The sequence below is a fragment of the Chroicocephalus ridibundus genome, unplaced genomic scaffold (assembly GCF_963924245.1).
Source record: "Chroicocephalus ridibundus unplaced genomic scaffold, bChrRid1.1 SCAFFOLD_83, whole genome shotgun sequence".
Taxonomy (NCBI): Eukaryota; Metazoa; Chordata; class Aves; order Charadriiformes; family Laridae; genus Chroicocephalus; species Chroicocephalus ridibundus.
This window is the reverse complement of record NW_026961531.1, coordinates 9,256-79,428: the sequence shown is the minus strand read 5'-3', so window position 1 is coordinate 79,428 and position 70,173 is coordinate 9,256. Positions and strand designations below refer to the sequence as shown.

Sequence of the window (70,173 nt, the reverse complement as noted above, 5' to 3'; positions counted from 1 at the left end):
GATTTGGATACACTAATAGTGGACTGCACCTTCAGTCTAGTCGTGCTCATGAACTAGCACAGCCACTGTCGAGTCTTTGGTCACGTTCAGTGAGAAACCAAAACGACTAGTTGCTGTCCAGTCACAAGTGGTGTCCCCCAGGGTTCGGTGCTGGGGCCGGTTCTCTTTAATATCTTTATCAATGATCTGGATGAAGGGATCGAATGCACCCTCAGTAAGTTCGCAGATGACACTAAGCTGGGCGGGCGTGTTGATCTGCTTGAGGGTAGGTTGGCTCTGCAGAGGGATCTGGACAGGCTGGACCGATGGGCTGAGACCAATGGTATAAGGTTCAACAAGGCCAAATGCCGGGTCCTGCACTTGGGACACAACAACCCCATGCAGCGCTACAGGATTGGGGCAGAGTGGCTCGAAAGCAGCCCGGCAGAAAAGGACTTGGGAGTGTTGGTTGACTGCCGGCTGAATATGAGCCAGCAGTGTGCCCAGGTGGCCAAGAAGGCCAACAGCATCCTAGCCTGTATCAGGAATAGTGTGGTGAGCCGGACTAGGGAAGTGATCATCCCCCTGTACTCGGCACTGGTGAGGCCCCACCTCGAGTACTGCGTTCAGTTTTGGGCCCCTCGCTACAAGAGGGACATTGAGGTGTCGGAGCGTGTCCAGAGAAGGGCTACAAAGCTGGTGAGGGGTCTGGAGGACAAACCTTATGAAGAACGACTGAGGGAGCTGGGGTTGTTTAGCCTGGAGAAGAGGAGGCTGAGGGGAGACCTTATCGCACTCTACAACTACCTGAAAGGAGGTTGTAGAGAGATGGGGGCTGACCTCTTCTCCCTGGTGACAAGTGATAGGACAAGGGGAAACGGGTTCAAGTTACGTCAGCGGAGGTTTAGATTAGATATTAGGAGACATTTTTTCACTGAAAGGGTTATTAAACATTGGAATAGGCTGCCCAGGGAGGTGGTGGATTCATCATCCCTGGAGGTGTTTAAAAAAAGGGTAGATGGGGCACTTAGGGACATGGTTTAGAAGTGGCTCTTGTCAGGGTAGGCTAAAGGTTGGACTCGATGATCTTAAAGGTCCCTTCCAACCTCAACAATTCTATGATTCTATGATTCTATGATTCTATGACTAGCTACTTAAAAAAGTGCAGTTTATTTAAACAACAGAGATATAGGTTCTTAGGATCGCCGGTGATAAATACACTGTCTGCAAAGCACGTGCAAATGAAAGTATTGTTACATATACAAAATGCGCGACAAAGTTATAAACGATACAGCCTGGCTTTAAATGTAGAAAAAGAGAGTCTCTAGAGAAATTTCTAAGTTTCCCGAGGAAGCACTCGGTATAATCTAAGTCTTACCCAAAGGCGTCCCTATGGGGGGGGAAGAGAGGCTCAGCCCGTCGACTGATCCCAGAAGTCAGTGATGTAATTCTTCGCGATGGTGTCTTCCCTGGGTATCCCCCCTCTCTTGGGCTATTTTTATACTATTTGTTATCTTCAAGGTGGAGTTTGAGTGACTTTAGTCATACATACTTTTATTATGATTGGTGTAAATTTCTCTCGCTTCACAATTAAAGGTATAGTTTACGAGAAATTCAGGGCGCAGACTCAAGAAGGAGTGGTCGCACCTTGGAGGCGGGTAGCCTTTGGGATGGAGGTGTGTTTTGGTATTATAATGACATTATAATGAGCAAAGTTCGCACAAAGGACAGCATTTCATCAACATTTGACAAAAAGTTGGCTCTGAGCATCTAGCGGGCAGCTAATTAGCAGCTTATCTGTTTCATGGTATCATCCCATTCCTGTATCCGCTATACATCATAAGGTAAAGCCACGGAATAATTGCATCCCGTCCCGTACCTCATGTAGCTTATCAGGGAACCACAGGTGTTGTGTCCTTCATGCCAGCTGCGGCTATTTTCTACCTCAGAAGCCTCTTGATTTTATACTTTTCCTTAATGTGTGAACAATGCTGTACTTTTGTATTTTTTAGTCAATTTAGTATTTATTCCACAGAGGGTAGCAAATGTAGTGCCCATCTACAAAAAAGGCAGAAAGGAGGATCCGGGAAACTATAGGCCTGTCAGTCTGACCTCGGTAGCAGGGAAGGTCATGGAGCAGATCATCTTGAGTGCCATTACAACTCATCTAATGGACAAGCAGGGGATCAGGCCTAGTCAGCACGGGTTTAGGAAAGGCAGGACCTGCCTGACGAACCTGATCTTCTTCTATGACAAGATGACCCAATTATTGGATGAGGGAAAGGCTGTGGACATTGTCTACCTAGGCTTTTGAAAAGCATTTGACACTGTCCCCCACAGAAATCTCATGGAAGAACTGGCGGCTCATGGCCTGGATGAGCATACGATCTGCTGGATCAAGCACTGGCTGGATGGGCGGTCCCAAAGAGTGGTGGTCAATGGAGTTAAATCCAGCTGGCGGCCGGTCACAAGTGGTCACAAGCCCTGTAGAATCCCTCGTGCGAGCCCTCGTGCAAATACTAACACGAGCCCCCTCGTGTGCCACCGCCCCCTCCCCCAGCCCCAACCCTCCCCACTCCCTTACGAACCCTTTTGTGAACCCTCGTGCAAACACTTGTGCAAACTTGTGGGAACACTCAGGTACCATCATCCACCCCTCCCCCACCTCCAAATCTCTGCCAGCCCCTCCCCCACCCTCCAACCCCTCCCAGCCCTCCTGCAAACCCTTTTGACAGCCCCCACCCCGCCCACCTCCCTGTCCCCTCCCCCACTTCCCTACTTCCCCTCTCCCAACCCCCGCAGCCCCCTGTGAACCCTTGTGCGAATCAGCATGCAAGGCCTCGTGCAAACCCCCTCCCCCCTTCCCAAATCCCCCCTCAACCCCATCCCCCACATCCTCCAACACCCCCCGCTCTCCCTAACACAAGCCCTTGGGGAACTTGTCCTTCAAACCCTCGGGCAAAACCCCCTTGCACGACATCCACCGCCTCCCCTGCCCCCAAATGCCCCCTCATGCCCCTACCCCACCATCCCAGCCCTCCCTGCCAAACCTCACGCAAACCCTCGCGCAAGCCTCCTCCTTCGCCACCCCCTATATCCCCCTTGAACCCCCCCCTTCACCCTCCAAATGGCCCTCAAACCCCTCCCCCACGCCCCTTCCCCCTACAGCACCCCATGAACTGTCGTGTGAACCCTCGTGCAGGGCCTCGTGTGAATCCTTGTGCAAAGCCTCGTTCCAGCCCCCTCACGCGCCACCACCCACCTCCTGCCCCCCCCCTCCCAAAACGCCTCCCGTGAACCCTCGTGTGAGGCCTTGTGCAAAATCCCAACCCCACGCCATCATCCCCCTATGAGCCCTCGGGCAAGGTCTTGTGTGAGCCCCCTCCTGCCCCACCCCCCCCACCTACCCCCAACACACCCCAAATCCCCCCCCACTACCCACAACACCCCCAGACCCCTACGAACACTCATGCAAACCCTCGTGCAAAGTCCCCTTGTGTGATATCTACCTCCACTCCCCCAGCCCCTAAACCCCACCTCAGCCCCCTCCCCACACCCCAGTCTTCCACCCCCCACAAGCCCTCGTGCGAACGCTCACATACCATCATCTGCCCCCTCCCACACCCCCCAAATTCCCCCTCAAATCCCACCCCCCAAGCCCCCCCGACCCCTATAAGCCCTTGTGCAAACACTCGTGTGAGCCCCCTCCCCTACCCCCCGACACCCCCAGCTCCCCGTGAACCCTGGTGCGAGGCCTCGTGTGAATCCTCCTGCAAAACCCCCTCATGGGCTACCGTCCATCCCACTCCCTCCTCCCCCACGCCCTAAGTCCCCCCTCAACCCCCTCCCCAGCCCCTACAAACCCTCGTGCAAATCTTTGTGCGAGCCCCCTCCTGCCTCACCCCCAGCTCCCACACCCCTCCCCCACCCCCAAATCCACCCCACCCCGTCCCAATCCCCTCTAAGCCCCTCCCCCAACCCCCCCAGTCCCCTAGGAACCGCCATGTGAGTCCTTGTGCGAGGCCTCGAGCAGAAACCCAATCCCACGCCACCAGTCCTGCTACGAACCCTAGTGCAGGGTCTCGTGCGAGCCCCCCCGTACCCCACGTCCTACCCCTCCCACCCCAAATCTCCCCTTCCACCCTCTCCCCCACCCCTGAAACACCCCCAGCCCTACAAACCCTACAAACTCTTGTGCGAGTCCATGTGCAAAATACCCTAAATGCCACCATCCCCCATCCCCCCTCCCCAGCCTCTGAACCCCCCCAAACCCTTGTGCAAACCCACCACCCACACCCCCCAAATTCCATCCAAAAACCTCCCCCAGCCCCCTACAAACCCTCGTGAAAATCCTCCTGCGACCCCCTCATGTGCCAACCCCCAACCTCTGCCCCCACCCCCCGAATCCACCGTGAACCCCCTGCCCCACCACTTCAAGCGCCTTACAAAGCCTCGTACAAATCCTCGTGCAAATGCTCATCTACCATCAGACACCCCCTCCCCACCCCCTCAAAATCCCCCTCAAATCCCTCCCTCACCCCTCAACCCCCCCAGCCCCCATGAACTCTTGTGCAAACACTCGTGTGAGACCCCTGCCCTACCCCCCAATCTTCCAGCTCCCCACAAAACCTTGTGCAAACCCTCGTGTGAACCCTTGTGCAAGCCCCTCCTGTGCCACCCTCCCCAAATCCCCCCTCACCCCCTCCGCCCCCCCCGAACACTTGTGCAAACCCTCGTGCAAACCCTTGTGCAAACGCTCCTGGGAATGCTCCCCCAGCCTCTCAACCCGCCCGAACCTTCGTGTGAACTCACCACCCCCCTCACACGTGTACCCCCTCAACCCCCTCCCCCACCCTCTACAAACACTTGTGTGAATCCTGCAAGGGCTTGTGTGAATCCTCGTGCGAGCCCCCCTCACGCGCTTCCCCCCCCTACTCACCCCCACCCCCCGCCCCCTCCCAACCCCCCAAACCCCTCCCCCACCCCATCAAGTGCCCCCTCAGCCCCCGACGCACCCTCGTGCAAACCTTTGTGCAATACCCACCACGCATCAACGCCCACCCCACCCTGTGCCCCGATCCCCCTCCACCCACCTCCCCCGCCCCCTCATTTCCCCCCAGCCCCTGAAAAGCCCTCGAACAAACCCTGGTGTGAGGCCTTGTGCAAATCCTCGTGCCAAGTCCTGGTGTAAGAAAGGCAGGTATTGCTTCTGCAGAGGAGAAAAACCGTTGCCATCAGAGGTGACACGATAAGGGAATGACTGAGACAAAGAGGCTCCAGCAAAGGCTTGTAGAACATCTCTTATCACACAGACAGAAGGACAAACTGATTCCTACTGCATTAGTGTCTAGAAGGGCAGTCAAACATTTAACCAGGGCTAATGACATTGAGCAAGTTTTTTGTTACCAAAGAGGAAGGAAATAAACTAGTCAGATAATCCCTCTGGGTGTAGCATAGAGGGAAGTAAACAGAGGCAGGACACCCGGGAAGAATTTTAGGCGCCTTGGACAGACTGTGAACCCTGCAGTACCCAACCAAGGGGAAACAGGGGAGGGAAAAATTCGGCCGGGATTAGGAAATAAAAAGGTGTGTTTCAAGAACTGAAAGTGTGCCTACTTGCTAGGTCACCCGCTCTTGCAAGAACGTGAATAAAAACGTGCTTCACAGAGGATTCTGCCTGAGCCTATTTCATTCGGACCGGAACTTATTTCTCACAATCTGGGGGCTCATCCGGGAGCAGAAGTCATCTTCTTGGGAGTCCCTGTCGCCGAAGGATGGGAAGACGCGCCCCGTTGATTTCAATGGTCTCACAGATCGTCGGCGGGGATTCCGTGAGGAATCGACTAAGATCTCAAGACCCAGTTGGACGGCAGACTCTGTGAAGCACAGGGGGAAAAGGGATAGGTGCAGTAGGCACAGAGAGTATGACCATGACCAGGCAACTCCGTTCACGGACCAAGGTAAGGAAAATCGGACTGTTAAAGTATTGCCTTGGTGGTCGGGACATTCTAAGAGACTTGTGTGTGAGTGACTGAGACGTACTGCGGTACGAAGCGAGTGTGGAGTCCGGATCCGCGGTTCTGTAGTCCCGCGAGGGGCGCAGCCGGAGAAGGACGAAGCGAAAGGAAGGGGTGTAAGAAAAGTCTCTGTTCAGAATGGGAAATAAGGGTTCTAGGCCTAGGGATGAAAAAGGGGATACTAAGAAAGACCCCGGGAACATTCCCCCAGACAGTCCTTTAGGGGAGAATGTTGAGGTTTCAGAATGATTCTTCTTGTACAAGGGATAAAGATAAAAAGAAAACGATTTTTTCTGTTTGGACCGCATCCTGGAGGGGCCAGGGGTGGATGGGGGGGCCGTGGACATCCTGAGAAGGGTCTCAGGGGTGTCCTAGGGGTCCTGTGTCTGTCTTAGAGGATCCCAGAGGTGTCCCAGGGGGGACATGTTTGCATTTGCATTTGAATTTGTTTGGACCAAAGAACCCATAAGATCTCCTAGTGTATTTTGGCCCAAATTTGGATCTGATGAAGACTGGGTCTGTCAGACTTTAAACGTGTATGTGAATAATAAGGAATAATAAGGAATTAGAAGAAGGTGAATATGCTTTTTGCTGGGTCAAGATGAATAGATTCAGGATTCGGGGACGCCCAAATCCATTTTATATGTTCCCAGCCCAGACTGTCGATGATGTTTCAATCGACAAAGAAATTGAATCCCCGAAGTGGGACCCCTTAGACTATTACTTGGGGGCGAGGAAGAGGGGTGAATAACAGGGGACGAGGACTGCCCCGACCACTCCTACCAGCAGCTCGGGGTTCACCAGCAGGGTGTTATCATTGTGGGAAAATAGGCCATTTGAGGCGGGAGTGCCCTGACTTGAGAAGGGAGGAACGAGTGTTGTCGTTGATGGATTTTGATTATGTAGCATAGGGAAGTCAGGGGTTCCCCAGCTCAAAGTCCCACCGGGAACCCTTGATAAATTTAAAGGTGGGACCTCGGGAAGAGGAAGCAGTCTTCTTAGTCGATACTGGAGCTTCTAGAACTTCTTTGAATTTTATACCCCAAGGGGCAAAATTGTCTAATCAATGAATAGTTGTGTCAGGAAATAAAGGGTGAAGGTCTCTCAGTCCCTGTTTTTGAACCCATGATTGTGGGAAGCGAAACTGAAAAAGAGATGGGAACTCTGCTATACATACTGGAAGCTGGGAGTAACCTCCTAGGTAGGGATCTTATCACTGGTTTAGAATTAAAGATAGAAACTTTAAGAGAACAGATAATGGTATCTATGAAGTTGCTAACAGAACAGGATGAGCAAAAGATAAGTCCCGAGGTATGGGTGAGTGAAGGGAACCGAGGAGGGTTAAAAATAGAACCCCTCAGGGTAAAACTCATTCTGCATTCAAATGTGATTCGGCAAAAGCAGTACCCAATTCCCCTTGAGGGCAGGCGAGGGCTGCAACCAGTAATACAAGCACTAGCCAAAGACGGGTTAATAGAACCCTGTATGTCCCCTTTTAACACTCTGATCCTGCCAGTACGAAAAACGGATGGTTCATATGGCTTAGTGCAAGACTTGAGAAAGATTAATGAAATAGTGCAGGCACGACATCCGGTGGTCCCGAATCCCTATACCCTAATGAGTAAAATTCCTCATCATCATAAATGGTTTAGTGTAGTGGATTTAAAAGATGCTTTTTGGGCTTGTCCTCTAGATGAAGGGAGCAGAGATCTATTTGCATTTGAATGGGAAGATCCAGATACAGGGAGAAAGCAACAATATAGATGGACAGTGCTACCACAGGGATTTACAGAATCTCCTAATTTGTTTGGGCAAGTGTTAGAACAAGTGCTTGAACAATTCAAACATCCATCGGGAATAGCCCTGCTTCAGTATGTGGATGATTTGTTAATCTCGGGAGAAGAAGAAAACAAAGTAAAAGAAGCTACCAATGAGTTATTAAATTTTTTAGGTCAGCAGGGGTTAAGAGTCTCAAAAACAAAATTACAGTATTTAGAATCAGAAGTGAAATATTTAGGACATTTGATTAGTGAAGGAAGCCACAAGATAAATCCTGAAAGGATTAAAGAAATAGTGGATTACCCTTGCCTGAGACCAAAAAGGAATTGAGAAAGTTTTTAGGATTAACCGGGTACTGCAGGCTGTGGATAGAAGGGTATGCACAAAGGACTAAAGGACTGTATTCTAAATTATTAGTAGATGAACCAAATATATTAAGATGGACAAAGGAAGAGAAAAATTTGATATGCGAATTAAAGCAAAGCCTAATAACTGCTCCAGTTTTAGCTTTACCATCCTTGGAGAAACCATTTCAGTTATTTGTGACTGTAGAAAAAGGGGCTGCACTGGGAATATTAACTCAAGAACGGGGGGATAAACGACAGCCAGTAGCATATTTGTCAAAGCTTCTAGACCCAGTTTCTCGAGGATGGCCCGAATGCGTGCAGGCAGTAGCCACTACTGCTTTATTAGTAGAAGAAAGCAGGAAGCTTACCTTTGGGGGAATGATAGAAGTTAGCACCCCCCACCAAGTCAAAACCATTTTAGCCCAAACTGTGGGAAAATGGCTAACTGATTCAAGAATACTGAAGTATGAAGGAATTTTAATTGAAAAGGATGATTTGATTTTAACTACCAGCCCTTGCCTTAACCCAGCGAGCTTTTTGTGAAAAAAAAAGAGGCAAAGGATGAAGAACTTACACACGAATGCATAGATGTAATTGAGTACCAGACTAGGATACGACCTGACTTAAGGGAAGAACCCCTATCTGGGGGTCTTCATTTGTTCGTAGACGGTTCTTCAAGAGTGAAAGGAAAGAGGTGTAATGGATATGGCGTGGTGCATGGAGTGAGTTAACTGTGGAATTTGGATAATGAGGTGAAGTCTCTGTGCTCAAAGAGAAATTAAGACTGGCTTTGCTATCTCTTGTGCAGCCCAGGGGAGTGAAGGCCTGTCCAGCTATCACAGGATACATAAATGGTAGTCTTGGGGAGCCAGGACAGCCCTGCTTTTCGTCAGCAGAGACAGTAAAATCAAGATAACAGAGCCACCCCTGTCCCCACTACGAACCCTCGTGCAAACACCTACCATCATCCACCCCATCCCGCAACCCCCAAATTCCCCTCAAATCCCTCCCGCAACCCCCCAACCCCCATGAACCCTTGTGCAAACACTCGTGTGAGCCCCCTCCCCAGCCCAACACTCCCAGCCCCTGACTCTTTGCACGAGGGTTTGCACGAACCCTGATGTGAATCCTCGTGTGAGTCTCCTCACCCACCCCACCCCCAAATCCTCTGCAATTCCCCCCTGAAACCCCTCCCCCACCCTTTCAACCCCCCTGCGAACCCTCGTGCAAATCCTCCTGCAAAAGCTCCTCATGTGCCACCCCCTCCCCACCTCCAAAATCCCAAATCCCCCTTCAAACCCCTCCCCCACCCTTCAATCTCCCAGCCCCCCACAAAGCCTTGTGCAGGCCCTTGTGCAAGGTCTCGTGCGAATCCTTGAGTGAATCTTTGTGCGAGCCCTTGGCACAACACCCCCGTGCACCGGCACCCGTCCCCCTCTGCACCCCCCACCCGTCCAGCCCCCCCTCAACCCCTCCCCAACCACCCCCCAGCCCCCTACCACAAGCCCTCCTGGAAATCCTCATTCCAACCCTTGTGAAAAAAGCCCTCACAGGACACCTTCCCCCCTCCCCTTCTCCCAAATCCCCACTAAACCCCCTCCCCCACCACCCCAACCCCCTCCTACAAACCCTCCTGTAAATCCTTGTGCGAACTCCTGTGCAAGTCCTCGTGAAGGCCCTTCATGTGCCACCCCCAAATCCCCCCTTTTCCCACACCTCCAACCGCCCCCACCTGTACGAGCCCCTGTGCAAACCCTCGTGCAAATGCTCGCGTACCACCCTCCACTCCCTCCCCAACCCCTAAATCCCGCCTAACCCCTCCCCAGCCCCCTGCAAATCCTTGTGCAAATCCTCGTGTGAGCCCCCTTGTTCCCAACCCCCAGCTCCCCCACCCTGAAATCCTGTATCTCTCCAACCTGCCACCCCCCCCAGCCCCCTACAAACTCTTGTGCGAGTTGTCGTGCAAGACCTTGCACAAATTCTCATGCGAATCCTTGGGAAAGTCCCCTCATGTCCTGCCGTCCACCCCCATTCCCACCCCTGGAGCCCCCTTAACCCCTCTACCACATCCCCCCACCCCCCATGAATCCTCGTGCAAATCCTTGTGCGAGCCCCCTCCTGTGCCACCACTCACCCTGTCCCCCCTCTTCCTCCCCTCGAACCCACCCTCAAACCTCTCCCCCACACCCCCTGAAAAACCCTCATGCGAACCCCCATGCAAAACCTGCTCGTACGCTCTCCACACCCCTCCCCCACCCCTAAAATCCCCCCCAAACCCCTACCCACCCCCAAAACCCCCTCATTCCTCTACGAACCCTTGTTTGAAGCCTCATGCGAATCCTTGTGCAAAACGCCCTGAAGTCTCACCACCCCCTTCCCCCCTCCCCAGCCTCTCAACCCCCCCAAACCCTTGTTTGAACCCACCACCCACCCCCCCATTCCCCAAATCCCCCCAAAGCCCCTCCCCCACCTCCAACCCCCCCGACCCCCTACAGACCCTTCTGTGAACCCTCCTGCAAATCCTTGTGTGAGCCCTCTCATGTGCCAACACCTGACCTCTCCCCCTCCCCACCCCCAAATCCCCCGTGAAACCCCTCCCCCACCCCTTCAAGCCCCCTGTGAAGCCTTGTGCGAACCCTCCTGCAAACCCTCACGTACCATCATCCACCCCTTCCCCCACCCTCAAATCCCTGCCAGCCCCTCCCCCCCCTCCACCTCCCCATGAACCCTCCTGCAAACTCCCAGCCCAGCCCCCAGCCCCCACCCCACCAGCCTCCCTGCCCCCTCCCCCCACAGCCCCTCGCCCAACCCCCATCAACCCTCGTGCAAACCATGGTGGAAGGCCTTGTGTGAACCCCCGCACACCATCATCCACAGCCCTGCCCCTTCCCCCCACCCTCCAAATCGCCCTCAAACCCCTCCCCCAGCCCCCTGCAAGGCCTCGTGCGAATCCTCGTGTGAATCTTTGTGCAAATCCTCATGTGTAAATCGTAGTGCACCACAGCCTGTCCTCCTCTAAGGTCATGCCCCCCGAAACCCCCCCAACTCCTCCCCAAACCCCCCTGTCACCACGCACAACCCCCCACCCCACTCCCCAAATCCCCCCTCAACCCCCTCCCCCACCACCCCCACATGCCCACTCCCGTCCCCCCAGCCCCCTGCAACAAATCATCGTGGAGATCCTCGTGAAAACCCTCGTGCAAAACCCCCTCGTATGACCCCCCTGTAATAAATAAAATCATGTTTGTTAATCAAATCAGGCTTTCTTAAAGGCTGGTGAAAAATTACAATGTTTTGACCCTTCACATACTTAAATCACAGGCATCCGCTGTGCTATCTGGTGCGCTTTGACACCTCAACACCTAAATCACAGGCATCTGGTGTGCTTTACCACTTCAAAGGGAAGAGCTAAGTTGTGCGATAAGCTGAAAAGAGTCACCCAAAGGACACCGATAAAGATGAGGAGCCTTCAGCCTCACGACCACCAGGAGGCGGGACAAGACCGACCCCCTAGCAACACGTCGCTCAGACACAGAATATACCAGGATTGACACATATACGGGAACCAGAAGAGTATAGAATCAGCTACTTTCGGGAAGTGGGTGCGCGCCGTTGGCGGAGCAAAGACTCCCCGGCCGCCCAGCGCTGTTTTGCTTGCTGCCGCTTGCTTAATAAACTAATTTGATTAATTGGACTGGTTCCTGTCAATTATTGGGCCAGAATCTATAACATGAGTTCCCATATCTTTTTCAGTTTCGCTTCCCACAATCATGGGTTCAAAAACAGGGACTGAGTGTGGAATAAATACTAAATTGGCTAAAAAATACAAAAGTACAGCATTGTTCACACATTAAGGAAAAGTATAAAATCAAGAGGCTTCTGAGGTAGAAAATAGCCGCAGCTGGCATGAAGGACACAACATCTGTGGTTCCCTGATAAGCTACATGAGGTACGGGACGGGATGCAATTATTCCGTGGCTTTACCTTATGATGTATAGCGGATACGGGAATGGGATGATACCATGAAACAGATAAGCTGCCAATTAGCTGCCCGCTAGATGCTCAGAGCCAACATTTTGTCAAATTTTGATGAAATGCTGTCCTTTGTGCGAACTTTGCTCATTATAATGTCATTATAATACCAAAACACACCTCCATCCCGAAGGCTACCCGCCTCCAAGGTGCGACCACTCCTTCTTGAGTCTGCGCCCTGAATTTCTCGTAAACTATACCTTTAATTGTGAAGCGAGAGAAATTTACACCAATCATGATAAAAGTATGTATGACTAAAGTCACTCAAACTCCACCTTGAAGATAACAAATAGTATAAAAATAGCCCAAGAGAGGGGGGATACCCAGGGAAGACACCACCATAAAGAATTACATCACTGACTTCTGGGATCAGTCGACGGGCTGAGCCTCTCTTCCCCCCCATAGGGACGCCTTTGGGTAAGACTTAGATTATACCGAGTGCTTTCTCGGGAAACTTAGAAATTTCTCTAGAGACTCTCTTTTTCTACATTTAAAGCCAGGCTGTATCGTTTATAACTTTGTCGCGTGTTTTGTATATGTAACAATACTTTCATTTGCACGTGCTTTGCAGACAGTGTATTTATCACCGGCAATCCTAAGAACCTATATATCTGTTGTTTAAATAAACTGCACTTTTTTAAGTAGCTAGTCGTTTTGGTTTCTCACTGAACGCGACCAAAGACTCGACAGTGGCCGTGCTAGTTCATGAGCACGACTAGACTGAAGGTGCAGTCCACTATTAGTGTATCCAAATCGTAATAGTTTAATACATATTAAACGCGATTGGACTGATAGTGCTGAATTGGGCATCACTCAGAATTTAAACCTAGCCGCACCTAGCCTCCCACCTCGGTGAGGAGTGTTAGAACGCAAGGGGGTTTATCTTCTGCTAAAACTGCTTTGCCCCTTTTCACGCAACAGAAATTTTGGCGTAGTCGGCAGGATTGCCATGGATAAACTGCTGCAAAAATATGATTGTGCCCCTTCCCAGGCTGGGAAGGAGTGGGCCCGTAAATTTTGGAAGGATGAAGAGAAAGTGGTGGAACGTATTGAAGAGTGTCGGGTTTCACAGAAGCTCAGAGCGGGGAAAGGCAAAGGTGTGATTTGTGCGGTGTTAGGCGCCTGTTTATCTTGTGCACAACAAGAAGCTAGGGAAACCCCTGCTCCTAATCTGATTTCAGCTGTAGAATATGCAACCCTGAAATCGGAGAATGACGTGTTGAAGTCATCACTAGCCTTTCAAAAGGAGACAGGAGAAAAATTAAGAACTCAAGTTGATAAGCTTGTGAGTGAGAATGAATGTTTAGGAAACCGGAATGCTCAACTTGGGAGTGAAAATCACCAACTTAAAATGTTATTGGAAAGGGTGACTGGGCTCTTAGATAAAATGCAGCCCTCGACCCAGGTCCAACAGATTCGTAAATTAATGTGTTATCCAAATTCTGGAACCCAGACCGGAGATTTTTGGTCTAATAGTGAAGATGAGGAAGAAGATGAGGAGGGAAGGACTTTTACTGTGAAATCTCGAGTCTTTCCTTTACGACCTCTGATTAAAACTGAAACCACAGTTGATGAGGATGATGAGGAAGTCCGCAACACTGTGCGTACTATTCCGTGGACACCAACAGAGTTAGCGAAAATAAGGGAAAAATATTCGAGGCGGCCAGAAGAATCAGCTGTTGAGTATGTGTGGCGAGTTTCTTCTGAAGGAGGAGATAGAATTATGTTGAGTGAGGAAGAAGCAGGAGACTCTTGGGGACCAGGAGTGTTTTTAACTACACGGGACGGGGATCATAATTATTCCCTAACCGCTCGAGCAGCCTTTTGGGCAGGTGGTATGGATCCGCGAGAGAGGGGAGAGCCATTAGAGATTAGAGCTACAGGCTACTCTGAACTGTTTGCGGCGATACGGAAAGCGGCTTGTCTGCAAGCCATGTATGACAGAGAGGAATTTCGGAAATCCCCAATGTCAGCTGCTATCGACCCCGATCGATTAGCCCCTCTCATCCGTGGTCTTCCCGATTGCCTGAAGCCATTTGTTGTTCGTACTCAAGATCGTATACGAGAGGCTCGGGATGCTCATGGGCGGGGCCGGCGTCGCTACATGCCCACCTGGAATGAATATGTACAGGAAATAGACCAATATGGGCGCCGAATGGGCTGGGCCAGCCTAACTAGCGAAAAATCCTCCGAACACCCCCGAAAGGTTCGCCAAGTCCGAACTCACACTCAAAACCCCAAACCGGTGGAAAGGTTTAAGCCTGATAAGGACCGGAATGAGTTGTGGCGTAAAGCCCTACAATTAGGGGTGCCCCGACAATTCTTGCACGGTGTTCCTACGGGAGATCTCCGTACACTGGTCCAATCTCTAACTAGAAAGAATACATCGGCTGGGGAGAAAAGTCTAACCAGAGAATCCCCAAGCTGTGAGAAAATTGTGCCTTCTGCACCGGAGCGTAATTTGATTGATTTGTCAGAGTCCCAGTCAAAAAACTCCTATCCCCGGGGAGGGCAGTGAGCCACCCTGTCCGGCGGGTACTAGCTATTCAATGGCTCTCTCATAAAGATTCTGAACCTATTATCGCCATTCCTGTCGGGCCCCGGAGGATGTCAGTAAACTTTATTATTGATACCGGAGCCCAAATGTCTGCAATCACTAATGAAACGGCACAACTTCTAGGTATAAATCCCACCAGACGCAGAGTCAACTTCGCAGGAATTGATGGTGTGGTAAAAACATGCCCCGTTGCAAAAATTAACCTCTGGTTGCCGGGAGAGCAGCGGATGACCAGGGCGGAAGTGTTAGTGGGTGCCTCGCGTACTAACCTCCTAGGATTTGACGTGCTGCGTGGGCGAATGTGGAAATTCCCAGATGGAACTGTGTGGAGTTTTGCAGGATGCGAAAAAGTAATAGACACAGTGAAATTGAGTCTCTTGAAAACTTCCATGCCTTTACCTCCCTCTAAAATCACTAACGTCCGGCAGTATCCACTGCCTGCAGCTGCACTTGCAGGAGCAGACGGGGTGGTATCAGATTTAGAAAAAAGAGACATCATCAAGAGGACTCACTCGCCTTATAATTCACCAGTGTGGCCGGTAAAGAAACCAAACGGGCAATGGCGTTTCACAGTAGATTACCGAAAGTTGAATGCCAACACTGCACCCCTCACTGCCGCAGTTCCAAATATCGCGGAAATTGTGACAATGATACAAGGAGCTGCCCATCCTTGGATGGCTGCCTTAGATGTTAAAGACATGTTTTTTATGATCCCCCTCCTTGAGCAGGACAAAGCGCGGTTTGCATTCACGTGGAAAGGGGTCCAATATACCTTTAACCGACTTCCACAAGGATACAAACATTCCCCCACTATTGCTCATAATGCTTTAGCTAAAGTGCTATCAGAGATTCCTGTTTCACAGGGATGTACGGTATACCAATATATTGATGACATCCTAATAGGGGGAGAGAATCAAGAAAGTGTAAAAGACATGATGGAAAACATCCGAAAAACATTACTTGATTTAGGATTGGAAATTCCAGACTCAAAGTGTCAGGGACCTGCACAGGAAGTTAAATTCCTGGGGGTCTGGTGGATTAAGGGAGCTGCTTCTGTCCCTCAGGATACCCTGGAAAAAATAGAGCATGGACAGAATCCATCCAGCGTGAAGGAGTTACAGCAAGTTCTGGGAACTTTAAGTTATTGGCGTAAACACATCCCTGGCTTTTCCATCATTGCTCGCCCCCTTTATAGTTTGCTCAAAAAGGGTAGATCCTGGGAGTGGACTAAACAACACACTAATGCTCTGCAATTACTAATAAAGGAGCTAAGGTTATTCCAACAGCTTGGTCCTATACATCCAACTGACCCTGTCCACGTAGAATGGGGGTTCAGTGAACATGGTTCCCATTGTAATTTATGGCAGAAAGGACCAGCAGGACCGGAGAGACCATTAGAATTTAGCTCTCACTCCTTCAATGATACTGAGAGCAGATATTCAGACCTTGAGAAGGGTTTACTGTCCCTAGTGCGAGCGTTGCAACGAACAGAGCAGATAAGAAGAGAACAGAGTGTGATCATTCGTGGACCTTTTCGCCTCCTAGATGTGGTCCGTAAAGGGACAACACCACCAGCTGGCATTGCCCAGAAACCTACAGTTCGAAAGTGGTATGCTTATTTAGAAGGCATTAATGACATCATGCCAGTCTCTGAAGGCAGTATCAAAGTATCCAAGCTACAAAAGGATATAGATGGTGCCCTATTGTTCCAATCCCCACCAAATAGACCATCTCCGATCCAAGAAGCTCCTCCTTTGAAGGAAGGCAGTGATCTTACAGGAGTGTGGTTTACTGATGCGTCATCTCACCGTGAAAACAATAAGTGGAAATATAAGGCCGTAGCACTGGAAGTAGCAACGGGAGAAAGAGCGATGGAAACAGGGGAGGGTAGTGCACAAGTAGGGGAACTCAGAGCTGTCCTACTAGCTGCACAACATGGAGCCACCTCCGTTTACACTGACTCATATGCTGTTTTTAAAGGAGCCACTGAATGGATAGGACACTGGGCAGCCAATGATTGGCAGGTGAACAGAGTCCCGATTTGGGAGACGGACAGTTGGAAGCAACTGTTAGAAATAGGAGAACAGAGAACATTGCACATTGGTTGGGTAAAAGGCCATGATCGTTCAAACTCGATCACTGCTCAATTCAACCAACAGGTAGATAGCCTCACGCGGCTACAGCAAATTGACATTGTAGATGATGGTCGGGAATGGGAACGCTTACTTGAATGGTTACATGTTAAACGTGGCCACACAGGCCGTGCTGACCTGTATCAGGAAGGTCTAGCCCGGGGATGGCCCGTGTCGGTTAAGCTGTGCGAACAAATAGTAACTGCCTGTTCACAATGTCGCCTACGACTCAGCAAAGATCATCCGAGTAAGGCGCCTCCCTTACACATTCGGGACAAGAAAACGTTGTGGCATTCATGGCAGATTGACTATATTGGGCCCTTGAGATTATCAGGTGGGAAAAGATATGTCCTGGTAGGAGTGGAGATTATCTCCAGCCTCAGTATGGCCAGCAGTTTCAAATCAGCTACCGGGGACAACACAGTGAAAGGCCTAAAAGGGTGGTTCAGCACACTTCCCCTTCCCGAGGAAATCCAAAGTGATAACGGTTCACACTTTACCGCTTCGGTGGTACAAGATTGGGCCAAAGAAGAAGGGATTCGATGGGTATTTCATACTCCCTATTATCCCCAGGCTAATGGCATTGTTGAACGCACCAATGGATTGGTTAAGCGTTTTGCAAAAACTCATGAACTTGGTTGGCATTTGCGATTGGACGATGCCATCTATCAATTAAATAACAGATGGAGTGGAGACGGCTGTCCTAAAATGAAAGCTTTCTGTGTATCTGCCAATATTATCTCTCCAAAGGCTCCCAATGAACCGGGAAAATACCCCAGAAGATTTCACCCTGGGCAACCTGTGCTAGTGAAAATGCCTCAAATTGGGACGGTACCAATGGTGCTAGCTACTCCCAAAAATCCCTATGCATGGGAAGCCAAGGACTGTTCAGGGAAGATACACCGGATCAGCACCCGGTGGATCTCACCTTCTTTTTAACCCCGTCGGTCGAATAAGACCGAGCAGATTTTCTTTTCCTTTGTGTCTTACAGGAACCTTGGATGAGCTGTACAGACGGATTGGCCTACGCTACCTTTGAGTGTCTCCAGGGAATCCTGACATTGATCCTGGCAATAATACTATTTTATTATGTATGGCTACCTGGAGGCCCAAATTCTAAAATGACGAATTGGCAGATGGAATTGATGCTATTCAGTTTTACCTTTTTATTCCCTGTTGTTTGTAGTCAGAGAGACCCAGAGTGGCCATGGTCTCAAGCCTTTGTTAAACACAATGCGATGGCAGGTACTAGAAAGGGAGAATTGAGTTTGGCCACTGTAGTTCTACAGGAAAATGAGGTGTTACATGAGTGGACCTGGAATAGTTGGTACCCAGTCCTGAAAGGTAAGGCAGGGGTGGAAGCCCAAGTAGGGTGTAGAATGATCAACGGCTCAAACCATGAGAAGGCCATGAGAATAGAGATATTTCGCCCTCAGAACCCACGCTCAGTGACAACAAAGCACTGTGTCACCGACAAGTGGGATTGCTGGTATAATTTTACTCTTGTTGAACCCACTCTTGTAACTTGTCGTTGGCAACAGGATGAAATAGCGCTGCTATTTGAATTCAAGATAGACGTAGCACCTGACCTTTGGGATAATGCATTGTCACGGTACACTGCAAGCACCGGAACACCAGGAAACAAAAGGGGTTTAAATCTCTCCACTCTGGTTATACAAGGAAGTGAAGTATATTCCAGAGATAAATGGAGATGGAATGATTCACTTCAAATGGCTAAAATCGAGGCCACCCTTGGAAAGAGAATACACATTGGTTGCCGATTTATCAATGGGTCTACTCACCACAGGCCAACTTTAATTAAAACCATCTATGTAGACTCTACCAAACCAGACAAATACAACACTGACTGTTACAAAATTATGGAGCCAAATTCAGATTGCTGGCACAATTTCACTTTTATCAAACCTACAATAGTGTATTGTATTTGGGGCTACAGGGGCACAGAATTGTTATTTGAATTTATGATTGACTCAAATACACCTGAACTTGCCGAAATAAATCCAGAACCTACACCCCCACAAACTCTCAAAGGCGTACCTTCTAAGCCCTCCATTAGTCTAACTCCTTACATTTTCAACATTGGCCCTTATGTTATTAAACACACAGGTCAACAACAGATACTGTTTAATCCCACATATTCCCTCAAACGAGTAGAATTGTCAATGCAGATTAAAATCTCTGCGATCAAACCCACTTGTTTACCATTCCTAAGTACATCTTATGCAGGATGGTCAGCATGGTTACGCAGACGAACTTTTGCCGCTTCACAACGACTGAAGAGGGATGTGACTGGTATCTTAGGATACCAGTATCCTAAGTATCTTAGGTAATATCTTACTGGTATCTTAGGATACCAGTATACTGGTATCTAGCCTCCCACCTCGGTGAGGAGTGTTAGAACGCAAGGGGGTTTATCTTCTGCTAAAACTGCTTTGCCCCTTTTCACGCAACACTGAGAGACCTTCACCCTTTATTTCCTGACACAACTATTCATTGATTAGACAATTTTGCCCCTTGGGGTATAAAATTCAAAGAAGTTCTAGAAGCTCCAGTATCGACTAAGAAGACTGCTTCCTCTTCCCGAGGTCCCACCTTTAAATTTATCAAGGGTTCCCGGTGGGACTTTGAGCTGGGGAACCCCTGACTTCCCTATGCTACATAATCAAAATCCATCAACGACAACACTCGTTCCTCCCTTCTCAAGTCAGGGCACTCCCGCCTCAAATGGCCTATTTTCCCACAATGATAACACCCTGCTGGTGAACCCCGAGCTGCTGGTAGGAGTGGTCGGGGCAGTCCTCGTCCCCTGTTATTCACCCCTCTTCCTCGCCCCCAAGTAATAGTCTAAGGGGTCCCACTTCGGGGATTCAATTTCTTTGTCGATTGAAACATCATCGACAGTCTGGGCTGGGAACATATAAAATGGATTTGGGCGTCCCCGAATCCTGAATCTATTCATCTTGACCCAGCAAAAAGCATATTCACCTTCTTCTAATTCCTTATTATTCCTTATTATTCACATACACGTTTAAAGTCTGACAGACCCAGTCTTCATCAGATCCAAATTTGGGCCAAAATACACTAGGAGATCTTATGGGTTCTTTGGTCCAAACAAATTCAAATGCAAATGCAAACATGTCCCCCCTGGGACACCTCTGGGATCCTCTAAGACAGACACAGGACCCCTAGGACACCCCTGAGACCCTTCTCAGGATGTCCACGGCCCCCCCATCCACCCCTGGCCCCTCCAGGATGCGGTCCAAACAGAAAAAATCGTTTTCTTTTTATCTTTATCCCTTGTACAAGAAGAATCATTCTGAAACCTCAACATTCTCCCCTAAAGGACTGTCTGGGGGAATGTTCCCGGGGTCTTTCTTAGTATCCCCTTTTTCATCCCTAGGCCTAGAACCCTTATTTCCCATTCTGAACAGAGACTTTTCTTACACCCCTTCCTTTCGCTTCGTCCTTCTCCGGCTGCGCCCCTCGCGGGACTACAGAACCGCGGATCCGGACTCCACACTCGCTTCGTACCGCAGTACGTCTCAGTCACTCACACACAAGTCTCTTAGAATGTCCCGACCACCAAGGCAATACTTTAACAGTCCGATTTTCCTTACCTTGGTCCGTGAACGGAGTTGCCTGGTCATGGTCATACTCTCTGTGCCTACTGCACCTATCCCTTTTCCCCCTGTGCTTCACAGAGTCTGCCGTCCAACTGGGTCTTGAGATCTTAGTCGATTCCTCACGGAATCCCCGCCGACGATCTGTGAGACCATTGAAATCAACGGGGCGCGTCTTCCCATCCTTCGGCGACAGGGACTCCCAAGAAGATGACTTCTGCTCCCGGATGAGCCCCCAGATTGTGAGAAATAAGTTCCGGTCCGAATGAAATAGGCTCAGGCAGAATCCTCTGTGAAGCACGTTTTTATTCACGTTCTTGCAAGAGCGGGTGACCTAGCAAGTAGGCACACTTTCAGTTCTTGAAACACACCTTTTTATTTCCTAATCCCGGCCGAATTTTTCCCTCCCCTGTTTCCCCTTGGTTGGGTACTGCAGGGTTCACAGTCTGTCCAAGGCGCCTAAAATTCTTCCCGGGTGTCCTGCCTCTGTTTACTTCCCTCTATGCTACACCCAGAGGGATTATCTGACTAGTTTATTTCCTTCCTCTTTGGTAACAAAAAACTTGCTCAATGTCATTAGCCCTGGTTAAATGTTTGACTGCCCTTCTAGACACTAATGCAGTAGGAATCAGTTTGTCCTTCTGTCTGTGTGATAAGAGATGTTCTACAAGCCTTTGCTGGAGCCTCTTTGTCTCAGTCATTCCCTTATCGTGTCACCTCTGATGGCAACGGTTTTTCTCCTCTGCAGAAGCAATACCTGCCTTTCTTACACCAGGACTTGGCACGAGGATTTGCACAAGGCCTCACACCAGGGTTTGTTCGAGGGCTTTTCAGGGGCTAGGGGGAAATGAGGGGGCGGGGGAGGTGGGTGGAGGGGGATCGGGGCACAGGGTGGGGTGGGCGTTGATGCGTGGTGGGTATTGCACAAAGGTTTGCACGAGGGTGCGTCGGGGGCTGAGGGGGCACTTGATGGGGTGGGGGAGGGGTTTGGGGGGTTGGGAGGGGGCGGGGGGTGGGGGTGAGTAGGGGGGGGAAGCGCGTGAGGGGGGCTCGCACGAGGATTCACACAAGCCCTTGCAGGATTCACACAAGTGTTTGTAGAGGGTGGGGGAGGGGGTTGAGGGGGTACACGTGTGAGGGGGGTGGTGAGTTCACACGAAGGTTCGGGCGGGTTGAGAGGCTGGGGGAGCATTCCCAGGAGCGTTTGCACAAGGGTTTGCACGAGGGTTTGCACAAGTGTTCGGGGGGGGCGGAGGGGGTGAGGGGGGATTTGGGGAGGGTGGCACAGGAGGGGCTTGCACAAGGGTTCACACGAGGGTTTGCACAAGGTTTTGTGGGGAGCTGGAAGATTGGGGGGTAGGGCAGGGGTCTCACACGAGTGTTTGCACAAGAGTTCATGGGGGCTGGGGGGGTTGAGGGGTGAGGGAGGGATTTGAGGGGGATTTTGAGGGGGTGGGGAGGGGGTGTCTGATGGTAGATGAGCATTTGCACGAGGATTTGTACGAGGCTTTGTAAGGCGCTTGAAGTGGTGGGGCAGGGGGTTCACGGTGGATTCGGGGGGTGGGGGCAGAGGTTGGGGGTTGGCACATGAGGGGGTCGCAGGAGGATTTTCACGAGGGTTTGTAGGGGGCTGGGGGAGGTTTTTGGATGGAATTTGGGGGGTGTGGGTGGTGGGTTTGCACAAGGGTTTGGGGGGGTTCAGAGGCTGGGGAGGGGGGATGGGGGATGGTGGCATTTAGGGTATTTTGCACATGGACTCGCACAAGAGTTTGTAGGGTTTGTAGGGCTGGGGGTGTTTCAGGGGTGGGGGAGAGGGTGGAAGGGGAGATTTGGGGTGGGAGGGGTAGGACGTGGGGTACGGGGGGGCTCGCACGAGACCCTGCACTAGGGTTCGTAGCAGGACTGGTGGCGTGGGATTGGGTTTCTGCTCGAGGCCTCGCACAAGGACTCACATGGCGGTTCCTAGGGGACTGGGGGGGTTGGGGGAGGGGCTTAGAGGGGATTGGGACGGGGTGGGGTGGATTTGGGGGTGGGGGAGGGGTGTGGGAGCTGGGGGTGAGGCAGGAGGGGGCTCGCACAAAGATTTGCACGAGGGTTTGTAGGGGCTGGGGAGGGGGTTGAGGGGGGACTTAGGGCGTGGGGGAGGAGGGAGTGGGATGGACGGTAGCCCATGAGGGGGTTTTGCAGGAGGATTCACACGAGGCCTCGCACCAGGGTTCACGGGGAGCTGGGGGTGTCGGGGGGTAGGGGAGGGGGCTCACACGAGTGTTTGCACAAGGGCTTATAGGGGTCGGGGGGGCTTGGGGGGTGGGATTTGAGGGGGAATTTGGGGGGTGTGGGAGGGGGCAGATGATGGTATGTGAGCGTTCGCACGAGGGCTTGTGGGGGGTGGAAGACTGGGGTGTGGGGAGGGGGCTGAGGTGGGGTTTAGGGGCTGGGGGAGTGGAGGTAGATATCACACAAGGGGACTTTGCACGAGGGTTTGCATGAGTGTTCGTAGGGGTCTGGGGGTGTTGTGGGTAGTGGGGGGGGATTTGGGGTGTGTTGGGGGTAGGTGGGGGGGGTGGGGCAGGAGGGGGCTCACACAAGACCTTGCCCGAGGGCTCATAGGGGGATGATGGCGTGGGGTTGGGATTTTGCACAAGGCCTCACACGAGGGTTCACGGGAGGCGTTTTGGGAGGGGGGGGGCAGGAGGTGGGTGGTGGCGCGTGAGGGGGCTGGAACGAGGCTTTGCACAAGGATTCACACGAGGCCCTGCACGAGGGTTCACACGACAGTTCATGGGGTGCTGTAGGGGGAAGGGGCGTGGGGGAGGGGTTTGAGGGCCATTTGGAGGGTGAAGGGGGGGGTTCAAGGGGGATATAGGGGGTGGCGAAGGAGGAGGCTTGCGCGAGGGTTTGCGTGAGGTTTGGCAGGGAGGGCTGGGATGGTGGGGTAGGGGCATGAGGGGGCATTTGGGGGCAGGGGAGGCGGTGGATGTCGTGCAAGGGGGTTTTGCCCGAGGGTTTGAAGGACAAGTTCCCCAAGGGCTTGTGTTAGGGAGAGCGGGGGGTGTTGGAGGATGTGGGGGATGGGGTTGAGGGGGGATTTGGGAAGGGGGGAGGGGGTTTGCACGAGGCCTTGCATGCTGATTCGCACAAGGGTTCACAGGGGGCTGCGGGGGTTGGGAGAGGGGAAGTAGGGAAGTGGGGGAGGGGACAGGGAGGTGGGCGGGGTGGGGGCTGTCAAAAGGGTTTGCAGGAGGGCTGGGAGGGGTTGGAGGGTGGGGGAGGGGCTGGCAGAGATTTGGAGGTGGGGGAGGGGTGGATGATGGTACCTGAGTGTTCCCACAAGTTTGCACAAGTGTTTGCACGAGGGTTCACAAAAGGGTTCGTAAGGGAGTGGGGAGGGTTGGGGCTGGGGGAGGGGGCGGTGGCACACGAGGGGGCTCGTGTTAGTATTTGCACGAGGGCTCGCACGAGGGATTCTACAGGGCTGGGGGTTAGAGGTCTTGGGAAAGGGGTCGAGGGGGGATTTGGCGGGGGTGGTACAGGAGGGGGCTTGCAGGAGGATTCGCACGAGGCCTCACACAAGGATTCACACCAGGGTTTGCACAAGGATTTGTGGGGGGATTTGTGGGTGGGGGACAGGTTTGAGGGGGTATTTGGGGGTGGGGAAGGGAATGGATGTCACGCAAGGCATTTTTGCACGAGGCCTTCAACAAGGATTTCCACGAGGGCTTGTTGTAGGGTGCTGGGGGGGAGCGGTGATTTGGGGGATGAAGGAGGGGGTTGAGGGGGGATTTGGAGGGAGGGGGAGTGCCGGGGGGTGTGCGTGCGGGGGTCCTGAACGAGGATTCACACGAGGATTTCCACAAGGATTCACACAAGGGTCCCTGGGGGTGGTTGGGGTTTTGGGGAGGGGTGGAGGGTTGGGCTTGGGGGTGGGGGAGTGCGGAGGGGACGGGTGGTAGTGCACGAGGGTGTTTGCACGAGGGGTCGCACAGAGACTCACATGAAGATTCACGTGCGTCTTGCACGAGGGTTTGTGGGGGCTGGAAGATTGGGGGGGGGCGCGGGGGCAGAGGTGGGGTGTACGGCGTGGAGATGGGTGGGGGATGGTGCGTGAGGGGCCACAATCCAACTCACCGATCTCCTCGGGCCACCCAAACCTCCTGAGTCCCCCCTGAACACCTCAGTCCCCCCAACCACCCCGGTCCCCAACCCCCTGCGTCCCCCCAAAACGCGACTCCCCAAACACCCGTGTCCCCCCCAAACCCCCGGGTCATAGAATAGAATCATAGAATCATTTAGGTTGGAAAAGACCCTTGGGATCATTGAATCCAACCATCATCTCCACTCTACAAAGTTCTCCCTTACGCAATATCCCTTAACACCACATCTAAACGAGTCTTAAACACATCCAGGGACGGTGACTCCACCACCTCCCTGGGCAGCCTATTCCAGTGTCTGACCACTCTTTCTGTGAAGAATTTTTTCCTTATATCCAGCCTAAACCTACCCTGTTGCAGCTTGAAGCCATTCCCTGTTGTTCTATCGCTAATTACCTGTGAGAAGAGACCAGCACCAACCTCTCTGCAATGGCCTTCCAAGCAGTTGTAGAGAGCGATGAGGTCTCCCCTCAGCCTCCTCTTCCTCAAACTAAACAGTCCCAGCTCCTTCAATCGCTCCTCATCAGATTTATTCTCCAGGCCCTTCACCAGCTTCGTTGCCCTCTTCTGCACTCGCTGCAGCACCTCGATATCTCTCTTGTATTGAGGTGCCCAGAACTGGACACAATACTCAAGGTGCGGCCTCACCAGTGCTGAGTACAGGGGGACAATCACCTCCCTCCTTCTGCTGGTCACACTATTTCTAATACAAGCCAGGATGCCATTGGCCCTCTTGGCCACCTGGGCACACTGTTGGCTCGTGTTCAGGCGCTTGTCAGTTAGAACCCCCAGGTCCTTTTCTGCCAGGCAGCTCTCCAGCCACACTGCCCCAAGCCTGTAGCGATGCATGGGGTTGTTGTGGCCTAAGTGCAGGACCCAGCACTTGGCCTTGTTGAAGCTCATACCGTTAGCATTGGCCCATCGGTCCAATCTATCCAAGTCTCTCTGTAGAGCCTCCCTATCCTCATGTAGATCAACACTCCCGCTTAGCTTCGTGTCATCTGCAAACTTGCTGATGATACACTCTATGTCCTTATCAAGGTCATCAATACAGATGTTAAACAGAAACAGTCCCAACACTGAGCCCTGAGGGACACCACTTGTGACCGGCCGCCAGCTGGATTTAACTCCATTGACCACCACTCTTTGGGACCGCCCATCCAGCCAGTGCTTGATCCAGCAGATCGTATGCTCATCCAGGCCATGAGCCGCCAGTTTTTCATGAGATTTCTATGGGGGACAGTGTCAAATGCTTTTCGAAAGTTAGGTAGACAATGTCCACAGCCTTTTCCTCATCCAATAATCGGGTCATCTTGTCATAGAAGAAGATCAGGTTTGTCAGGCAGGTCCTGCCTTTCCTAAACCCATGCTGACTAGGCCTGATCCCCTGCTTGTCCATTAGATGAGTTGTAATGGCACTCAAGATGATCTGCTCCATGACCTTCCCTGCTACCGAGGTCAGACTGACAGGCCTATAGTTTACCGGATCCTCCTTTCTGCCTTTTTTGTAGATGGGCGCTACGTTTGCTACCCTCCAGTCCATTGGTGTTGACGTGGAAGGCTCGGACAATAACACAACGACCAATATGATCAGGTTAATGCCACTTTATTGCATAGATAGCTCAGTAATTACAGATGTTCTGATTCCGCATCACACGCTGACAATTTGCTGATTGGTTGCATGAGCTGTACATGCAGTAAGCAACGTATTATAATTGGCTTAAAACATCTGTCCACGTGAACAATCACCCCTCCTATATCCTGGGCGAAGTTCTGCATTTCGCACGCTGAGTTCAGCACACTTTCTCATATCTTGTTTGTCTCAGCATTTCTAACACCGCTACAATGTTTTCACATAACCTTCAAACTTACAAAGCCTACATAGTTGTTAGCAATTCTTCGGTGCTTGGAGTGTTCACAGGATGACCCCTTTGTACTAAAAATCCTCCCACAGATCCCCCTTTTTGTTTTTGAACAATCCAAGCACCTGAAAACATTTTTTCTATAGACACTTCTAAAGATCTTTGTAGACAAGAAAACAAACAAGGTAAAATGATCAGCAATATTATTACAACAATCAAAATTACAAGGCCCTGTTTCAACAAATCTTGTACCCAGCCAGCCGGTCCCCGAGAATTAAACAATTGCTCCAACCACGAATGACCCTGAGTGAGCTTATGCATATTGTGCTGTAACCGGGCTAAGTGGTGATGAAAGGAGTGTGAGCGATCAGACAAATTCATACAACGCATCCCTTCAAAATCCTCACAACCATGGCCTTGTGCTAACAACAAAAAATCAATAGCAGCACGATTCTGCAGCACAGCATGTCGTATACTATCAGCATCTGTTAATAAAGCAGAAATCGTCTCAGAAGTCAGGTTAAACTGTTTTATACTCCAGCAGGCTAACTTTTCTAGATCCGTTAAAGCCTTGGCTGCAGCCACACCTGGAGCTAAAAAGCCTGCAAAAATTTTTGACGGGCGATGCCAAAACTCGATGCGGTCACTGCACTCAGGGGTAAAATCGGTAATCGTTCGTCGCGATCGCCGTGACTGGTTCCTAAGACTAATAAGACTAATCCTGTCAGGAGCAAACAAGGTAAGTCCGCCTAAATAACACGGTCCTCCTACTGAATGACTAGGGATGCCTCCCCAAGCTCGGTCACCACATATCAAAAAATACCCAGGTGGAAGTAGCTTAGGAAAAGATGCATTATTCCAAATCCCTCCACACGACAGTCCTAGGTCAGCACCTCCGTTTTGACAATAATTACTCTTCATAAATGAAACAGTGGGAGTAACATTTTGCATACCAGTGAGAGCACCTGTCATATTAAACCCATAACCTCTATATAATACTGGATTTTGCCCTCCCAATTCGATACATCCTAAGCTAAAGTTGCCAATATGCCTGCCAGTATTATTTCCAGCATAATGTCCCACTGCTGGAAGTGACCCCAAAAGATCCAATTCCTGCAAAGGGAGAGGAAATGATCGGTTTAAATGATTAATGAGATGACCTTGAAATAGGGGTCCTACTCCTTCTGGACACCAATAGCTGTCTGCAGATCCTCACAACAGGTTACAAGTGACGTTAACCTGCTCTGATTCTAACAGCGAACTATTTGTTAAATTGACTTGGGATACATAGCCTTCAAAACCCTCCAATCGCAGGAACGGAAAACCAATCAAACATGTTCGGAAAGGATCTGATGGAGTGGCCATGGATAAGCAAAAGGCTGAGTTGCCTGTCTGATTTGCCCATGTTACCCACATGTTCTGCCTAGGGGATATGTTTGTAATAGCTTCCACTCCCGGTCCCACTAAACCAATAATCATTATCCCAATTATCCAACCCATGTTGCCGTTATGGTTTTCCCTTTTGCTTCCAACCAAATCGCCTTGCACACTTTTTCTTCGTTTTCTCCCACTCTTCCGGTTTTACCTTCCAAATGCGGGGTATTAAAACGTCTTTGCTACACTTGACTACTAAAGGATCATAGTTATCCTGATACTTCCAAATTGCTCTCACACAACAATGTGTTTCCCAAGCTAACCGACGATTATGATTCTCGTCGACGTCGTGCCCTGTTAAAATGGCTATACGAACAGCCTGTTGTATCCTTGCGTACTGAACTTCCAGGCAAGCCGAACACCAAAACCCTGCTAATCCGGCACGTTGATAGAGCTGTTTCTTGCACTCGTTACACTCGCAAAGAACCCACGGTTCACACTCTCTACAAGCTGGACATATGACAGTTGCCAAGCCCGCGAGAGCCAGAGTGGTGAGTTCACGTGGTCATATCACCGTCTCGCGTTCCACTCTCTTGCATTTTAGGTTCCCTCCATGGCTTAATCCAACCTATCAAATGTTCTTTGCCAGACCCAGAATTTATCACAATCAATTGTAGGGGAGCTCCTGCTGTCAAGCGTTGCACGCACCCAGTCATGATTTTGTGAACAATGAGATCTAAAGCCTTTTCTTGAGTTGGTGAGAGTTGCCGACAAACTTCAGCCTGTGTAGAGGTGCCTAGCAATGCCATCAGAGGAGCCAGGTCATCATTGGTGATACCGGATACGGATCGCACCCATTGAATATCTCCTATTAATTTCTGTACATCCGTTAAAGTTTTAATTTTGGTCGTTAGCCGAATCTTTTGAGGCTTAACAGTACTTTGAGTAATAATCCAACCTAAATAATGCCATGGTGCATTCTTTTGTACCTTTTCAGGAGCAATTTTCAGACCCTTTTGCTCTATGGTTTCAGTTAACTCCTTCAAGGTTGTTTCAACATCCAAATTTGGGCCTGCCACTAAAATATCGTCCATATAATGATATACAAGCAAAAATGGATTATTTTCCCTAAACGGACGTAAGGCCCAGGCCACAAACATTCGACACAAGGTGGGAGAATTCTTCATTCCTTGTGGCAGAACAACCCAATGATACCGCTTAGCTGGTTCTTTCTTATTTGTTGATGGCACGGAAAAGGCAAATTTTTCTGCATCTTCCGGATGCAACGGTATAGTAAAGAAACAATCTTTTAAATCTACAATAAACAAATTCCATTCTTTTGGTATCATCGCAAGTGATAGTAAACCTGGCTGTAATGCCCCCATATCCTGCATTACCGCATTAATGGCTCGGAGATCATGTAATAGGCGCCATTTTCCTGATTTTTTTTTGGAATAGTAAAAATAGGGGTATTCCAAGGGCTCGTTGAGGGTACAATATGACCTGCCTCCAACTGTTCCTGTACTAACATTTGAACAATATGCAGCCGATCCTCTTTTAGCGGCCACTGGTCCACCCACACAGGACTTGTAGTGGTCCAGGTGAGCTTCAATGTTGGCTGCTCGACCGTGACCGCTCCTAAAAAGGCGATGTCACAAGTCGAGCCCCAAGCTGAGAAAGCACATCTCTACCTATCAAGGTGACAGGTAGCTGCATCACGTATGTCTTGACTGAGACTACGGTTCCATCCATAAATGTAAAAGAAACTAAAGTTTGGCTGATCATTGTCCTTTGTGGACCCCCTACCCCGACTACACTCGTCGCAGCAGGAACAAGGGGCCACGCTGATGGCCAGCTAGAAATAGGCACAATCGTAACATCAGCACCTGTGTCTATCAACATAGTCAGGGTAATAGACGATCCTGAAGGATGCGTCGCAACCACCTTTTCTTCAGGCTTGCCTCGTGCAATATCAATAGCTAACAAGACATCAGGAGACCCTGTTGAGCCAAAACCTCTGGCACCCCTCTGTTTTGGCAGCGACCTCGGGACCATTAATCGAAACAATATCAATTGTGCAATTTTTGACCCCTGAGGAATGGTAATCGGGGGGGTCAGAGTATATACCATAATCTTTATAATCCCTGTATAATCATCATCGATAAGGCTCGGTACAATAAAAATGCCCTGACGGGACACGGAGGAGCGCCCAATTAACAGAGCACTCAGTCCATGGCCCAGCGGTCCTCGTTGATCTGAATCAATTAGAGCGACCGCCGCTGTGACTAAAGTGGTATCTACTGCTGTTGCCAGGTCCATTCCCACGCTTCCTGCAGTGGCGGTGGCGCAACGGTCCAGGCACCCTCTACCGCCTCCTGTACTTGTGTCATAGCGCGAGGAGGACGCATCGTGCTTGGTACCCGGTTTCCCGATCGCCTACACTCCGCAGAATTATGGGTGGCGTTTCGACAATTCACACACCATCTACCACCACTCTGACGTGGGGAGCTTACTTGCCTGCTCGCTTGTCCCTTACTTGCGTTTCTGCACTCTTTACGAAAATGACCTGATTTTCCGCAATTATAACATTTCTTATCATTATTATTACATTTTCCTTTTGATTGCTGTTGCACCAACGGACGTACCGCCGCTCCAACAGCAGCAGCCATAACCGTAGCCTGTTCTTGGGAAAGCACCCGTTCTGCTGTTTCCAGCAGCTGAGCAGTGGTACTGCCTCGAGGTAGGGTACTAAGAGCTTTCTTGGTTTTATCGTTCGCATTATCAAAAGCAAGTAAGTCTAAAAACTTAGCTTTCATGGTCTCATCAAGGTCAGGGTGAGCAGAAATAGCTGCATGCAATCTATCAACAAACCCAGAACAAGGCTCCGTAGGTCCTTGGCGAACATTTGTAAAAGCAGGAGGGGTATTTTCCCCTCTAATCCCCAACAAAGCCCTGTGAGCTAGCTGTTGACTGAGTTGCAAAACCTCCACAGAAAAATTAGCTTGCCAGTCAGTTCGAACATAAGGTCCCGTCCCCATTAACATCTGTGTCTGTACCCCATACAAAGGATCACCTTGAGGACGCCGGGTGGCAGCAGCCTGATCACATAGGTTCTGCCACACACTGAAAAACTGCAACTGCTGAGAAGGGGTGAGCAACATTTGAGAAATCTGCTTTGCATCATGTGGTGTGAGTAAATTTGCAGTAAATAAATGCTCCACTATAGCCCTAGTATAGGGAGAGCCTAGTCCATATTGACTAACAGCCTGTTTCGCCTCCTTTAAGAATTTCCAATCAAACGGTTCCCAATCCTTTCCACCCCCAGCATTAGCAAACACCGGAAACGCCATAGGCTCAAGAAACACGCCCTCAATTGCCGCGTCTCTAATTACTCCCCTCCATCGGTTTTTCAATCCTTCCTCCCCTCCTACTGCTCCCCCATGCCCCTCAAATCCCGACAATGGCGGCCACGACAAGGCATGATGAGGCAGTGGCAAAGGAGCAGGGTAAGCTGGAGGAGCTCGTGAACTGGATTGATCGTCTAGACGAGCTTCCAACGCTTCCAACTTTTTAACAACTCCCAGAATTGAAGGTCTGTCAGTCCACCAGGTGGTACTCTAGTGCTGCTGCCAGGTGATGGCGGAGTAGAGGGCGGCAGAGGAGGGTACGGCATTGGCTGATCCCTGGAATCCTCAGGGGGGTCTCCTTCGGTACTTTCGACAACAGTGTCTTTGGGAGGGGGAGGAGGAAACGTAGTTTCTTCCTCTTTTCCACTTTCATGAACAGGCGTCTCAAGAGGGTCTGTAGCGGGAGTAGGCTGGCTCGGGGCGGTAACGGCATGACTCGCTACATTCCCCTGTGTTATTCTGCAGCCCCGGGGTTGAGGGACGACAGCTTCTGGCGATCCCCCAAAAGAAAGGCTCGTGGGGGAAACATCCTTAACTCCGGGTGTTAACGCTGCAAAGGCAGAGGCGGCCGCAGCACGTTCTGCCTGCATTGTTTTCAAAGTCTCTGATACTAACCTCCACAGGGTGGAGAGTTTCTGTGCCTCCTTGGATCCTTTACTTACTACATCCCACAACACCGCTCTTATTTTAGCCCACGTATCTTGAGCAAAAGCAGCAGCAACAGTGGGGATAAGTCCTTTATCCCGCACCCATGCTAAGAGAGCCTTCAAGGTAGGCGTATCATACTTCGGCCCTCTCGTAGAGAGTATATGTTGGAGGAGCTTAACTACCGCCTCTTCTTCTTTGGAGAGCGTAGACCCCATCTCCGCCCTGGCCGCTCGCTTGGCCAGAGTGAGATTCCCTACCTTGATGCACTAGCGTCTTCCCGAGTGCTGGGGCAGCACTCGCCTACCGACCGGCTTCTTCCGCCCCCTCCGTCCGTCGGTTGCTCATCAGGTATTCGCCGATCCCAACACCAATCTGAGGGTCCCTGTTCGGGTGCCACTTATCGACGCGGAAGGCTTGGACAATAACACAACGACCAATATGATCATGTTAATGCCACTTTATTGCACAGATAGCTCAGTTATTATAGACATTCCAGTTCCGCATCACGTGCCGACAATTTGCTGATTGGTTGCATGAGCTGTACATGCAGTAAGCAACATATTATAATTGGCTTAAAGCATCTGTCCACGCGAACAATCACCCCTCCTATATCCTGGGCGAAGTTCTGCATTTTGCACGCTGAGTTCAGCACACTTTCTCATATCTTGTTTGTCTCAGCATTTCTAACACCGCTACAATGTTTTCACATAACCTTCAAACTTACAAGGCCTACATAGTTGTTCACAATTCTTTGGTGCTTGGAGTGTTCACAGGATGACCCCTTTGTACTAAAAATCCTCCCACACATTGGGACCTCCCCAGTTAGCCATGACTTAAGGTAGATCATGGAAAGTGGCTTGGCGAGCACGTCTGCCAGCTCTTTCAGCACTCTTGGATGTAACCCATCCGGTCCCATAGACTTGTGCGCATCCAAGCGGCGTAGCAGGTCGTAGATCACTTCCTCTTTCATTGCGATGGCCTCGTGCAGCTTCACCTCCCTGTCGCCCAGCTCACGAGGCTGGGTGCCCAGGGAACAGTTAGTTCCACTGCTAAAGACTGAGGCAAAGTAGGCATTGAGCACCTCAGCCTTTTCCTCAGCCTTTGTGACTATGTTTCCCTCTGCATCCAGTAAGGGAGGGAGATTTTCGCTAATCCTCCCTTCGTTGTTAATGAATTTATAGAAACATTTTTTGTTATCCTTAACAGCTGTAGCTAGGTTGAGCTCGAGCTGCGCTTTGGCTCTCCTAATTTTCTCCCTGCATAGCTTCACTATATCCTTATAGTCTTCATGAGAGACCTGCCCCCTCTTCCAGAGGTCATAGACTCTCCTTTTGTTCTGAGGTCCAGCCAAAGGTCCCTATTTAGCCAGGCCCGTCTCCTTCCCCGCCTACTTGTTTTTCGGCACACGGGGACAGCCTCCTCCTGTGCCTTTAAGACTTCTCTCTTGAAGTATGTCCAGCCTTCCTGGGCTCCTATATCCTTCAGGGCAGCCTCCCAAGGGACTCTGTCCAGCAGTCTTCTGAACAGGTCAAAATTTGCCCTCCGCAAGTCTAAGGTGGCAGTTTTACTCACCCCTCTCCTTGTTTCCCCAAGAATCAGAAACTCGATCATCTCACGATCACTGTGCCCTAGACGGCCACCAACCTTTACTTCCCCTACAAGTTCTTCCCTGTTAACAAGAAGCAGGTCCAGGAGGGCACCTTCCCTGGTGGGCTCACTTACCAGCTGTGTGAGGAAGTTATCTTCCACACATTCCAGGAGCCTCCTGGATTGTTCCCTCTCAGCTGTGCTGTATTCCCAGCAGATATCCGGGAGGTCAAAGTCCCCCACAAGAACAACAGCAAGTGATCGCGAGATTTCCCCCAGCTGCTTATAGAAAGCTTCGTCCGCCTTACTGCTTTGGTTGGGAGGTCTATAGCAGACTCCCACAGCGATAGCAGCTTTATCGGCCCTTAACCTAATCCAAACCCTCTCCACCCCGTCATCACTATACTCGATTTCTGAGCTCTCGTAGCATTCTCTAATATACAGGGCCACTCCTCCACCTCTCCTTTCCTGTCTGTCCCTCCTGAAGAGCTTGTAGCCATCGATTGTGGCACTCCAGTCATGTGAGGCATCCCACCACGTTTCTGTGATAGCCACTGTGTCATAGTTTCCCCGGTGCATCATGGTTTTAAGCTCCCCCTGTTTGTTGCGCATACTGCGTGCATTGGTATAGATGCACTTCACATGTGCTAATGACTCCAGCACCTTTTTGTGAGTGTGGGCCCCATTTCCCACCAGACCCCTTTCAGGTGCTTCCATGATTTCTAAGTGTCTATCCCTTCTCCCCAGTGAAATGTCAGAGTGAGAGTCCTTGCTAGCCCACCATCCTTCAAGCCCTGGCATGCCTCCCTTGGATTTATTCCTGACAGGCCCAGTTGTCTCCCCTTCCCCCCTCATATCTAGTTTAAAGCCCTGTCAATGTGCCTTGCTAACTCCAGCCCCAAAATTCTTTTCCCCTTCTGGGACAGGTGCGTCCCACCTGCCACCAGCAGGCCAGGTGACTCATATAGCAGCCTGTGATCAAAAAACCCAAAGCCCTGCTGATAACACCAGTCCTGGAGCCACGAGTTGACCTGTTGCCTCTTCCTGTTAATTTCCTCATTCATGATTGCCACTGAAGGGATAGAGGAGAATACAACTTGTGCTCCTGACCCCTTAAGCCGTTGCCCCAAGGCTCTAAAATCTCTTTTAATCGATTTTGGGCTCCTCCTACCCACTTCATCACTACCCACCTGAAATACTAAGAGGGGTAGTAGTCAGAGGAGTTTACTAGGGCCGGAAGTTTGCCTAACGCATCCCTGACCCGTGCCCCAGGGAGGCAGCAGACTTCCCTGTGAAGTGGGTCTGGACGGCATATTGGCCCCTCCGCCCCCCTCAATAGAGAGTCACCCACCACAATGACCCGTCTGCTTTTCCTTTTGGAGCCAACTGTGATGCTGGGTCCATGGCGACTTGGTCTTTCTGACGTTCCTGGCCTGGGTGTATCATCCTCCTCTCCAACAGCCAGTTCCTCCTGCAGGGCTTCATATCTGTTCTGCAAAGGTAACTGGGAAGGTGGGAGGGGCTGGGAGGGCATTCTCCTGCTTCCCCGAGCAGGGACCGGTTTCCATTCCCCCTCGTCTCTGCGATCCCCTCCTATTGCCTGGTGACGAGAGGGGAGGGGGTCCTCTGACTTGTGTGGGGCCTCACCCTCTTCCCTTTCTCTCAGGGAGCGGGTCCACCAGTCACTCTCCCTCTCGCATTCTCTCATACTCCTCAACCTCTCCACTTCTTCCTTCAGCTCAGCCACCAGAATGAGCAGATCATTTACCTGTTCACATCTGACACAGGTGTTGCCTCTGCTGCCCTCCATGGCGAGTGCCAGGCTCTGGCACTCTTTGCAGCCAGAGGCCTGGCTGCCCATATGTTTGCGTGGGGCCTCTGTCTGGGTGCCCACAGTTTTTTTAACAGCAGCCTTCGACCGGGTAGCAACCACGGCTGGATCTCTAGACCCAAGCGAGACCTTGTGACTTGACGGTCAGTTTGGGGGAGCACTGGTTGCTCGCTCTGGGCAAGGACTAGTCCCTGCCCTCCCGGAGGCTTCCTATAACCTGGTGGCTTGATCGATCGGGGGAGGTGCTGTCTCCACCCCCAGGCTCACTCAGCAGCCTGCCCACCAGCTGACAGCCCTCAGCAGAGGCCGAGGGCTTCTGCCGGCTTCCAAAAGCCCCAAAAAGAGCTTTGCGTCGGCCCTTTTCGCTGCAGATCCCTTCCCCAGCGCAGTCTTACCTGCCCTGAAGCTGGTCTCTGCGGCTTGCCCTGCTCTTGCTCTTTGCGCCATAATGAAAGAATTTCCAACTCGTTCCGCTGGTTCCGGAGCAGCAGAATCAGGGTGGTTAAAGGTGTTGGGTGGCCGTGAGGCGTCTCGGTCGTATTTAAAGCACCCGTTGTGTGTTTATTTTATTAATTGGTCCTTATTTGCGTAAATTAACAGGGCATTTGGGAGGGAACATGGAGGGTTTGATTAGTTGAAGGAAGGAAATGGAAAGAAAGGCGTCTTGTCTCTCCCAACAGTATAAAAAAGGCTGATTTTTTTTGTTTCCGGGCCACCAGATTTTGATGACTTTGTTTAATTTTTGCTGAATATTCATGTCCAGTGGAAAGAAAAATAATCTATATTTTGGTTCTGTTTTTCTCTTGAAAGGACCAATCCTCAAGTCTGGGCCTCGATAAACTCCTGTCCCCAAAGTAGAGGGCGTGTGGGAACGTTCTCCTTGGGCTTCTCAAGGCTTGCAGTTTTCAAAATAAACCTCAAAGGAACGTTTTTATCTAGCCCTTAACGATTCCAAAGGGAAACCGGCTGCCTTCCGGAAATGAAGACGGGCCTCCCAGTAAGGCCGGAGTCAGCGGCAGCCCTGCCAGCTGGGAGGACTGGGAGTTTTTCAGCAGAAAACCTGGGGGCTGTTTCCTTTTCAACAAAGAAAAAGAAGTGGGATGTTGCAGCACTGAGTGGTTTTTTAAATTCCATAGAAAGGGATGAGTTTTGAGCAGTTTGGCTCTGGAGGCGGGGTGGGAAAGCGAGTGCCGAGAGAATGTGGCCCATGTTCTCCGGCGCCAGGACGGCTTGCCAGGCCGCTCTGGCCAGCGGCAAAGGCCTGCTGGGGCGAGACGGCGGTGGCCGGGATGGCCAGGTACTGCCGGCTCTGCCACCCCCACCATTCCCCCTCCGCCCACCTCGTCTCTCCCTGTCTCTCCGTCCCCCGGCCCACATGGCAGAGGAGCAGGCGAGGGAGGATGTTTGGGTTATGCTGAGTTCCCCCCAAAAGAGGTGGGTCACGGCCCCAAAATGTCTGGAAGTTGGGCGGGGGTCGCAGTGTTTAAAAAACGTTCAAACCTGTAACTCTGGGTGTGAGGCACTGAAATAGAGAACAAGCTCTTCTTTTGATAGCTATTGAAAAATAATATTAATTTCTGTATCTAGAAGGAGACGAAAATAAAAAGCTCGCTCTCTAAGGATGAAATTATTTCATGGTATGAAATTATTTCGTGGTATGAAATAATGCTGTGGGCCAGCCTGGGTCAAGTGCCCAGGCCGCGCTCCTCCTCATCTCTACACCTGGGAAGGCTTAAAAGCACCGAGACCGCTAATCCCACATAGGCTAGCTGGCTATGAAGTACATATTTTCCCAAATTCAGACAAGAGAGTTCTAGAAGTGCAGTTTTCCCCAGCATTACAAGAGAAGTTAGTGCTGTGTCGCTCACAGCAGAACACCGGGTAATGGCGGTGACAGATGGAAGGCAGAGACACTGATGAGCTGGCGCAAACGCTCAATGAGTACCTGTGTGACATTTTGGAGGGTAGGAGCCGTGCTGCAGGACTGTGTGGCATCGGGCCGTGATGGTGGAGGGTGGAGGCAGCCTGGTCCTGCCTCCTTGGAAGGGCTGGGGCTTTCTGTGAGGAACAGCGAGCGCAGCCAGGGTCTGCTGGCGGGTCAGCACCAGCACGGGTCCTTTGTGCTCCCCGCTGCGGCCGAGGAGGCACCCACTTTCTCAGCAGCCACCTTGGTGCCTCTGGCGTGAACAGCTGTCTCAGTGCTGCGTCAGGGCCCAGAGCAGGCTGAGGGCATCCAGCAAGTGCTCCAGGGTCTGGAGCGTCTGTGCTATGAGGAAAGGCTGAGAGAGCTGGGCCTGGTTTGCCTGGAGAAGAGAAGGCTTGCGGGGGGGACCTTAGAAACGTGCCTACAACCTGAAGAGAGGGTGCAAAGAGGACAGAGCCAGGTTCTCCCCAGTGGTGCCCAGAGTGGAACAGGGGGTTCCCTCTGTGCATCAGGAAACACTTTTTGACTGTGAGGGTGACTGAGCACTGGCAGAGGTTGCCCAGGGAGCTTGTGAAGTCTCCCTCCTCAGAGCTATTCCGAAACCATCAGCCACCGTCCTGGTCAGCTGGCTCTGTGCAGCCGGGCTTGAGCAGCGGGGTTGGACCAGATGGACCCCAGAGGTCCCTTCCAGCCTCCACCTTTCTGAGGTTTGGTGGCATCTGGAGGCCCTGCCTCCCTGCCTGCTGTGCGGGTACAAGGGCTGTGACCACCGTGAGCCTGGGAGAGAGGCCGGAGCGGTGCTTTCCTGAGCTGTGCCCCACAGTGCACCCTTGCCCCGCTGCTCCCCCCAGGCAGAGGGCCTTGCTCGGTGGCTTCTGGAAGAAGGTGTCCACATGACTCTGCCTTTTCTTCCCTCTCTCCACAGAGTTCCTGGTTTTTGGAGGAGACATCTTGAAGTTTGCTGGTAGGTTCTTGGGACGACGATGACCTCGGGCACTGAGCTGTAACATTTAACTCCTGTGGTGGCCGTTTGCTCTGCACTCCTTCTCAAGAGGCTCTGTGCAGCGCCTTGAGCCAGCTCTTTGGCCACGCACGCACCCCTCCAGCAGTGCCCTCTCTCCAGTGCTGCAGCTGCAGAGGAGCGCTCGGGACAGGGGGTGTCACCGCTGCCAGCCGTCTGCTGCTGTGGCTGGCCCGGGATAGGAGAGGTGTCCTGGTGCCCAGGACATGGTCCTCCAGGATGATGGCCTCCCACAAGCCCATCTTCCTCCGCACGGCGGCTGGTTTCTGCTGTCTCTGCAGAACCAGACCATAGGTCGGGGAGAGTCAGGTCTCGGCAGAGCCTTTACCTTCCCTCCCTTTCCCCAGGAGATGCTGTGCTGGTGCTGTGGAGAACACCACCCCAGGAGGTGGCCAGGACCATCACCAAGGAGGAGGGAGGATGCTCTACCCCTCCGTAATGTCCTTCTCCCTGCTGCGATTCAGAGGATCTTCTGAGCAGCCGAGATGCTGGGGGCTGTAGAGTTCCAAATGTTCCCTGTGTCAGTTCTGCTTCTCCTTCTCCCCAGGGATCTCTGCAGGGACCATGAGCCTCCCGGTTTTCGGAGATGAGAGCTGGCAACACTTCTGCATTTTTGGCCCGTGCCTGGCTGAAGTTTGTGACGCCGAAGAGGTTGCGGGTGCAGGTGAAGTTGTCCTCTCGGCCACCTGCTGGGAGCTCTGTGAGCAGCACCGGCTGAGGACCAAGCATCTCGCAGGCACAAGAGCTGTGCAGGCAGGTGGATGGGACGGCCTCGAGAGCCATTCTGAGGGCCTGGGCCTGGCCATGAAGGAGGGAGGTGTCGGAAGGCTGAGGAGATGAATGTGGAGAGAGTTGTAGGTGGGAAAACGGGCAGGCAGGGGAAGGTCTTGTCCTTCCATCTCAAGGGTAACCGTGGGCTGGGCTTTCTTGCTTTGAGGGGTCAGGAGGCGCTGGGAGGGTTTGAGCCCCAGCAGCAATGTCCTCTGTGGGCCATGGAGCTGTGGTTGCTTGGAGATGGGCATGCTTGGAGAATGGCTGTCCAGCTCCGGTGCTTCTGAGGAAGCACTGCTGTCCCATCCAGCCAGGTGGGCTACTTCTCCCCTTCTCTGGGCAGTGACGGTGGAGGGCAGGCTCTGTCCCCTGGGACTCCTGGGGAGGCCAGTGGCAGTGCTTTCATTCTGTGTGTCTTCAGGTGACGGGCATGGATCCGATGCCTTGGTCCGAATGCCAAGACGTCTTACGCAAGCTCGTACAAGACCCAATGAGACACCGCTCAAAACGGGAAGGTGAGTGCCCACTTCCCCTTGCTCTGTGATTGTCCCGAAAGGTGGGGCTTTGCTGCTTCAGGGGCCAGAGAGGAACCACCTCCTCCCTCTTCCCTCTGTCTGTTAGCACTCGTGCTGTTGGGCATCCCAGGGCGGCGGCTGCTGCCGCCTCCTCCTTCCAGGGGAGAGCTCTGCCCACAGCATCTGGAGGTGGCAACATGAGCAAGCGCAGAAGACTCTTTCTCCCCCAGTTCCAGGGCCAGGCCCTGCTTTGCAACAGCTCATAGTCCCGTCCGCCCAGCGACCACCTGCCTTTTCTCTCCTCAGGTGCCATGAGGCCTGCTCTTCTCTTGCCCAGTGACCTGAACGCCAAGGATGTGCTTAGGAAGTACATACCAGTCGCTGCTCTCGGGAAGGTACGGCAAGGCCACTGCTGCTGGGGGCTGCATTTTCGGAGGGCAGAAGAAGTGGTGCCTTGCAGAGATGGAGTTCTTATGGGAACAGACCAATCAAAGAAAATGCACCCTGCGATGACAACGCAGGGAAACTGAGCCCAGGGGCACCGGTGCTGCACCATTGTCTGCGTTGTCCTCAGAGAGACATGGGTGGCAGGAGGAGGACTCCTGTCCCTCTGTCTTTTCCGTGGCTATGGTTCTGGGTGTGCTGCGGACACAACGGTGGGATAAAGGGGAGATTCCCCTGAAGTCCCTGGAGCATCCCTGAGGGTCTCCCCTCATGTCCGTACTGGTCCCCAGATGGCGTGTTAGCGGAGCAGCCTTCTCTCCTTTGTCATTTGTGTTATGACTCGGCGTCTGCCTGCCGCAGGCTGGGCGGCCTGCCCGCCCTTTTGCACCGAGAGGAGGATTTATCCCTTCCTCTGCTATTACCCGCTATCGCCAGCACGCCTGCTCTCCCTCGGTACTGGTGTGGGCAGTAAGAGCCCGGGAGAGCAGGCTGGTGAAGCCGTCGTGCTCTTGTCTTCCAGCTCAATGCAGGACTGCCCATGGATCTCCTCTCTGAGCTACGGCCAGTCACCTGCATCTTTGTCCAGCTGCAGCTTGCTGCAGGTACCAGCTCGGAGCATCTCAGCACCGTCCTCAAGGAGGCCAGCAGGGTGATGCTAGAAATCCTCTCTCCTCACAAGGGCCACATCAACAAAGTCCTCCTGTGTGATAAAGTGAGTGGGGGGGAACGGTGGCCTCCCCCAGCGCCAGAGGGTGGGCAGTGAGCACGAGGGAGAGACTCCCTCTTAGGCGCTGTAGCAACATGTTCCACATCTGTCCTGGGCAGGGCTGCACGTTCCTCTGCGTGCTGGGACTCCCTGGAAACAAGCTGCCCTGCGAGAGCCTTCACGCCCTGCAGAGTGCTCTGGAGATCTTCAACTCGTGCTCCACCATGCTCAAGGAAAGAGAGTGAGTGTGTGGCGGGGGTCGGCGGGGTGCATGCTGCTCTTCCCAGAAAGAGACGTGCCTTCTAGCTTGCTCTCCCTTGTCCCTGGCAGGAAGGAGGCAGTGCCCTGCGAGGTGGCAGGCAACCCCTGGGCTCAGCCCACGGCAGCCAGACGGAGTCCCTCCAAGCACACTCTGCTGGCCACCGCACTGGAAAGAGCCCTCGTGAGGGCCAGAGGCCGTTGCGGCCAGAGGCAGGCCCTTCTGGGCCACTGCCCCATGAACGGGGATGGGGCCCAGCCACCTGATCCCAAGTGGCTGTCATCGCCAGGCGGTGACATGGCGGGTGCCTTCTTCCCTCTCTCTTTGCTCACAAGAGGGCTGTGGCCCTGCACGTGCTCTGCCCCTGCCCCTTGTCCCTTGCAACCTGCAGATGTTGCACCCTTGAGCTCTCCACGTCCCCGAGACCCACGCTGGCAGGGCAGCACAGCCGGTGGCCCAGGCTGGCAGCGAGGGGAGGTGTGGGAAGGGATGAAGCCAGGCGATCAGGACTGCACCTGGGGCGCTGCTCAAGCCCTGCTGTTTCTCTGTGTGCCAGGACAATGTCTGTGGCAGTTACCAGAGGGACGATGTTCTGCGGAGTCACTGGCCACCCGCTGAGACACGAATACACAGGTATTGGCCTGGAAGGGTGCCGCGGGGTTGGCGGCACGGGCCACACCGACGCATGCTCTCTCTCTCTAACGCGTGCTCTCTCTCTGGCAGTCCTTGGCCAGAAGGTGAACTTGGCTGCCCGGATGATGGTGCACTACCCTGGGCTGGTGTCCTGTGATGCAGTGACTTACGCCGCCTCCTGGCTGCCTGCTTCCTACTTCAAGGAGATGCTGGAGAGAGAGATGAAAAGCAGGACTGAAACCGCAGGGATGGGGAAGGTTTGTCTGTCTTGGTAGACACAACCTGGCCTTGTGGGCTCGGTCTAAAGGGCTTTGGGCTGTGCTTTCCATGCTGTGCTTGCTCCACCACGTGCCCTGGGAATGCTGATCCAAGGAGTTTTCTGTCCCAGCTGCTCCGAGCAGGAAGCTTTGGGCCAGTCTGGTCCCCATGGGGAAACGTGGACCATCGGGACACTCTTCCTCATGTCTTCCTGCAGAAATCTCAGCTCTTCTGGGCCAGGATTTCACCTTCCCTTTAGAGGACGGTTTGAAGGTTACCACTGCCGTCTCTTTGAAACTGCGGGAAGACTTGAGCCAAAGGTGCCAGGTGCTTGGCATCCCAAGCCCTTCAGGGACACAAGTCCCCCTTTCAAAGACGCTTGGTGTTCTTGGCCAAAGTGGTAAAGCTGTCTCCCAGCCAACAGCACGCCCTGGCTTCTTTCACATGTCTTCTCCTGTTTCTCTGGGTTTGGCCTCTGGGGATGGACTCTTGATATGTTCTCCTGTCCCACCGTGGCCGCTGGGCTTCTTTACGCTTGAAGCTGTCGTAGCGTGTCAGCTTGAACTTTGGCTGGGAAAGCGTGCAGGGGATAACAGCCTGCTCCAGAGAAAAGCCGGTACCCGAGGAGCACCTCCTTCCCTACCACGCCAGGCTGCTTCTCTAGGTCCCCTGGCTTCTCACCATCTCATTGACTTGTGTTGTCTTTTCCCCTGCTTCTAGCATCTTTGGCGTGGGTCTTACCAAGAAGAGGTCGGAGTACGTCCCCTTGCTGGGTAGGTGGAGAACGCCGTGCTCTTCTGAAGCCCAGGTTCTTCCGCTTGGTAACTTTTAGTGCCTTGCTGGGAAGGGAGAGGCTTTTACCAGGGATGGTGTTGCCTGCAGCAGCCCTAAGAAAGCGCCGCCTGTCTTGGTCTCTGCTTGCTTGATGTCTTTGGGTGGAAAACGAGGTGGGGCGCCTGCTGCTCCCTGCTGTCTTCCAGACCTGGTAGGAAGGTTGCTTCCAACTGTGGAGCTGCTCACAGCCTGGGGGCTAAACTGATCCCTGTCTTTGGGGTCAGGAAAGAGATTTCCTTCTGCCAAATCGATGGAGAGTTTTGAGGGTGGGTTCTCCTCCTTGTACTCCTCAGAGCTGCTTTCTTGGCAGCATCTGGGCGAAGACACGGCAATGTCAGGAGGCAGGGGATGCCTGTATTCACTCGGGGTCTTGCCGAATGTTTTGGGCCCTGTTGTGGGTTAACCCCGCTTGGCAGCTCAGCCCCACAGAGCCACTCGCTCCCCACAGTGGGATGGGGAAGAGAGTCGGAAGGGTTAAAGTGAGAGCACTGGTGCGCTGAGATACAGACAGCTTAATAGGGAAAGCAAAAGCTGCACACACGCCCAAAGCAAAATCAGGCATTCATTCACTGCTTCCCATGGGCGGGCAGGCGTCTTGCCATTTTGAGGAAAGCAAGGTTTCATCACGTGTGACGGTGACTTGGGAAGACAAATGCCATCACTCCGAACATCCCCCCTTCCTCCTTTCCGCCGGATTTTCTTGCTGAGCACGGCGTTGTATGGTCTGGAATAGGCCTTTGGGCAGTTGGGGTCAGCTGTGGCGGCTGTGGCGGCTGTGCCGCCTCCCAGCTTCTTGTGCACCCCCAGACTGTTGGCCAGCGGGGCAGCGTGAGCAATGGAAAAGGCCTCGACGAGGGCGAGGGGGCTGCGCTGCGGGGCAGGCAAGCAGGTGGCCCCGTGACTGCTCTGAGGAAGGCAGAGGTGCCCAAGCGTGGACGAGCAGGTGGGAAGGAGGCCTGGGTGCCGGCAGGCTGGCCGATGTGGTAGCGGGGAGGGAAGCTGCGGTGGAGGGTGCCCGCAAAAGGGACGGCTCTTTGCTTTTCAGCACGCCCCCAGCAGCTCGTTCTCTGGTTTGTCTTCGCAGGTCGGAAGCAGGAGACTGACCTCTTTGTCAGCTGCTTGAACGCCTATAGGGATTCAGGCCAAAGGAACATCCTGGCGGTTGAGGGCACGATGGGCTGTGGAAAGAGCCACTTACTTGCTGAACTGGCCTCTCTAGGCCAGGATGCTGGCCACAGGTACAGGTTTTCCACCTGTAGCTTTGGGACGCTGCCCCTGCCCATCCCCTGACAGCCGTGGAACGCTCCAGCCCCTCTGCCAGGGTACCTGGCCCTTGGACTGGAGCCTCCCGACAGAGCCTCCTGGAGACACTGCCTGGGAGCACCCTCGTGCTGTGCTCCCGCCTCTGCCTCTTTGGGGAGTTGGAGGTGGCTTCTGGAGCCACGGCCTTTCCTCCTTCACCCCTGGGTCAGGCGCAGATAGAAGGAAAGAGCCCAAGCTCAGTGCTTTTCATCCCACTCCAGACCCCAGAGACAGCAGGGCTGCCTGTCTCGGAAGCCCTGCTCGCCCTCGGCGTGTTTCCCAGGAGGAGCACGGGGGCCTGTGCTCTGGCAGGCAGACCGATAAGGTCTGGAGCCCAAAGGCAAACCCACCACTTGCTCCATTCTTGCCTCTCAGCCCCGTGAGTTCCTCTGCAGGGGGCACGTAGGGAGACCTTGGCCGGCGCTGCAGAGACACAGGCTCTGGACCCGGCTCTCCCGGTGGCTTGGCAGCAACTGCCCCTCTGTGCCCTTTCTCGTACGAGGAGGGAAAAGCTTGGCCTTCTGTGGGAAGCGCTTGGAGATGGGGGGCTGAAGAGCTCCCCGCAAAGGGCACCTCCGCCCCCCTTGTCTTAGAAGGCTGGGGCTGTGGGGAATCTCAGCGCCTTTTGCTTTTGCACCGCAGCGTGGTTGCCCTGGAACTGCTGGAGATCGACATGAGGCAGCCCTTCTCTGCCATCCGCATGCTGATGGCCAGGGCCCTGGGCCTCCAGGACTGTGAATCGCGCGGCGACAGGCAGCGCGTGCTGAAGACAAAGCTGCAAGGGACAATCGAAAAGAGCAGCTACTGCCTCCTCAATGACATTTTCTGCGTCAAGTTGAGAGCCAGAGGCCCCTGTGGACGTTGAGAAGGCCTTCTCCTGAGCTTGTCTGGGTCTGACCTTGAGTGGGCACGCTGCTGGGAGTGCCTTAGCTCCGGGATGGGCATTGCGGGGGTCACAGTGAGTATTTCCCATGCCTGGGCCCGGGGGGCTCCCTGTCTGTGGGGCTGGTGTCCCGCGCCGCACCCGCAGTGCCCGGTGCCTTGTTCGGCACCCTGGAAGTGTCACTGGAGAGAGGCTGTTCCTGACCTCGTGCCGAGGTCACCGCTGTGCGAGGGGTCTGCCCCAGCCAGCCCACGATTCCCACAGCCAGAGAACCGGCTCAGCCCAAGCCCCAGCTCTGCAGAGACCCTCAGCAGAGGGCCTTTGCTTTAGGCTCTGGGTGGAGTCCTCGCTGCAGCTCCCTGCCCCTGTGCTGGGCAGAGGTGAGGGGCTGAGGCCGTCAGAGGCGGTGGGCTCTGCGGTCTTGCGTGCTGGGTAGGTGTGCCGAGCCCCGGAGCCGTGTTTCTCCCTGACTCTGCTTTTCTGGCCAGTTTCCCATTTCGGACAACGATCGCGAGATGGATGAAACTCAAAGAAAACTGGAATTGCACTCGACTCGGCTGAAAGTGCTGGAGAAGGTGAGCATTTCTCCTTCCTTCCCCCTGGGTCAGAGAAGGAAAAACCCTGCCGTCTGCAGGCTCTGTACCACTGAGGCGTGAGTGGGCGGGAGGACTGCGCACCTGGGTCATGGCCCGTCAGAGCCCAAGAAAGCCCTCGCCCCCCCACTTCCCCCCGCAGCCCCACAAACACACCCGAGGACTTTCCTCCCGTAAAGTGTGCCCTGGAGGAGGAACAATGTCTTCTGGGTTCCCTTGCCCGAGCTCCCTCCTTCTGCAGGGCAAGCGATGTTAGGTATGACCCTCCAGTCTCAACGAGTCAGTAAGCTTCCGAGCGGGAAAGGGGCTGGGGAGAGACTTCAGAGCATCCTCTCAAGAGACGGAGGCTAAATCTCGTCCCCTGCAAGACAGCTGAGAATCCACTGGATTCCCCTCAGAGCAACCTGCTTTTTTTCAGACCCTTACAGGAGATTTTGGCATATTTGTCATCGACAATGCCCATTTCATCGACCCTGACTCCTGGTTCATCATGTCACCCGTGCTCCAAAATGTCTCCCTCTTCATGGTCATGAGCTTAGCCCCGGGCTACGAGATAACAGAGAGCTTCCGCAAAGCCGCAGCAGACAACGCCACGTCCCAGAAAATCACTTATCTTCATCTGGACAAGCTGAAAGCTTCAGTTGTGATGCAGAAAGTCTGCAATGACCTCGGAGTGGTCAGCATCCCCAGGGATCTGGTGAGGTAAGTTGGAGGCGGGGGAGCTCTTCCTGAGGGCCTGAACCTCTGCCGACTGTGGTAGGGAATCAGCCCCCCAGGCAAGGGAGCGCAGGGCCACTAGAAACATCCCGGATTCTAGCGAGTGCCAGGCGTGGGCGGCTTGTTATGCCTCACCCTGGTGGGTGTGCGCTGAGAGCGGGCAACTCCCGAGACACCCAGCCTGGGAGGTGTCCGCCTTGGCTGCCGCACAGGGAGGAAGGGAGGAAGAGTCCTGAGCCCAGCTGTGTCTGGGTGTGAACAGAAAAGGCCTTGGCCTGGGTGGCTGGGCTGTGGGGGAGATTCCCCGGGGCAGAGGTCCATCCTCTCCAGGCTCCTGAGGAGAAGAAAGGCAGGGCTCGCTGCTCTGCGCTTTGGGCATTGTCCGCAATTCTTTTCCCGTGGCCTTCGGCAAAGGCTGGAGGGTTCAGGGGGCACAAAAGCCCAAGGCAGCGGGAGGACGATCCCTTTCCAAAGTGAGGTGTAGCTGTGATGAAGATGCTGGCTACCCTGGTATGCCTGAGTGACTGGCCGCCCAGCTGAACTGTGTTTCACCTTACTTTCCTTGTGCTGGTCCCCGACGGGTCTGCTCCTGTGCAGGTTCCTGATCCAAACCAGCTCAGGGATCCCATATTACTGCGAGGAGCTGCTGCGCTGCCTTCGTGCCAATGACATGCTCCAGTTCTGCACCCGGAGGCAGTCTGGAAAAGCAAAGGACAACTGGGAGAGCCTGATCAGTAAGCACCTTGGCTGCGACTAGCGAGTTGCTGTGGCGTGTTCTCCACAGCAGAGTCTTGCCCCGTTGTTCCCCCATGGCTCTGGGCAGAGTCAGATCTTGGTCTGGCGGAGGTGTGGGCTCCTGTGCACCTTGCTGTTGGGACAGGCAAAGCAGGGGCAGTGAGTTCTGGTGGCTCGGAGGGACCTACATTCTTGGGGCGGGGGTTGTGGGGCTAAAACACAGGGGAAATCCTTCCAAAGCACATGTGCTTGTGGTGTTTCTTAGGCATTCCAATGGGCATGCAGTTTAACTGGGCCAAAGGCTAGCTCACTTGAGAACAAACCCCAGCTTGAGGTGAGGGACGAGCCCAGGAAACTTGAATGCCAAACCATAAATCCCCACAAGAGTGCCGGTAACGGAAGAAAACGGTGGTAATGCCATCCGAGAGAGCAATGCCAGCCAGAGTGCCGCGGCCTTGGGAAGAGCCAGGACTGAGGCCACGTCTTGCATTAGCACCAGCAGTTTCCCTGGCTGGGAACTGGTGGGAACTGTTTTGCTCTGCTTCATGACCACCACATTCAGGACAGGCACTGGACCATGTCAGGGGGGACTTGTCCCATCCCAAGTGAATCGTGAAGCGCTCGCGAGCTGTGAGTCGCTTTGCAAACTGCCTTATCGGTGCTCTCTTGCTCCGCCCAGCATCTGCAGTCGAGGCTTCATCCCTCGCAGCAACCTGGAGCTCCGACGCGGGGAATGACGGCAGGGTCTGCCTCCTCAGGCCAGGCGTGACCCTGGAGAACACCGCGCTGCCCATCCCCTTGAAAGGTAAGGAGCCGAGCGCCGCTCTGCCGGCTGGCGGCTGTGCTGGGGCTCCTTCCCGGGGCAGGGGCTGGAGGGAGGCCGGGCATCCGTGTGCTGCAGAGTCACCCTCTCAGCGTGGGGGCTCTGCTGGGAAGGCGGCTCCGGTCCCACCAGAAACAGGCCTGGGGCTGCAGGCAGCCGCTTTCCCCTCCTGTGAGCCTGCTCTCCGTCAGCAGGTAGGAGAGAAAAGGTTATCCGTGCAACACTGACATGGCTCCCTTTTCTCACCAAAACAAATACTTTGCTGGGAAAAAGCTTTGACTTGCCTCTGTCCCAACTTTGACGCAGCATCTGTGTTGCTGTTCTCTTTTTAAGTTCCCCAGCTAATGCTGGTCTCAAGGCACTTAATCCAAACCAAATCCTTCTCTTTTTTCTTCTTTTTTTTGTTTTGTTTTGTTTTGTTTTGTTTTTTTTCTGCGGATCGGCATGGAAATCCTCCTGTAGCCAGGGGAGCTGGATGGGGGAGCTTTCAATGAGCGTCCCTCCTCTCTGGCCATAGACATTTGTTATGAACTGTGAAGAGACGTCATGCTAAAGTATTCCTGCTGTGAAGTGGCTTTGTCCAAAAAAAAAAAAAAAGAAAACCGAGAGAAAGGAATAGTGTTGTCTGGCCAAGTTAAGGCAAGCGTTGTGGGGAGCTCTGAGTCCACCTGTAATGTGGGGAAAGTTCTCTGTGTGCGCTGTTGGGCAAAAGCCTACTCCAGATCTGGTAGGGCTCCTGTCGCACATCCTTCCCACTGGCCTCAGGACCCATATGAATTCTTCGTTGGACGAGCTGGTGAGCGACAACATCCTGAAGCGGCTGAAAAACACAGAGGTGCCAGAAGATGTGCAAGATCCTACCGAGGGGCCAGCCACCTCTTCGCAGGTGGAGAGCGGTAAGTGGTAGCGGGCAGGTGGACAAGGGAGCTCCCAGCTGTGTCCCGGCAGGGCTCCCCAGGGCATGGTGCGCTTCCCCTGCTGTGAGGGGTGGCTGGGGCTCAGGCAGGCACGGCTCTTTGCGATGGGTTGTTCAAAGACCTTATGGGTCAGTCTCAAAGCCCGCTAGCTTTGCGCTGGAGGGACATTCCCACCAAGTGCCGTCCCGAGTGTTGCAGTGACAAAGTTGTTGCAGTGACACCAGCCACGGAGCCATGTGTTGACAGACTGAGCACGTCTGCTTCTTTCAGAGTCACTGCCTATAACTGGGAGAAGGGAAGAAAAGATAACCTGCACCCCAGGTTCCCTTATTAACCTTCCCAAGGCCCTGAAGTCTCTTTTGATTACCCTTGGGCTACGTCTTGCCACCTCATCGCCACCCACATGAAAGAGCGTGGGTGTTTTATATTTTCGCAATAGGGTTATCATCCACTAAGCCTAGGTCATTTGTAATGAATTTGTAACAAATTATTTGCTAGCAAATGATGTTTCAAACTAGAATTTCAATTTAGAAATTTTTTTCTTAAACAGGGACCATTCAGGACAAGTTTACCGACTTCTTCTGTCACCAGAGCTGTATATTTGTTTTCCAAATAAAACGGTTCTTATGAAAACTCAGGAGCTCTGTTCTCCACCATACAACTCTGCAATGACCAAGTCAAGTGGTATCGCCAGAGCGTTTCAATCTACTAGACTTCAGGAGACATTGATTAGCATTTGTAAAGCAACTTGACAGTGTTTTGGAGGGCTACAAAAGTAGAATTTGTAATGGCATGTTGCAATTCCTTCTTTGTTGGATGGAGGAGTCAATATTAGCACAATTAGCCACTTCCCATCCCAAGCAGTTTTGAAAGAATCCAGCGTGTTTTGAAAGAATCCAGCGTATTCTGAAATAATCGGGGAAGGAAGGCACTGTTTCAAGCCTCTTCTGTCAAGGTACATTGGTACTGAAGTTCAAGAATAAGCACACATATTATGTGAGTTATCTCTGAAATAAGTCCGTTCACTGACAGAGAGCCGCCACCGTTTCTATTGTAATTTCACCAAAGACACCAAAGAGTAAGACATTTGTCAGTGTCAGGCACAATTTGCCTTTGGTGAAGCCGTGTTGGCTGTCACCAATCACCTCCCTATTTCCCATGTGCCTTAGTAGCGTTTCCAGGAGGATCTGCTCCATGACCTTGCCAGGCACAGAGGTGAGACTGACCGGCCTGTAGTTCCCTGGGTCTTGTTACCCTTGATGCCGCTAGCCAGATTTATCCAGGGCTGGGAAGTTTTCAAGTGACGTCCCTGACCCTGGCCCCGGGGAGGCAGCATACCTCCCTGTCAAGAGGGTCTGCGCGGCATATTGGGCCTTCTGTCCCCCTCAGAAGGCAGTGTCCTACTACTATAACCCGCCTCTTCTCTCTTGCAGAGGCAGTTTTTAAACTGGGGGTAGGCCTTGCTGGTCCCGGCATCTCTTCTGGTGTAGCCAAACCATCTTCCATGCCATCCATGGGCTGGCCTACCTCCTCAAGAGCCTCATACCTGTTGTGCAGAGGCACCTGGTTGGGGGATGTGGGCAAGGAGGGAGTTTGCTCTCCTCCCTTCGTAGGGACTAGCCTCCATTCACTGGCCTCCTTTTGGCCACTGCCTTCAGTGGCAGGGCGAAGGGACCAGATCTCCTTCAGCTCGGGGGTTTTTTGGGGGCTCTTCTGGTTTTTGACTCAGGGAGGTCAGAGTCTGCTTCCACCAATCCATTCCTTTCTCACTCTCCCTGATGCGCCGCAGCCTTACTGTTTCCTCTTTCAGCTCTGCTGCCAGGCTGAGTAGATCATCCCCCTGGTGGCACCTCACGCAGCTGTCACCTCTTCTACCACCCACCAGCCCTGGGAGATTAAGGCGCTCTCTGCAGCCGGCGACCTGGGGGGCTGCGTGCTTCCAGGGGAGCTCAGTTGGTACGGCCGCGCCTGCTCTGGCAGCTCTGGCAGAATTTGTCTATTTTTTAAGACAGAATGCTTTAGGACAATATAACCTTGTAGTAGAAGGTTATCTCTCAAAACAAGGGGCCCAGGGTTACTGAGGAATGCAGAGACTAGTCAAAGCTAACACTTTTGTTGCGCCAGCAAGAATAAAGAAGTAGAGCAGAGGTCTGCAGTTCACCCAGAAGTCACAATGATGAAGAGGAATGGAGGAACTAAATGACCACCGGATGCCTCTGAAGACCACCGAGAGACTCCAGTGCGCATGTGGGACTGGGCAGTAACCTGTAATAATGAGTTAATGAATAGGTAATCATTTCTTGGAAAACTGGTGAACATGCATACATAGCATGTTTTTAAACTGTGCATCTAAATCAGTCAGCGCGCACATTAGGTGGAGCAATCCCCTGTGCGCCTGGTGCTGCAATAAAGAATACCTGCTTAATAGTCAGCAAGGCTGTTGAGTCTTAACTTCGGCATTTCACTGCATCATGGGCTTTCCCAATATGGGAAAGAATCAGAAGAAAAAGGCAAAACTCGTGGGTTGAGCCAAAGACAATTTAACAGAACAGCAAAGGTAACAAGAAAACAACACCAATACCACGGATAGAGGGATATACAAACATGATTACAGTACCACTGCTCACTGACCGGACCCGGGACGCCCCAGCCTGCTCCCAAGTGAGACTTCCTTCCCCCCTTCCCTGGCAGCTTCTGGCTACAGGCTGGGCATGGCTCCCATGGGATGGAATACGGGTGTCCCTGCCGGAGCCCGGGGAGAATTAACCCTGTCCCCACTGGAACCAGGACAGGGTGGTAACTGGGTTCCACAGATGGAGTCAGGAACACACGGATCAGGATCAAAGGCAGATGAACAGACAGGGTCGTCCTCGGACATCGACCATTGAAGGAAGAGAGCTGACCCTTTGATCCCTCAGCTTTTATACTGAGCATGGGGCAGATGGGATAGAATACCCCTGTTGGTCAATTTTGGGTCACCTGTCCTGTCTGCTTCTCCCCGGAGGTGGGACCCCTCTGCGCTTTGCCACTTCTGACCCCTCCAATGGGGCAAATAACGAAATGAGCTGACCTTGGTTGTTATAGCAATAAGTATAATCAAGAGCCTCTGCGCACACCATTCCGTGGCACAAACTCTCTTATCACTCTGAACGAACCGTTTCAGACACAACATGCTGTTAATTTCAGAGAGTTAGAAGAGGCCGAGCTAACAAACAAAATTACTGAACAGGAAGTTGATTCTGTTTTACCTCAAACCAGGACATTCCACCCCTTATTCCATACCATTTGTGTCATGCTCAGATCACTTATACTTTCTCTATCGAATCTATCCATACACCATATGTACAGATAGATAGACAGATACATGCAGGTTACTCAATTATGATTTTACCTACAAAAGTCCACTAAGTTCATTTATTTCATAACTGTAGGATTTCATCTCTCATAGCAGAATCTCAGGGTAGGAAAGATGAATGAAATTCTCAGGGAGGAATGAAGTTCATCGTGGTTCGTGCCCATGGGTATCATGTCCATCTCAAAGAGTTTTGCTGGATGCCACTTGATGAAGCTGGTTCAGTGTCCTGGTTCCGGCGGGGATAGGGTTAATTTTTCCTGGTATTCCATGCCATGTGAGCCATGCCCACCCTGAGCTGCCAGGGGAGGGGGCAGGAAGTCGCCTTTTGGAGCAGGCTGCAGCGGCGGGTTCCGTAATCGTGTTTGTTTATTCCTCTGTCCGTGTGATTGGTGTTGTTTGCTTGTTCCCTTTGCCGTTCTGTTAAACTGCCTTTGTCTCAACCCAAGAGTCTTGCCTTTTTTTTCTTCCGATTCTTCCTGAATGAGGAAGGCCTGAGCGAGCGTCTGAGGCTAAACCACGACAGTCCTTTTTCACGCCCAACACGGGGCTCGAAGGGTTGAGATAATGACAGAATCCAACTAGAGCTTGGAAAAACGAATTTTTTGTATGCATTTATTTTATTAGGTAAATAGTCACTGGTCATCATGTTGCTTGGTTTCTTCTCATGGCTGTGTTATGTAAATTCCTATATGGCTTATGTACTCCCTGCAATGCTGTTTATCATGTCTGGAAGAGGGATGAGGATTATCATTCTACTGTACTGTGCGATATCTGTTTATGATATGATAAGATCACTGTTCAGACAGCTATTTTGGGGTGTTTATGTGGTTTTGCTGTCCTGTCCGTACATTGGGCACTATCTCTCAGAATTTATTAATAATTACACCTAGTCTGTAGGGGAAACAGGGGGGGACACTTTCCCCAGCTCTTTTGCCTCCCTTTTCTCCTTCAGGTCAGGTATGACAGCTTTTGAGAATTTTCAATATCCTTGGGATACTCAAACCAGCATGTTCCTAGTGTTAGGTCTCCTGAATACGTTCCAGGTCTTGTTTAGGGTTAAGCGACTATTTAAGACTACCACCCGGAGATCTGCTCCGAGGCTGGATAGTCAGGGGTGGCATGGCATGTGGGAGAACATGGGCAGGTACCTGAGAAATTCTCACCTCCAATGGTCTGGGACTTCACCCCTGAACAATTACAGGACCCTGATAAAGTGGTAGAATACTTGAAGGGAAAATCCTGTGGCTATTCTAGACAGGCACAACTGTCCCCAGCCACCACCAAGGCCCTGCCGCAGTCGACGCGTGCCGGCAGGCACAGCCCCCGGCTGCGAGCTGCTTTTTACCCAGGGGGGAAGGAGCGTGCAGGGGGGAGGGAGTGTGGGGCTCTGTCGTTCCCCATTCCACCCGCATATCGCTCCTTAACCCCTCGGTCCTGTAAGGGCCGGGCGTCAGGTCACGTGTGGCCTCAAGCCCAGGCAGGTCTGCGACCAGGTAGGAAATGGCTCTTCCTCCCCTGGGTTCTCAGTTCTGCTCCTTACCGGCCCTTCTGCAGAAGGCAGGCTGCTCTCACGTAAGCGACACAAGGCAACTTTTCCACCTGAGCCTTGACAAAGGCGCCAGGGGAGGTCTCGGGGAAGTTCCTTCTGAGCAAGCTCAAAGCCTCCCTCATCATTGTCTCTGCCAGCCGAAGGCGTTGCATACACCAGCAAACCTGCAGAGGAAAAGGGAAACACCCTGATCTGCTCGAGTCGGCCAAGAGACTGACGGAGTCTGCCGGTGGCTTGTGATGCCAGGGATATGCCCTGCAACCGGGGAAAGCATCCAGCTCCATCCCCCAGGACACCCCTCCAGACCTCCCCGTCTCTTTACCTCCCCTTTGAGGCTGAAGAAGGTGGCCTCTTCAAAGCAGGCTATCGCAGTGGCTTTCATCTTCCTCAGGACCTCCGCTTCGTTCAGTTTCATGAGGGCCTTTGCGCAAGCACAGAGAGAGCAGGTGAGCGTGATGCAGAGCCCATGGCCAGCCTCGTCCTCCCCTGTTGCCTCTGGCATGTGTCTTAAGAGGACCCGTTTCTCCCCCTGCTGATGCCCGCCCCAACACAGTCACGCCGGCTCAGAGCACAGGCACCAGTGCTCCTTCAGATCCCCTCCCTGCTAATTCCCCTCCTGCTATGGGCACGGTGGCCTGTGTCTCCGTCCACAGAAGAGGCAAGCCGGAGGAAGAAGTCAGGCTCTGACCCCAGCATGTCCCTTCCAAGGCCCCGTCAAGGCATGCCCTATTGCAGCGGTGAAGTTGTCCTGCCCAGAGCCAGCTGACTGAGAGGACTCCGTGCACGGTGGGCACTGGCGAGCGAGGCAACTCACCACGTAGCTGTTGGAGACGTGCAGGTAGGCAGCAGCACACTCCAGAAGGTAGTAAAAGGCTCGGTCGGCATCGCCCATTGCCACGTAGTGGCGAGCCAAAGGCACAAGCACCGATTCCACGATGGCTCGGCATTCACACCAGTGTGTGCCGTTGTGCTGCCTGTCGGTCTCGTCGGGCAGCTCAGTTGTCTGTTCGCCCTCTGGCAGAAGCTGCTCCGCCACACTAGTCAGAGCACCGTTCCCAGGGGAAGAAGAGAGCAAAGAATGCACAGGCATCACCTACACTGGTCTTTTGCCCCACAGAGAGGCCATCAAAAGCCCTTTGTTCAAAGCAGAGCGCGAGCCCACGGGCAGGCATGACTCCTACAGCTGCTTTGTTGCCAGGGAGAAGACGACAAGCTGGGCTTTCTGTCACCTCCCCCAGGCAAACCACCCGGCTCCCTGTGGTGGCTTTTCCCCTGCAGATCTTGTAGCGCTCCTCTCGAGGAACTGGAAAGCAAGGCCTGCTCCAGCGTAGTGTGACCATCACTAGGAGCCCACGGGCTTCCTCAAGCACTGTCTCATCTCCGTGGCCATCTCTTCCCAGCTCCCACCCCACGGAAAGCCTCTTCCTCAAGCTAGAGTCACAACCGGCAGGCAAATGCCAGCGCTTCCTTGGTCTCCTCTGGAGACCCCTGAGCTCCCTGCCTTTACAAAGAATCAAACCCTTGTCTGCTCACCCAGTTTCCTCCTCTGTGAAAGCCTGCTGCTCTGCGGCATCTGCAAAGAAAACAGGGGGTTAGACACCTCCTCGCCTGCCCCAGGGGAAGAGCTGCTCTCGCTCTCCCACTGGGCTTCAAGGACCCTTGCGAGGGTGCCGACACGCTGAGCAAAGTCTGCGGTGGTTGTCCTCAGCACCTGGGCTCGTCCCCGGCAGACCTCCTCCCAGCCGATCCCCAGCATACACCCCTGGGCTCCTGGAGGGCCCGGGCTGTGGAGCACGGTGCACAGCGTACCCCCAGTGGCATGGGTCCTATCCCGCTTCAGCTCTTCTCCAGCCAGCACCAAGGCCTCCCAGCTGCATGAGTCGCCTCCCTTGGCAGGGTCCCGACAGCTGCCTCCATCCTGGCTGCTGGTGACGGCGAAGTGGTGGAAGGCGACAAACTCCCCTTGGCCGCAGCTCCTGCATTTGTGCGCGTGCTGCTCCAGGAAGGCGGCACACTTGCCGTTCAAGGCAACTCACTGGCTCTCGGGCCACAGCTCGTACGCAGCCTTCTGCAGCAGTGGGACGCAGAAGGCCAGGACGCCAGGCTGCTGCTCCTCGGTCCTCGTGCTGGGAGAGGGCCTCTGCACACCTGCAAGGCAAAGGGCCTCGGCATCAGCCCCAGCTCAGAGCCGTCGCAGCCGGGGCACGAGAGTCATGCCTTGGCGTGCATCCTTGCCAGCCAACCAGCACTGCTGCACACCGAGCCTTGCAGCACGGGGCAAAAGGGACCAGCTTGCCTTGCTGACGCTAGCCCAGCCCCGCGGACACAGCGCTCAGCTGCGCTCCAGGCAGGAGCTGGGCATGTCACCGCCAGCCCAAGCAAGCCCCGTCCAGCACTTTCTCCCTGCTCTTGGCAAGGCAGTCCCCAGCCTCCTGAGCTTCCTCCTGCGCCACAGGGGAGTCAAAGCTGAATAAAAGCCCGTCGAGGGCCCCGGGGCAACCTGGAGAGCATCTTTGATCAGGTGGCTGGGAGAGGATGTCAGGGGCTCCACACGCCCTCCCGTGCCTGCGCTACGAGCAGCACTCGGGACGGCACTTGGTGGGAACCTCCCTCCAGCGCAAAGCTAGCGGGCTTTGAGACTGACCCATAAGGTCTTTGAACAACCCATCGCAAAGAGCCGTGCCTGCCTGAGCCCCAGCCACCCCTCACAGCAGGGGAAGCGCACCATGCCCTGGGGAGCCCTGCCGGGACACAGCTGGGAGCTCCCGTGTCCACCTGCCCGCTACCACTTACTGCTCTCCACCTGTGAAGAGGTGGCTGGCCCCTCGGTAGGATCTTGCACATCTTCTGGCACCTCTGTGTTTTTCAGCCGCTTCAGGATGTTGTCGCTCACCAGCTCGTCCAACGAGTACAGAGCCTGCAGACGGCAGGGTTTTTCCTTCTCTGACCCAGGGGGAAGGAAGGAGAAATGCTCACCTTCTCCAGCACTTTCAGCCGAGTCGAGTGCAATTCCAGTTTTCTTTGAGTTTCATCCATCTCGCGATCATTGTCCGAAATGGGAAACTGGCCAGAAAAGCAGAGTCAGGGAGAAACACGGCTCCGGGGCTCGGCACACCTACCCAGCACGCAAGACCGCAGAGCCCACCGCCTCTGACGGCCTCAGCCCCTCACCTCTGCCCAGCACAGGGGCAGGGAGCTGCAGTGAGGACTCCACCCAGAGCCTAAAGCAAAGGCCCTCTGCTGAGGGTCTCTGCAGAGCTGGGGCTTGGGCTGAGCCGGTTCTCTGGCTGTGGGAATCGTGGGCTGGCTGGGGCAGACCCCTCGCACAGCGGTGACCTCGGCACGAGGTCAGGAACAGCCTCTCTCCAGTGACACTTCCAGGGTGCCGAACAAGGCACCGGGCACTGCGGATGCGGCGCAGGACACCAGCCCCACAGACAGGGAGCCCCCCGGGCCCAGGCATGGGAAATACTCACTGTGACCCCCGCAATGCCCATCCCGGAGCTAAGGCACTCCCAGCAGCGTGCCCACTCAAGGTCAGACCCAGACAAGCTCAGGAGAAGGCCTTCTCAACGTCCACAGGGGCCTCTGGCTCTCACCTTGACGCAGAAAATGTCATTGAGGAGGCAGTAGCTGCTCTTTTCGATTGTCCCTTGCAGCTTTGTCTTCAGCACGCGCTGCCTGTCGCCGTGCGATTCACAGTCCTGGAGGCCCAGGGCCCTGGCCATCAGCATGCGGATGGCAGAGAAGGGCTGCCTCATGTCGATCTCCAGCAGTTCCAGGGCAACCACGCTGCGGTGCAAAAGCAAAAGGCGCTGAGATTCCCCACAGCCCCAGCCTTCTAAGACAAGGGGGGCGGAGGTGCCCTTTGCGGGGAGCTCTTCAGCCCCCCATCTCCAAGCGCTTCCCACAGAAGGCCAAGCTTTTCCCTCCTCGTACGAGAAAGGGCACAGAGGGGCAGTTGCTGCCAAGCCACCGGGAGAGCCGGGTCCAGAGCCTGTGTCTCTGCAGCGCCGGCCAAGGTCTCCCTACGTGCCCCCTGCAGAGGAACTCACGGGGCTGAGAGGCAAGAATGGAGCAAGTGGTGGGTTTGCCTTTGGGCTCCAGACCTTATCGGTCTGCCTGCCAGAGCACAGGCCCCCGTGCTCCTCCTGGGAAACACGCCGAGGGCGAGCAGGGCTTCCGAGACAGGCAGCCCTGCTGTCTCTGGGGTCTGGAGTGGGATGAAAAGCACTGAGCTTGGGCTCTTTCCTTCTATCTGCGCCTGACCCAGGGGTGAAGGAGGAAAGGCCGTGGCTGCAGAAGCCACCTCCAACTCCCCAAAGAGGCAGAGGCGGGAGCGCAGCACGCAGGTGCTCCCAGGCAGTGTCTCCAGGAGGCTCTGTCAGGAGGCTGCAGTCCAAGGGCCAGGTACCCTGGCAGAGGGGCTGGAGCGTTCCACGGCTGTCAGGGGATGGGCAGGGGCAGCGTCCCAAAGCTACAGGTGGAAAACCTGTACCTGTGGCCAGCATCCTGGCCTAGAGAGGCCAGTTCAGCAAGTAAGTGGCTCTTTCCACAGCCCATCGTGCCCTCAACCGCCAGGATGTTCCTTTGGCCTGAATCCCTATAGGCGTTCAAGCAGCTGACAAAGAGGTCAGTCTCCTGCTTCCGACCTGCGAAGACAAACCAGAGAACGAGCTGCTGGGGGCGTGCTGAAAAGCAAAGAGCCGTCCCTTTTGCGGGCACCCTCCACCGCAGCTTCCCTCCCCGCTACCACATCGGCCAGCCTGCCGGCACCCAGGCCTCCTTCCCACCTGCTCATCCACGCTTGGGCACCTCTGCCTTCCTCAGAGCAGTCACGGGGCCACCTGCTTGCCTGCCCCACAGCGCAGCCCCCTCGCCCTCTCCCCTATCCCACAGGCACAGAGATTCTGCCGGCCCCATGCGACTCCCCGCAGCGATCCAGCACGAGACTGTAAGGGATGACTGCAGCCGGTTCAGGCAGCTGCGTCCCAAACAGACTCAAAGCATCTCCTCGCTGTGCCGTGAGCTGCACAGCACCTTCCAGTAGCTAAGGCAGCGTCGTCAGTCCCGTTCTGGTTTGGTCCGGGCTAGAGTTAATTTTATTTGGCAACAGCCTGTACAGGTCTATGTTTTGTATTTGTGACCAAACATCGCTGTTGATAACACAACCATGTTTTAGTTATGGCTGAAGAGCGCCCGCGCAGCGTCGAGGCCTTTTCCATTGCTCACGCTGCCCCGCTGGCGAACAGTCTGGGGGTGCACAAGAAGCTGGGAGGCAGCACAGCCGCCACAGCCGCCACAGCTGACCCCAACTGCCCAAAGGCCTATTCCAGACCATACAACACCGTGCTCAGCAAGAAAATCCAGCGGAAAGGAGGAAGGGGGGACGTTCGGAGTGATGGCATTTGTCTTCCCAAGTCACCGTCACACGTGATGAAACCTTGCTTTCCTCAAAATGGCAAGACGCCTGCCCGCCCATGGGAAGCAGTGAATGAATGCCTGATTTTGCTTTGGGCGTGTGTGCAGCTTTTGCTTTCCCTATTAAGCTGTCTGTATCTCAGCGCACCAGTGCTCTCACTTTAACCCTTCCGACTCTCTTCCCCATCCCACTGTGGGGAGCGAGTGGCTCTGTGGGGCTGAGCTGCCAAGCGGGGTTAACCCACAACAGGGCCCAAAACATTCGGCAAGACCCCGAGTGAATACAGGCATCCCCTGCCTCCTGACATTGCCGTGTCTTCGCCCAGATGCTGCCAAGAAAGCAGCTCTGAGGAGTACAAGGAGGAGAACCCACCCTCAAAACTCTCCATCGATTTGGCAGAAGGAAATCTCTTTCCTGACCCCAAAGACAGGGATCAGTTTAGCCCCCAGGCTGTGAGCAGCTCCACAGTTGGAAGCAACCTTCCTACCAGGTCTGGAAGACAGCAGGGAGCAGCAGGCGCCCCACCTCGTTTTCCACCCAAAGACATCAAGCAAGCAGAGACCAAGACAGGCGGCGCTTTCTTAGGGCTGCTGCAGGCAACACCATCCCTGGTAAAAGCCTCTCCCTTCCCAGCAAGGCACTAAAAGTTACCACAGCCCTCTTGTGAGCAAAGAGAGAGGGAAGAAGGCACCCGCCATGTCACCGCCTGGCGATGACAGCCACTTGGGATCAGGTGGCTGGGCCCCATCCCCGTTCATGGGGCAGTGGCCCAGAAGGGCCTGCCTCTGGCCGCAACGGCCTCTGGCCCTCACGAGGGCTCTTTCCAGTGCGGTGGCCAGCAGAGTGTGCTTGGAGGGACTCCGTCTGGCTGCCGTGGGCTGAGCCCAGGGGTTGCCTGCCACCTCTCAGGGCACTGCCTCCTTCCTGCCAGGGGCAAGGAAGAGCAAGCTAGAAGGCACGTCTCTTTCTGGGAAGCCCCCTTGCGCCGTCCCAGGCAGCATGCACCCCGCCGACCCCCGCCACACACTCACTCTCTTTCCTTGAGCATGGTGGAGCACGAGTTGAAGATCTCCAGAGCACTCTGCAGGGCGTGAATGCTCTCACAGGGCAGCTTGTTTCCAGGGAGTCCCAGCACGCAGAGGAACGTGCAGCCCTGCCCAGGACAGATGTGGAACATGTTGCTACAGCGCCTAAGAGGGAGTCTCTCCCTCGTGCTCACTGCCCACCCTCTGGCGCTGGGGGAGGCCACCGTTCCCCCCCACTCACTTTATCACACAGGAGGACTTTGTTGATGTGGCCCTTGTGAGGAGAGAGGATTTCTAGCATCACCCTGCTGGCCTCCTTGAGGACGGTGCTGAGATGCTCCGAGCTGGTACCTGCAGCAAGCTGCAGCTGGACAAAGATGCAGGTGACTGGCCGTAGCTCAGAGAGGAGATCCATGGGCAGTCCTGCATCGAGCTGGAAGACAAGAGCACGACGGCTTCACCAGCCTGCTCTCCCGGGCTCTTACTGCCCACACCAGTACCGAGGGAGAGCAGGCGTGCTGGCGATAGCGGGTAATAGCAGAGGAAGGGATAAATCCTCCTCTCGGTGCAAAAGGGCGTGCAGGCCGCCCAGCCTGCGGCAGGCAGACGCCGAGTCATAACACAAATGACAAAGGAGAGAAGGCTGCTCCGCTAACACGCCATCTGGGGACCGGTACGGACATGAGGGGAGACCCTCAGGGATGCTCCAGGGACTTCAGGGGAATCTCCCCTTTATCCCACCGTTGTGTCCGCAGCACACCCAGAACCATAGCCACGGAAAAGACAGAGGGACAGGAGTCCTCCTCCTGCCACCCATGTCTCTCTGAGGACAACGCAGACAATGGTGCAGCACCGGTGCCCCTGGGCTCAGTTTCCCTGCGTTGTCATCGCAGGGTGCATTTTCTTTGATTGGTCTGTTCCCATAAGAACTCCATCTCTGCAAGGCACCACTTCTTCTGCCCTCCAAAAATGCAGCCCCCAGCAGCAGTGGCCTTGCCGTACCTTCCCGAGAGCAGCGACTGGTATGTACTTCCTAAGCACATCCTTGGCGTTCAGGTCACTGGGCAAGAGAAGAGCAGGCCTCATGGCACCTGAGGAGAGAAAAGGCAGGTGGTCGCTGGGCGGACGGGACTACGAGCTGTTGCAAAGCAGGGCCTGGCCCTGGAACTGGGGGAGAAAGAGTCTTCTGCGCTTGCTCATGTTGCCACCTCCAGATGCTGAGGGCAGAGCTCTCCCCTGGAAGGAGGAGGCGGCAGCAGCCGCCGCCCTGGGAGGCCCAACATCCTGAGTGCTAACGGACAGAGGGAAGAGGGAGGAGGTGGTTCCTCTCTGGCCCCTGAAGCAGCAAAGCCCCACCTTTCGGGACAATCACAGAGCAAGGGGAAGTGGGCACTCACCTTCCCGTTTTGAGCGGTGTCTCATTGGGTCTTGTACGAGCTTGCGTAAGGCGTCTTGGCATTCGGACCAAGGCATCGGATCCATGCCCGTCACCTGAAGACACACAGAATGAAAGCACTGCCACTGGCCTCCCCAGGAGTCCCAGGGGACAGAGCCTGCCCTCCACCGTCACTGCCCAGAGAAGGGGAGAAGTAGCCCACCTGGCTGGATGGGACAGCAGTGCTTCCTCAGAAGCACCGGAGCTGGACAGCCATTCTCCAAGCATGCCCATCTCCAAGCAACCACAGCTCCATGGCCCACAGAGGACATTGCTGCTGGGGCTCAAACCCTCCCAGCGCCTCCTGACCCCTCAAAGCAAGAAAGCCCAGCCCACGGTTAGCCTTGAGGTGGAAGGACAAGACCTTCCCCTGCCTGCCCGTTTTCCCACCTACAACTCTCTCCACATTCATCTCCTCAGCCTTCCGACACCTCCCTCCTTCATGGCCAGGCCCAGGCCCTCAGAATGGCTCTCGAGGCCGTCCCATCCACCTGCCTGCACAGCTCTTGTGCCTGCGAGATGCTTGGTCCTCAGCCGGTGCTGCTCACAGAGCTCCCAGCAGGTGGCCGAGAGGAAAACTTCACCTGCACCCGCAACCTCTTCGGCATCACGAACTTCAGCCAGGCACGGGCCAAAAATGCAGAAGTGTTGCCAGCTCTCATCTCCGAAAACCGGGAGGCTCATGGTCCCTGCAGAGATCCCTGGGGAGAAGGAGAAGCAGAACTGACACAGGGAACATTTGGAACTCCACAGCCCCCAGCATCTCGGCTGCTCAGAAGCTCCTCTGAAGCCCAGCGGGGAGACGGGCATTACGGAGGGGTAGAGCATCCTCCCTCCTCCTCGGGGAGACGCTGACACGAGTCCCTAAAACAGGCATCTAGAAATAGATGAACCGAGTTGACATTGAGAATGTGTTGAGTGCGCCAGGCGTCATCCCCAGCTGCCTGCCCCAGAAGCCCAGCAAACCAGAAGCACCCTGTGGCATGGCAGAGTGCCACACATCTGCGTCTGGCACAGCGCCCGTACCTATCTTCAGTTGGATCTTCTGCCCCACATCTGTGTCACGCCTTCCGTACTTCTTCTGGATCTGCCGGCTACAGTGCAGCACCAGGCTGATGGTCCTGGCCACCTCCTGGGGTGGTGTTCTCCACAGCACCAGCACAGCATCTCCTGGGGAAAGGGAGGGAAGGTAAAGGCTCTGCCGAGACCTGACTCTCCCCGACCTATGGTCTGGTTCTGCAGAGACAGCAGAAACCAGCCGCCGTGCGGAGGAAGATGGGCTTGTGGGAGGCCATCGTCCTGGAGGACCATGTCCTGGGCACCAGGACACCTCTCCTATCCCGGGCCAGCCACAGCAGCAGACGGCTGGCAGCGGTGACACCCCCTGTCCCGAGCGCTCCTCTGCAGCTGCAGCACTGGAGAGAGGGCACTGCTGGAGGGGTGCGTGCGTGGCCAAAGAGCTGGCTCAAGGCGCTGCACAGAGCCTCTTGAGAAGGAGCGCACAGCAAACGGCCGCCACAGGAGTTAAATGTTACAGCTCAGTGCCCGAGGTCATCGTCGTCCCAAGAACCTACCAGCAAACTTCAAGATGTCTCCTCCAAAAATCAGGAACTCTGTGGAGAGAGGGAAGAAAAGGCAGAGTCATGTGGACACCTTCTTCCAGAAGCCACCGAGCAAGGCCCTCTGCCTGGGGGGAGCAGCGGGGCAAGGGTGCACTGTGGGGCACAGCTCAGGAAAGCACCGCTCCGGCCTCTCTCCCAGGCTCACGGTGGTCACAGCCCTTGTACCCGCACAGCAGGCAGGGAGGCAGGGCCTCCAGATGCCACCAAACCTCAGAAAGGTGGAGGCTGGAAGGGACCTCTGGGGTCCATCTGGTCCAACCCCGCTGCTCAAGCCCGGCTGCACAGAGCCAGCTGACCAGGACGGTGGCTGATGGTTTCGGAATAGCTCTGAGGAGGGAGACTTCACAAGCTCCCTGGGCAACCTCTGCCAGTGCTCAGTCACCCTCACAGTCAAAAAGTGTTTCCTGATGCACAGAGGGAACCCCCTGTTCCACTCTGGGCACCACTGGGGAGAACCTGGCTCTGTCCTCTTTGCACCCTCTCTTCAGGTTGTAGGCACATTTCTAAGGTCCCCCCCGCAAGCCTTCTCTTCTCCAGGCAAACCAGGCCCAGCTCTCTCAGCCTTTCCTCATAGCACAGACGCTCCAGACCCTGGAGCACTTGCTGGATGCCCTCAGCCTGCTCTGGGCCCTGACGCAGCACTGAGACGGCTGTTCACGCCAGAGGCACCGAGGTGGCTGCTGAGAAAGTGGGTGCCTCCTCGGCCGCAGCGGGGAGCACAAAGGACCCGTGCTGGTGCGGACCCGCCAGCAGACCCTGGCTGCGCTCGCCGTTCCTCACAGAAAGCCCCAGCCCTTCCAAGGAGGCAGGACCAGGCTGCCTCCACCCTCCACCATCACGGCTCGATGCCACACAGTCCTGCAGCACGGCTCCTACCCTCCAAAATGTCACACAGGTACTCATTGAGCGTTTGCGCCAGCTCATCAGTGCCTCTGCCTTCCATCTGTCACCGCCATTGCCCGGTGTTTTGCTGTGAGCGACACGGCACTAACTTCTCTTGTAATGCTGGGGAAAACTGCACTTCTAGAACTCTCTTGTCTGAATTTGGGAAAATATGTACTTCATAGCCAGCTAGCCTATGTGGGATTAGAGGTCTCGGTGCTTTTAAGCCTTCCCAGGTGTAGAGATGAGGAGGAGCGCGGCCTGGGCACTTGACCCAGGCTGGCCCACAGCATTATTTCATACCACAAAATAATTTCATACCATGACATAATTTCATCCTTAGAGAGAGAGCTTTTTATTTTTGTCTCCTTCTAGATACAGAAATTAATATTATTTTTCAATAGCTATCAAAAGAAGAGCTTGTTCTCTATTTCAGTGCCTCACACCCAGAGTTACAGGTTTGAACGTTTTTTAAACACTGCGACCCCCGCCCAACTTCCAGACATTTTGGGGCCGTGACCCACCACTTTTGGGGGGAACTCAGCATAACCCCCACATCCTCCCTCGCCTGCTCCTCTGCCATGTGGGCCGGGGGACGGAGAGACAGGGAGAGACGAGGTGGGCGGAGGGGGAATGGTGGGGGTGGCAGAGCCGGCAGTACCTGGCCATCCCGGCCACCGCCGTCTCGCCCCAGCAGGCCTTTGCCACTGGCCAGAGCGGCCTGGAGCATCGGCAAGCCGTCCTGGCGCCGGAGAACATGGGCCACATTCTCTCGGCACTCGCTTTCCCACCCCGCCTCCAGAGACAAACTGCTCAAAACTCATCCCTTTCTATGGAATTTTAAAAATCACTGAGCGCTGCAGCATCCCACTTCTTTTTCTTTGTTGAAAAGGAAACAGCCCCCAGGTTTTTTGGTGAAAAACTCCCAGTCCTCCCAGCTGGCAGGGCTGCCGCTGACTCCAGCCTTACTGGGAGGCCCGTCTTCGTTTCCGGAAGGCAGCCGGTTTCCCTTTGGAATCGTTAAGGGCTAGATAAAAACGTTCCTTTGAGGTTTATTTTGAAAAATACAAGCCTTGAGAAGCCCAAGGAGAACGTTCCCACACGCCTTCTGCTTTGGGGACAGGAGTTTATCGAGGCCCAGACCTGAGGATTGGTCCTTTCAAGAGAAAAACAGAACCAAAATATAGATTATTTTTCTTTCCACTGGACATGAATATTCAGCAAAAATTAAACAAAGTCATCAAAATCTGGTGGCCCGGAAACAAAAAAAATCAGCCTTTTTTATACTGTTGGGAGAGACAAGACGCCTTTCTTTCCATTTCCTTCCTTCAACTAATCAAACCCTCCATGTTCCCTCCCAAACGCCGCGTTAATTTACGCAAATAAGGACCAATTAATAAAATAAACACACAACGGGTGCTTTAAATACGACCGAGACGCCTCACGGCCACCCAACACCTTTAACCGCCCTGATTCTGCTGCTCCGGAACCAGCGGAACGAGTTGGAAATTCTTTCATTATGGCGCAAAGAGCAAGAGCAGGGCAAGCCGCAGAGACCAGCTTCAGGGCAGGTAAGACTGTGCTGGGGAAGGGATCTGCAGCGAAAAGGGCCGACGCAAAGCTCTTTTTGGGGCTTTTGGAAGCCGGCAGAAGCCCTCGGCCTCTGCTGAGGGCTGTCAGCTGGTGGGCAGGCTGCTGAGTGAGCCTGGGGGTGGAGACAGCACCTCCCCCGATCGATCAAGCCACCAGGTTATAGGAAGCCTCCGGGAGGGCAGGGACTAGTCCTTGCCCAGAGCGAGCAACCAGTGCTCCCCCCAAGTGACCGTCGAGTCACAAGGTCTCGCTTGGGTCTAGAGATCCAGCCGTGGTTGCTACCCGGTCGAAGGCTGCTGTTAAAAAAACTGTGGGCACCCAGACAGAGGCCCCACGCAAACATATGGGCAGCCAGGCCTCTGGCTGCAAAGAGTGCCGGAGCCTGGCACTCGCCATGGAGGGCAGCAGAGGCAACACCTGTGTCAGATGTGAACAGGTAAATGATCTGCTCATTCTGGTGGCTGAGCTGAAGGAAGAAGTGGAGAGGTTGAGGAGTATGAGAGAATGCGAGAGGGAGAGTGACTGGTGGACCCGCTCCCGGAGAGAAAGGGAAGAGGGTGAGGCCCCACACAAGTCAGAGGACCCCCTCCCCTCTCGTCACCAGGCAATAGGAGGGGATCGCAGAGACGAGGGGGAATGGAAACCGGTCCCTGCTCGGGGAAGCAGGAGAATGCCCTCCCGGCCCCTCCCACCTTCCCAGTTACCTTTGCAGAACAGATATGAAGCCCTGCAGGAGGAACTGGCTGTTGGAGAGGAGGATGATACATCCAGGCCAGGAACGTCAGAAAGACCAAGTCGCCATGGACCCAGCATCACAGGTGGCTCCAAAAGGAAAAGCAGACGGGTCATTGTGGTGGGTGACTCTCTATTGAGGGGGGCGGAGGGGCCAATATGCCGTCCAGACCCACTTCACAGGGAAGTCTGCTGCCTCCCTGGGGCACGGGTCAGGGATGCGTTAGGCAAACTTCCGGCCCTAGTAAACTCCTCTGACTACTACCCCTCTTAGTATTTCAGGTGGGTAGGAGGAGCCCAAAATCGATTAAAAGAGATTTTAGAGCCTTGGGGCGACGGCTTAAGGGGTCAGGAGCACAAGTTGTATTCTCCTCTGTCCCTTCAGTGGCAATCATGAATGAGGAAATTAACAGGAAGAGGCAACAGGTCAACTCGTGGCTCCAGGACTGGTGTTATCAGCAGGGCTTTGGGTTTTTTGATCACAGGCTGCTATATGAGTCACCTGGCCTGCTGGTGGCAGGTGGGACGCACCTGTCCCAGAAGGGGAAAAGAATTTTGGGGCAGGAGTTAGCAAGGCACATTGACAGGGCTTTAAACTAGATATGAGGGGGGAAGGGGAGACAACTGGGCCTGTCAGGAATAAATCCAAGGGAGGCATGCCAGGGCTTGAAGGATGGTGGGCTAGCGAGGACTCTCACTCTGACATTTCACTGGGGAGAAGGGATAGACACTTAGAAATCATGGAAGCACCTGAAAGGGGTCTGGTGGGAAATGGGGCCCACACTCACAAAAAGGTGCTGGAGTCATTAGCACATGTGAAGTGCATCTATACCAATGCACGCAGTATGCGCAACAAACAGGGGGAGCTTGAAGCCATGATGCACCGGGGAAACTATGACACAGTGGCTATCACAGAAACGTGGTGGGATGCCTCACATGACTGGAGTGCCACAATCGATGGCTACAAGCTCTTCAGGAGGGACAGACAGGAAAGGAGAGGTGGAGGAGTGGCCCTGTATATTAGAGAATGCTACGAGAGCTCAGAAATCGAGTATAGTGATGACGGGGTGGAGAGGGTTTGGATTAGGTTAAGGGCCGATAAAGCTGCTATCGCTGTGGGAGTCTGCTATAGACCTCCCAACCAAAGCAGTGAGGCGGACGAAGCTTTCTATAAGCAGCTGGGGGAAATCTCGCGATCACTTGCCGTTGTTCTTGTGGGGGACTTTGACCTCCCGGATATCTGCTGGGAATACAGCACAGCTGAGAGGGAACAATCCAGGAGGCTCCCGGAATGTGTGGAAGATAACTTCCTCACACAGCTGGTAAGTGAGCCCACCAGGGAAGGTGCCCTCCTGGACCTGCTTCTTGTTAACAGGGAAGAACTTGTAGGGGAAGTAAAGGTTGGTGGCCGTCTAGGGCACAGTGATCGTGAGATGATCGAGTTTCTGATTCTTGGGGAAACAAGGAGAGGGGTTAGTAAAACTGCCACCTTAGACTTGCGGAGGGCAAATTTTGACCTGTTCAGAAGACTGCTGGACAGAGTCCCTTGGGAGGCTGCCCTGAAGGATATAGGAGCCTAGGAAGGCTGGACATACTTCAAGAGAGAAGTCTTAAAGGCACAGGAGGAGGCTGTCCCCGTGTGCCGAAAAACAAGTAGGCGGGGAAGGAGACGGGCCTGGCTAAATAGGGACCTTTGGCTGGACCTCAAGAACAAAAGGAGAGTCTATGACCTCTGGAAGAGGGGGCAGGTCTCTCATGAAGACTATAAGGATATAGCGAAGCTATGCAGGGAGAAAATTAGGAGAGCCAAAGCGCAGCTCGAGCTCAACCTAGCTACAGCTGTTAAGGATAACAAAAAATGTTTCTATAAATTCATTAACAACGAAGGGAGGATTAGGGAAAATCTCCCTCCTTTACTGGATGCAGAGGGAAACAAAGGCTGAGGAAAAGGCTGAGGTTCAGGAGACTGAGGAAAAGGCTCAATGCCTACTTTGCCTCAGTCTTTAGCAGTGAAACTAACTGTTCCCTGGGCACCCAGCCTCGTGAGCTAGGAGACACGGTGGGGAAGCTGAATGAGGTCATTGCAATGAAAGAGGAAGTGATCTACGACCTGCTACGCCACTTGGATACGCACAGGTCTATGGGACCGGATGGGTTACATCCAAGAGTGCTGAAAGAGCTGGCAGACGTGCTCGCCAAGCCACTTTCCATGATCTACCTGAAGTCATGGCTAACTGGGGAGGTCCCAATGGACTGGAGGGTAGCAAATGTAGCGCCCATCTACAAAAAAGGCAGAAAGAAGGATCCGGGAAACTATAGGCCTGTCAGTCTGACCTCGGTAGCAGGGAAGGTCATGGAGCAGATCATCTTGAGTGCCATTACAACTCATCTAATGGACAAGCAGGGGATCAGGCCTAGTCAGCATGGGTTTAGGAAAGGCAGGTCCTGCCTGACGAACCTCATCTCCTTCTATGACAAGATGACCCAATTATTGGATAAGGGAAAGGCTGTGGACATTGTCTACCTAGACTTTCAAAAAGCATTTGACACGGGCCCCCATAGAATTCTCATGGAAAAACTGGCAGCTCATGGCCTGGATGAGCATACGATCTGCTGGATCAAGCACTGGCTGGATGGGCGGTCCCAAAGAGTGGTGGTCAATGGAGTTAAATCCAGCTGGCGGCCGGTCACAAGTGGTGTCCCACAGGGCTCAGTGTTGGGACCATTTCTGTTTAACATCTGTATTGATGACCTTGATAAGGACATAGAGTGTATCATCAGCAAGTTTGCAGATGACGCGAAGCTAAGCGGGAGTGTTGATCTACATGAGGATAGGGAGGCTCTACAGAGAGACTTGGATAGATTGGACCCATGGGCCAATGCTAACGGTATGAGCTTCAACAAGGCCAAGTGCCGGGTCCTGCACTTGGGCCACAACAAGTACAGGGGGACAATCACCTCCCTCCTTCTGCTGGTCACACTATTTCTAATACAAGCCAGGATGCTATTGGCCTTCTTGGCCACCTGGGCACACTGCTGGCTCATGTTAAGCCAGCTGTCCACTAACACTCCCAGGTCCTTTTCTGCCGGGCAGCTTTCCAGCCACTCAGCCCCAAGCCTGTAGCGTTGCCCGGGGTTGTTGTGACCAAAATGCGGGACCCGGCACTTGGCCTTATTAAACCTCATACAGTTGACCTTGGCCCATTGATCCAGCCTGTCCAGGTCCCTCTGTAAAGCCTTCCGACCCTCAAGCAGATCAACACTCCCACCTAGTTTGGTGTCCTCCGCAAACTTACCGAGGGTGCATTCAATCCCCTTGTCTAGATCATCAATAAAGATATTGAGCAAGACTGGCCCCAAAACTGAGCCCTGAGGGACACCACTGGTGACCGGCCGCCAACCAGATTTTGCTCCATTAATCACAACTCGCTGGGCATGGCCATCCAGCCAGTTTTTTATCCAGCGGAGGGTACACTTGTCTATGCCACGATTCTCCAGTTTCTCCAGGAGAATGCCGTGGGGGACGGTGTCGAAGGCCTTACCAAAGTCCAGGTAGACAACATCCAAAGCCTTCCCCTCATCGAGAAAGTGGGTCACATGGTCATAGAAAGAGATCAAGTTGGTCAGGCAGGACCTCCCTTTCATAAACCCATGCTGGCTGGCCCTGATCCCTTGGCTGCCCTGCACTTGCCTTGAGAGCTCACTCAGGATGATCCTCTCCATGATCTTTCCCGGTACAGAGGTCAGGCTGACAGGCCTGTAGTTTCCGGGATCCTCCTTCCGGCCCTTCTTGTAGATGGGCGTCACATTGGCCACCCTCCAGTCATCCGGCACCTCTCCTGTTGACCAGGATTGTTGATAGATAATGGAGAGAGGCTT

At 53.7% G+C, this 70,173-nt stretch overlaps 2 protein-coding genes across 2 annotated transcripts; one reads left to right on the top strand and one right to left on the bottom strand.

Annotated features, from left to right (window-relative positions):
- The first annotated feature begins 37,241 nt into the window (after positions 1-37,241).
- On the top strand, positions 37,242-48,669 carry LOC134509467 (adenylate cyclase type 10-like). Its single transcript, XM_063322009.1, has 17 exons — positions 37,242-37,308; positions 38,194-38,232; positions 38,637-38,711; positions 38,837-39,106; positions 39,882-39,970; positions 40,540-40,731; positions 40,845-40,966; positions 41,541-41,617; positions 41,708-41,874; positions 43,517-43,652; positions 43,794-43,947; positions 44,654-44,840; positions 45,383-45,469; positions 45,906-46,189; positions 46,802-46,938; positions 47,619-47,744; positions 48,485-48,669. Exons 1-17 carry the CDS (start codon positions 37,242-37,244, stop codon positions 48,667-48,669), a joined length of 2,394 nt encoding a protein of 797 aa, XP_063178079.1.
- Positions 48,670-53,570: 4,901 nt separating this feature from the next.
- Positions 53,571-64,030, bottom strand: LOC134509466 (adenylate cyclase type 10-like). The gene is given in 17 exon segments (XM_063322007.1): positions 53,571-53,747; positions 53,906-54,004; positions 54,398-54,620; positions 55,117-55,156; positions 55,393-55,731; positions 56,377-56,500; positions 56,560-56,646; positions 57,183-57,375; positions 58,082-58,235; positions 59,493-59,497; positions 60,037-60,158; positions 60,272-60,463; positions 61,033-61,121; positions 62,014-62,166; positions 62,492-62,635; positions 63,040-63,078; positions 63,964-64,030. Coding segments are annotated over 17 exon segments (2,247 nt in total).
- Positions 64,031-70,173: the final 6,143 nt, after the last annotated feature.

Bases quoted from the DNA above. Each gene is read 5' to 3' on its own strand.
- LOC134509467 (XM_063322009.1), top strand. From the start codon at position 37,242: ATGGAAGGCAGAGACACTGATGAGCTGGCGCAAACGCTCAATGAGTAC. The intron at 39,107-39,881 runs GTGTCGGAAGGC...TTCTCTCCTCAG, and splicing joins CCTGGCCATGAAGGAGGGAG to GTGCCATGAGGCCTGCTCTT. The intron at 39,971-40,539 runs GTACGGCAAGGC...CTTGTCTTCCAG, and splicing joins CAGTCGCTGCTCTCGGGAAG to CTCAATGCAGGACTGCCCAT.